The sequence below is a fragment of the Panthera pardus genome, unplaced genomic scaffold (assembly GCF_024362965.1).
Source record: "Panthera pardus isolate Hobbes unplaced genomic scaffold, ASM2436296v1 HiC_scaffold_6, whole genome shotgun sequence".
Lineage (NCBI taxonomy): Eukaryota > Metazoa > Chordata > Mammalia > Carnivora > Felidae > Panthera > Panthera pardus.
Genome location: NW_026526991.1, coordinates 101,424,254 through 101,496,342, shown reverse-complemented (window position 1 = coordinate 101,496,342; position 72,089 = coordinate 101,424,254). Strand labels below are relative to the sequence as shown.

Here is a 72,089-nt window from a genome sequence, read left to right as displayed (position 1 = left end):
TATCTTGCACTGTTGGTGGGAATGCAAACTGGTGCAGCCACTGTGGGAAACAGCATGGATGTTCCTCAAAAAGTTAAAAATAGAACTATCTTATGATCCAGTAACCATACTACTGGGTATTTATCCCCCAAATACAAAAATGAATTCAAAGGGATACATGCACCCCTATGTTTATAGCAGCATTATTTACAATAACCAAATTATGGAAGCAGCCCAAGTGTCCACTGATAGATGAATGGATAAAGAAGGTGTGGTATATATGTATAATGGAGTATTATTCAGCCATAAGAAGAACGAAATCTTATTTAAATGACATGGATGGAGTTAGAGAGTATAATGCTAAGTGAAATAAGTCAGTCAGAGAAAGACAAATACTATATGATTTGATTCATATGCACAATTTAAGAAATAAAGCAAATGAGCAAGGGAAGAGAGAGAGAGAGAGAGAGAGAGAGAGAGAAAGAGAGAGAGAGAGAGACCAAGATACAAACTTTTAACTCTAGAGAACAAACTAGTGGTTACCGGAAGGGAGGTGGGTCCAGGGATGGGTGAAATAGGTTATGGGGATTAAGGAGTGTCTTTATTTTGACGAGCACTGGGTGATGTATGGAATCGTTGAATCACTGTATTATGTATGTTAAACTAATGTAAAACTTTATGTTAACTATATTTGTTTAAAAAACAAATTTTAATCACAAGAAATACAACAAATTTTTATATGTTGATTTTGTATACTCCAAATTTACTGAATTTGTTTATTAGTTCTAACAATTTTTTGGGGGTAAAATCTTAGGGTTTTTTTTATATAAGATCATGACATCTGCAAACAGAGACATTTTTACTTCTCCCTTTCTTATTTGGATGCCTTTTATTTCTTTTTCTTGCCTGATTGCTCTAGCTAAGACTTGCAGTACTATGTTGAATAGTAGTGGTGAGAGCAGATATAGGGTGGATTATTTTAACTTCCTGCTAGTTATTCCTCGTCTCTAAAACAATTATGGCACCTGAGTCTGAGTGTACCATGGGTCAAAATTTGCAGTGAGAGCTGGAAAATGAACTCTGAGAGATGATGGTATTGGTCAATAAGGGCATCTTTGGGAACTGAGTCATAGTCAAATGGGTCATTTCTCTGAGGTGGGGAAGTAGCAGGACACATCTCAGATAGCAAAGGCAAATGGAAGCTTAACAGCTCAGAAAGAACAAGCAGATATGACTCAATTAGTTAATTCCTGAAATAGGTAAGTTGCATAATCTATCAGGCTGCCAAGAGAAAAGATTTCTTCCTAAAAACAACAGGTAAGACTGCTCCGAGCGGTGCTGAGAAGGTGCTAATATTTCAGAGAAATGTAGAGTTATGTGAATACCACACTGTGTTCAGTTTTTTTTTTTTTTTTGCTTTTTGTTTTTTGCAAATTATTGTGCCCAATACATAAGCTTCTTTGCACTGGCTTTGAAGATGGAATTCATTTGTCCAAGCAAAAGTATTTAATTCTGTTGTTCTGCAGTCCATAAAATATTTACATTGTTATTCTACATATACACATTGCTTACATCCAGCTGCATTTCTCTCTGATGCACTTTAAATAAGAGATTTGGACTCTTGACAGTGTCATCCAAGCCAACTGTTGGAGGAAAGAATCACAGAATCATTGCAGCTTACAATGCCCCCAGGATGTAAACAGACTATCTTTTGTCTTTGGGCAGGATAGAATCCAAATTAGCCCAAATGAAGAGGCATGTCTCCTAAAGCTGAAACATCCAGGAAGACAGAATGCATGACCAATCTTTCTTTCTCTCTTTTTGAAATTTTAATTCAAATATAGTTAACATATAGTGTTATAGTAGTTTCAGGCATACAATATAGTAATTCAACAATTCTGTACCTTACTCAGTGTTCATCATGATAAGTGTACTTTGAATCCCACTCATCTATCTCACTCATATGCCCCATTCACTTCCACTCTGGTAACCATCCGTTTGTTCTCTACTGTTAAGAGTTGGGTTTTGTTTGTTTGTCTGTTTGCTTGTTTTTTGCTTTGCCTCTTTCTCTCCCCCCACCATCTTTGCTCATTTGTTTTGTTTCTGAAGTTCCACATATGACTGAAATCATATGATATTTGTCTTTCTCTAAGACTTATTTCAGTTACCATTATATCTGTTAGATCCATCCATATTGTTGCAAATGGCAAGATTTCATTCTTTTTTATGGCTGAATAATGTTCCATTGCATATATGTATACCACATCTTGTTTATTCATCTATTGCTGGAAATTTGGGTTGCTTCCATAATTTGGCTATTGTAAATAATGCTGCAATAAACATAGGGGTGCACGTATCCCTTCAAATTAGTGTCTTCAAATTCTTTGGGTAAATACTCAGTAATATGATTACTGAATCATATGTTAAGTCTATTTTTAATTTTTGTAGGAACTTCCATACTGTTTTCCACAAACTGGTGGTTGCACCAGTTGGTAGGAACCAACAGTGTGCAAGTTTCCTTTGTCTCCACATCCTGGCCAACACTTGTTGTTTCTTGAGTTTTTGATTTTAGCCATTCTGACAGGTGTGAGGTGATATTTCATTGGGGTTTTGACTTGCATTTCCCTCATGATGAGTGATGTTGAGCATCTTTTCATGTGCCTGTTGGCCATCTGTATGTCTTCTTTGGAGAAACATCTGTTCATATGACCAATCTTCCTTAATTATCACATATTTCCTTTAAAATCAGAAAGTTCTGAATAAGCCATTCTCCTATTGTAATCAGTGTGTTTCTTAGATGTGGCATTTAAAGAGAAAATCCCAAAGTCAATGACAGTGGACTCTGAGCTCCAAATGTATGAAAGTGAAGTAGCAGCAATTTATTTAGTTCTATTTATTTTACACCACCAGTGTTGTATGAAAGAAAAATAATTGAACTGGGAGTTCAATTATGTTTTGTGTTTGCTGTGTATTACTGTGTTTGCTGCTTTGGTCCACATTGCCCATGTGAAGTAAGATGAGTCAAGGCCAGATTAATTCTTCCTAATCAGTGTCCTTATAATAATAACATAATAAATGCCTGCCTTCCCTGCTTCCAAGGGTTTGTCTGAGGATTAAAAAATATGCAAAAGAAAGAATTTTTAAAAGTGTAAAGTATAGTAAAAAAATAAAGATTTAAAACAGTTCATTACCATGTGTTGGATGATAACTGCTAGTATGAATCCACCTTTTTTTTTTTTTTTACTGTATCATTGAAAACTACAAACTGGCTCTTATTTTTCCTTCTAGGGTTAAAAACAATTAGTGTAGTATTAATGACATTTGATTGTTCAAGGGTGAATTATTGAGTGTGCATGATTTTCACAATCCCCTCCTTGGTCTTTCATCTCCCTCCTGCCTATTTTGTGATTCCACTGCTCATTAGCATCTCCACTTGAGTGTGGTTCCACCAGATTGACCAGTTCACTGTCTCCTGAAACAGGACATCCCCATGTCTGCATCTTTGCTCTTGCCTTCCCTATGTTGTGAATTGTACCCTTCTCTTCTGCTTCGAGGATCCTTCGAAGATCATGGCTTCTGCAAAGCTGCCCAGCTGGCTGTCTTGACCAGCTCCCATCTTTCTCCATCCCAAACACCTGCTAGAACATGTTAGATTGCACTGCTCACTTGACTGCCTTTGGAGGCTGTCATTTTACATTCATTTAAGTCTTGACTCCAACAAAGAAGATGATACATTTGTTGAGAGTATGCACAATGCATTTTTTCTTACCTTTTCCATGGTAAAAAGACACACACTGAGTAAGTATTCAGTACTGAAAAGAGTTCATTGATATAAAGAATAAAAGGAAGAAAAATGCAAACCATTCAGAACTTTTTTCTTGTGAGAAGGAGCAAAATTGGTTTGGAAATTCTGAATTCAATTTTTCTATGACATCCCTATCTCTATACTGGATAATTAAACATAGTACTTATTTCTACCTCAATGCAGTGTGTGGGTAAAATGTATGTCAATCAGTAAGAGAGTTAAGAGTGGCATGTTAGAAGTTTCCATTGCATGATGTCAGAGTAACAGTATTTTCTATATATATATATATATATATATATATATATATATATATATATATATTTATTATATATATAGAAATATATATATATATAGATAAATATATATAGAGATATATATATGCAAATATATATTCTATATCAATGGAATTGAAAAATGTGTAATATTCATAAAAACGCTATATTCACGCTGCAGACGAATACAGTTGCCACAATGCAGGCCAGGTCTTTGCCCTGTCTATCACTGCCAGCAACAGCTACAAATGAGTTTACAAGTGTTTGGAAAACTAATATTCTGATACAGGTTTAAATATTTGTCATATGACACTGACACCTTGGTTATGACTGATCTGTTATGCACAGCAAAGTAATAGTTCAGGGTACTGTGCTAGGGTGGCTGAGAAAGATACAATAAACAGTGAATTAGGGTGTTTAAGGGGCTATGTTTAAGAGACTGTGTTTTTACTAATGTTCTCAACCCAAGGACAACTAATGTTCACTTTTGTGAATGAAAGATCACCACATGTATGCAGGTATATATGTATGTATCTAATGGATCTATTTACTTGTATTTTACTTCTATTACAGGAAGGATTTAGGTAGTTTAAAAATACATGCAGCACAGAGGTATAAAATAAATCGTGAAGGGAAATGAAGGCAGAACACACACACACACGGGTCCTATTTGGTTGCTGAAGGAAAGCTGCAAATGTGGCTCTAAGTTTGCTGAAGACAACAATAATGAGTCAGCTTTAAGAACCACAATGCAGTGTTTAAGAGACTTGTAAGTCTGATGCTGAAAATAAGATTTTTCAGGGATCCTCCTAAAAGAAGACATTGGTAACATAGTGGATGATACCCTTCACAAGGTTCTGATAGTAGAACCTTGACCTAGAGAAAGACAAATTCTGACTGTGAATTTATAAGGTCTTTTCTGATAGTGTTCCTCATTGCAAGATAAAGGCATAAAAGCAATTGTACAAGGGATACAAACCACACTGACCTCGTGTAGACCTCACTGAACACATAGACTGACCCCAGGGTGGAAGCATCAACCAACAGCACTTTCTGCAACGGTAAAAGGTTCTATATATGTATTGTCCAGTACAGTAATCACCAGCCACACGTGGCTATTCAGCACTTAACATGTGGCCAGTGGACTGAAGAACTTAACTTTAACTCTTATTTTAATTCATGAAAATGTAAAAGCCACATGTGGCTAGTGGTTATCTTGTTGGACAGAGCGGCTCTAGAAAAAAAATGTCCATATTTTATGTCTTTCCAACAATCTTTCATGAATGTGATGTTTTGCGACTGAGATTTGGTAAATTACAGGGTTAAAGGAATATTTAGAGAAGGGGAAATTTTACTTCTGAAAGAATTTTTGGGTCTGCTTCAGCACAGAGAAAATGAGGCATAGAGGCCTTAAAGCTCTATGCCATCAGGCAGATGTACTCTTATTACAGAATGTTTTCAGAAGTAAACATTCCCAGTATACGTATTTTTGGTTAGAAATTATAATCTGTGTTCTGATGCTCTAATCTATTTGTACCTTCTAGACAAACATATCATTTTAATAACTTACTTTTTTTTGTACTGTCAATACTGCCAAACTCCTTCTCTATTTAACATCTGAGATGCTGAAGCCTTTTTGGAGAAAAATTACACAAACAAATTGGCAGTTATTCAAATTCCTGGTTTCTGACCTTGACTGGGCCTCAATGCTTTCTTGTGACCCTGCTATAGGTGCCTTTTCATCCCTTCATCCTTTCCTATCTCATTTCTAAGGAAAGGGGGCCTTTTGCAAAACAGCACATTTGGGTCACTGTGGGAGGTGATCAACGTTAGCCAGAGAGAAGTTGGCTTTTCTTGAGGTGATCCTTTCTGAGGACATCACCATTGCCTGCTGGGATACACATAAGCATGGGTCTCTCCAGGCTCAGACACAAGGGCCAAAATGCTTTCTCCAGTCTGCCATAGAAGAAAGGCAGGATGGAGCAGGATCCTGAAAGGAGGGCAAAAATGAACAAGAAGAAAAGGGGTGTTCTGGGGAAAAGGTAATTCTGAGATTCCAACTGAGGTGGAGTCTGACTGTATTGGAAAGTGACCTAATGGGCAACAGTTAAGAAATATCCCAGTCATTGGATTCTGATTGCATCAATGATTGACCATAAGAAGATTGCATCTTTATGGTAACAGACTATGTCACCTTCTAGATGATGTCAGACGAAATGGTAGGGTTGCATATGTTTTCCTAATCCACTTTTCTCTGGGACTATCTTCTACCTTTCATGGTCTCCCCTTGTATGTCCATTAGTAGGTAACATTTTCTACTTCACTGGGAAACTAGAAACCTTCAGATGGAATCTCCGTGGGTTTCCCGAATTTACTCTCCCATTACAGATGCAGTAATCCGTTTCCATCTGTCCTCCCCTCTTTCCACTCTATCACAGTGGAAAAAAAAGTCCCTTACTCTTCCTTAAGATTTCTTCTAGCTGTGCTCTGCATCCCTCTACTCATCATTCCTAGAGATCTTGCTCCATTAACTACTCCATTTCTAGCCTATATCTTCAATCTTGTTCTTCCTTCTGGTTTTTTCACTTATTGTCACTAGCATTTAAAAAACGTTTATTTATTGAAAGAGAGAGAGAGAGAAAGAGAGAGAGAGAATCCCAAGCAGGGTCTGGGCTGTGAGTGCAGAGCCTGACCTGGATCTTGATCTCAAGAACCATAGATCATGACCTGAGCCAAAATCAAGAGTTGGATGCTTAACCAACTGAGCCACCCAGGCACTCCATATCATCATTAATATTTAAATATGCTCAAATCTCTCTTACATTAAAGACAGAAAAGTTTACCTCAATCTCACAGTCCCTTTAGCTATTCCTTCTATTTCTCTCCTGCCTTCTAGTTCCAAGATTCTTCAAAGAATGCTTACTAGTCCTAACTTCACTTGCCCACTCCATTCACTCTTTGACTACTACAATCTGGCATCTGTTTCCACACTCACTTGAAATTGCTTTTTTAAGACAACCAATGACCTACATCTCACTGTATTGCTTATATTAACTGACCTTCCTGAAGGGCTCCTTTCTCTTTCTGAAGTGCATTTCTCTCCCAGATGCCCAAACCCGAGACCCAGGAGCCATTCTTAACTTTCTTTATCACTTTCTGCTCTGCCTCCCTACAATGCAGTTCTCTCTTATCCTTTTCACCAGCATTTCACCAGCATTTCACCAGCATTCTGGAACTTCCCACCACATAGTTTGGGTGAAATTAACCACATTCCATCTCCAGGGCGAGCCCTGATTTTTAAATCCAGTCAGGACAGCCCATTTTCCTAGCTGCAGTGATTTGTTCAAAGATGGGTAAACAACACTGGTCAGGACAATCAGGGTCACTAAGACTTAATTCCAAAGCTCTTACTTGAGCCATCAGAGAATTGCACTTATTTCCTATCAGACACAAAGTATACAGCCTATGGGATTTCTGGCAGCCATGCTTGAGAGTAGAGTCTGCATTCAGAAAAGGAATGGAGAAATGAAGAAAGAAAAATAGGTCCTGGCCATAAGCCCTGGCATAAGCCCTGAGGGCCAAAGCCCTGGGTAAAGCCTTTCCTGAAGTTGCAGCTCTGTTCCCAACATGCTCAGTTTTCTTAGCCAGTAAATTACCTTTCTAAATTTAAGCAATTTGGGGTTAAGTTTCCACTTCTATTATCAGAAAGAATTGTAACTGATATGAGCCCCTGCATCTAAATCAAATGATTTAGATCCCTAATATTTTGCAAGTCTCTTTAAAGTCCTTAATGGGAAATCCTTTCATGAGATTTCATGAGCAAGCTCAACTCTAACTTAACAATAAGAAAACTATTGAATTCCATAACAGAGAGTCCCATGGTATAAAGGCTTCATGGCTGATTGATTCAGCAGCTCAATGATGCCACCAGGATCCAAGTTCTTTTTCTCCTTCTGCTATCACATCTTCAGGGCTGGACCAGTAGCAGGATGGATATAGCACTGACTCATCCAGGCATGAAGTCAAGAGGATGAAGAGAACGTCTTTCTATGGCTTTCTTATCATTGAGGATGTCTTTCCCTGAAGCTCTCCAGCAGACTTCCCCTCACATTTCCTTGAAAAGGATTGGGTCATGGGCCAGTTTCTCTTGAGAGAGACTGGAACAGTTGGCTTCTCTTCAGGCACATGACTATGTGTTAGATAATTCTGTTAGAAAGAAGAGAGATGATTAGGGGCTTAGGAGGAAACCAGTGGGGGTCCACTACAGTGACCAATGAGGAGCTTCATGCCCTGGCTCCTGCCAGCTTCTCTGACTTCATCTTTTGCCACCCACCTCTTTATACTGGATCCTCCATGAATATTTCTGGTGCTTTTTCTCTGTGTAACTAACTTTCAGCTCAGTCTCAGCAGACTCCAGTCTCTGTTTCCTCAACTCAGGGAGTTTACCAGGCTCTGCTTGGGCTCCATCTCCTTGCATAGCTTATAGAAAGCATCTTCAGGCAAACAGCTAAGGTGGTCACAGAGCTCACTTCATTTGTTTCTCTTTTCTAAGAGATCTCAGTTCCATCTTGCCTATTGCCCAGTGTTACCACCTATATTTTATCCAGCTTTCTAGTTTATGGTGGTAGGAAATGTCTAGTACCAACTATTCTGCTATGGTTGAACACTGAAGTTCGCTGTAAGGATTCTCAAGGGTAGGCATTACGTTTGTTCTTTTCTTTTATTCTTGAGTATTTAGGGGCTGCTCTGCCTTCAGTGCATGTTTATTAAAGATCTGTCTAATGTAATGATTCCTGACCTTTTGGTCACTTCCTTGAAGTTGGCATTTCACTGAACCTTAACTCTATCCAATCACTACCGATCAGTTCTCAATATATATTTTATGCTCACGATGGCTTATGATATAGATACTACATTTTACAAATAAGGAGATGAAAATGTAAAATGATGGGATTACTTACCTAAGATCAGAGTGATTAAATTAGAATCCATCTCTGATTTAAAAACTTAGGCTTTTAACTGTTTTTAGTATAATCTCCTTTTGAGATTTTGACAAAAATCACTTATGAACATGGTCTTCAGAAATGATTACTTACATGTACAATAAAGGGTATAAAATTTCAGAGGGTTCACAGACCTTTGGAACTCATCCACAGTTAAGCCTATGTCAGCAATAGGACACCTGGCTAAAGAAGCCATCCATACCATTCATGGTCACCTTAAACCCTTGATGAGCTTCTGAACTTTCCTTCCTGCCTTCTAGTGGTTCTATATTGTCATTTACAATTAGACTTCATGCCTTGAGGGCTGCCATTCCTCTGCTTGTGACACTGCCCTCTGCAGAATCTAAGGTAAGTTCACATGGGTATATCCTTGCCTGGTAAGATCACTTCTTATGCCATCTCTTGCCTTACTACTACTTAGCCCTTAAGAAAGATTGATGCTAAGAAGGAGGTTATATTTAGAGCTAGTTTCACATTTTCCCATAAAAGATCATTTGGACTAATTCTATCATGATTTATTTCCAAGTTTATCTCAAATACTCAAGGCCTGATCACTGAAATGCATGGTCCTCACCACAAAGGAGCCAGTGGTATTGCTAGGCAATCTTGCTACATTTCCTAATCCTTTCCCTTTACTATTCTCTTGGGTGGTTATTTCACATTCCCTGCCCCTCCCTGCCCAACTTTCAAGACTTTCTTCCCATCCTCACTTTTAGTTGATGACTTTGCTTTCCTTTTCACTGAGAAAATTGCTTCTGATTGCATGAGTGAAAGTCCACCAATTCTCACAACCAAATCTACTACACTATTTGTGTCTGAACTTTGCTCTCTCTTTCTCACTTCTATAGACTGTCCTTTTCCAAGGCCAACCCTTTCTTTTGGATCTTCAATCCCATTCTCCTTTTGCCTTTTCAAGAACATTGCACCAATTTTTCTCTTTTTACCACATCAACAACTTTTCCTTTTCTACAGAATCATTCCCATTACCATGCAAACATATTATAGTAGCTCTAATCTTTAAAAAAAATTTTGTCACTCTTTACCTTCCTTCAGCTTTTACTCCATTTTTCTTTTCCTGATTGACCCCCAAATTCCAAGAGTTCATTTTACCCACTGTCGTCAGTTTTCCTTTCTTAATCTATTATCAGTTCAAATTTTCTAGAGCCAATAGTCAATTGCGAGTTCTGCATTCTATTCATCTTATCAGCAGTATTTAACAAAATTGTTCTGTCTCTGCTGAAATACTACTCATTTGCTTTGACAGACCCTATACTATCCTGGTTTGCTTACCTTACCAGTCATTTTTTGCTGGCTTTTCCTCCTATTTTCGGTCCCTAGAATTAGAATATCCTGAAGCAAAATCCCTGGACATGTCCTCTTATCCTTCTACCTTCAAGTCCAAGTGCTTTAGTCCAGTACTCTGGATTTAACTACCATCCGCCCTAGTAGCTCTTAGTGCCCCTGAGGGGACATTTGGCAATGTCTAGAGACATTTTTTTATTGTCAGAACTGGGAGCAGGTGCTACTGGCAGCTAGTGACTAAAGGCCAGGGATGCTACTGAGCATCCTAAAATTCACAGGACAACAAAATGAAAACGCCCTCCACAACAAAAAGATATCCAGCCCAAAGATCAACAGTGTTGAGGCTGACAAATCCTGATCTATCCAGACCTTTCCTCTGAACTCTAGACTCACATGCCCAACTTCCTACTCAATATCTTCATTTGGGTATTTAACAAACTTAACGTGTCTCAAACCAATGTTTGGATTCCTTCTTCTTCAGCTCAGTTTCCCTACAAAACAGAACCTGAGACAAGACTTATGATTTAGTGGAAGGTAAGATCCCCATGCAGTGAGAGTAAGGACAGTGGAAGTGAGATAGGGAAGATAAAGTTCAAATATAGGGTGTTGAGTTACCAAGTTGGCAGCTGGTTCATGAGCCACAGAGATATGCATCCCTGTCACTAGATTATGTAGTTGTTTGACCCTGAAAAGATTAAAGGAGAGGAAATTTATCTATAGGCTTCATTTTATCTCATATCTACTACTGGGCAAGCTCTCACTGGTCCATTTAATTAATGCCTCCAAATAGCTGTGCTGCTCACCTGGACCTTCTTCCAGTCTTGAGAAATCCAAATCATTGCAGTGTGGTCAACCTCAGGAGGCAGAAATCTGCTGCCCATGCAGAGTTGTGTGTTCCAGCAGCAGCCAAAGCAAGGCAAGTGGCCTCAGGGCAAAAGGAATGGAAAAGTGGAGGGAATCTGAGGAGAGGTTTACTGAATCTGAGGTTATTACTGTCCAATACAGTAATAACCAAGATACACAAGGTCCAAGACTTTGTGTAGCTCACATTCTGGTGAGAGAGAAGCTGTCCAATTCACTCCTCCAGTAAATTACATCACCATCCACCTAGTTACTAAGGCTACAAACCTAGGAGATGTTCTTGAAATGTTTCTTTCCCCCACATCCCAAATCCTGCCATCTCTATTTTCAAAATGTAATTCTATTCCAACCACTTCTCACAAGCCTACCAGTACCTTGCTTGTTTAAGCCATCATTGCCTGTACTACTTAATAACTTCCAACCTCATGCCTGTTTCCAGTAACCAGAATAATCTTTAAAATGGCAAATCATATTATATTACTACATGGAACATATTATATTACTAAATGAAATATTCTTACAGTGGCTTAAGAGGCTTTACATGATTTGGTCCCTCCCTACTTTTCTGACCTACCTTCTGCAACACCCTTCTTTGGCTACTTCTTTCTTGCCACACTGGTGCTCCTTTGTTTCCCAAATATGCTAACTTGTCTCTGCCTTGGGATCTTTGCATTTGCTCTTATATCTATGCTTCTGTTTTTCTGATTCCCTGTTCTCTCTCTTCTTTTTCTAAAAAAATTTAATGTTTATTTATTTTTGTGAGACAGAGAGAGACAGAATGGGAGCAGGGGAGGGGCAGAGAGAGAAGGAGACACAGAATCTGAAGCAGGCTCCAGGCTCTGAGCTGTCAGCACAGAGCCCAAGGCAGGGCTCAAACTCATGAACTGCGATATCATGACCTGAACTGAAGCTGGACCCTTAACTGACTGAGCCACCCAGGAGCCCCTGTTCTCTCCTTGAATTTCTTTGTTTAACTGTTACTTATGCAAAGGCTTTTCCTATCCATTCAGACTTATATTTGTCACTCCATATACCCTTTTCTTAATTTGCTTTACCTAACATTATAATGTCTGTCTCTCCCACCAGAATGTAAGTTCTGTGAGGTCTGGAACCTTGCATATCTTAGTCATTACTGTGTCTGCAGTGCTGAGCAAGACTGACACACAGCTGAGACTGAGCAAATATTTGAGCGAATACATATCTTTAGACCCCTATCAATGGTGGGTTTGCATCCAGAATGTTGAATTCTTAGCTCAATACCATTCTTCCAATTCCTTGGTGTAAACCTCTGGATTTTATTATTCCTAACAAAGCCCTGAATTTCGGGACCTGAGATCCCATGCGGTCTGCAAATCTCTTCTCTTAAGAAAATCTCCAAATGGTGAATCAAGGCAAGTGCAATCCACATGAGGCTAGGGAGATGACAGTCTTGGAGGCCTTTAAAAGAAGGAAGGGAGTTACAGGCAGAAGGAGGTGCAAAAGCAGAGTAAGGAAGCCCAGTATTACTGGGACATGGTCAGGAAATGTTCATCAGGTCTAGTAGGGTTATTATTGATGTGGATGTAACAGCAGCAGCAGCAAAAGCAGAAACAGGGGACTTGCCAGTCGTATTTCAGTACACAGCTCCTTCCTTCCTTCCTTTTTTCCTTCCTTCATTCTTTCCTTCTTTCCTCCCTTCCTCCTTCAGTCTCTTCCTTCCTGTAATAAAGCAGTAGCACAGGAAGGCAGGAAACCTTGGAGTTAGTAGGGTACAGGAATATTGTGTGTGGAAGGTAGGGAAATGGCAGTGTTTAATATGGTTCGGAGGAGTTTAGGAGAACTCATTGTTCGTAAAAGAAAAGGGTAGGGTATGAATCCGGAGGAGTGGAGGGAACAAATATTCTTTTTCTGAAAGGAATGCTGGAGTCTGAATCTGGAGGAGGGGTTTAACTAGTTCCGTACCCAGAATCGGTGCACTGCCTGGGCAACCCCACACAGGCCCCTGCTTTCCACTAGCCACAATAGAGTGGGGAGGATACAATCATTGGCTTTGATTAAAGTGGTGGCTGGTGTAGGCGGCAGGCAACGCGATCCTCGGTGGTGGAAGGGTGGTCCCAAAGCAGCGGGGGAACCAATCAGCGGTGACTCCGGGTTCTTGCATCCTCCTCGGAGACTCCGTAGCAGTTGAAGTACCCGAGCTGCCCGCTGCCTTCTCGCGCGCTGCGGGCGCCGAGGCGTAGCACGTCTGGGGGCGCAGCTGTAGCCGCACTCCGAGTGCACCGCGCACGCCCCCGGCTCGTGCTGCCCTGAACCTCCGCGCGGACCCTTTCCCGAAGAAGTTGCAAGCCTTGCAAGTGGCTTTGTGGAGGCACTAGGCCGAGAAAAGTGGCTACGGGAGGAGGGACGTAGGTGGGAGGTGGGCAGGCGACTTGCTTCTCAGATTCGTCCCAATTAGCATCAAGTTGGCAGACAGCCCCACAGACCCACGAAGCCTTTGGTTGTCCACAAATCGCATTCTCCGTATTTCAGAATAATCTGATCGTAAGAAAACTTCAACTCCCATCGTAGGTCAAGGAGGGACAGCCTCTTAGCACCGCCGCCTCGCAGTGACACCACATACAACACACCCACAGTGAGCCTCAACTGCAGAGCTCTCCCCAAGGTGCGCATCTCTGCCCGTCAGGCAGAGACAAGCTGGGTCACCCCTGCAGAGAGACCCCTGCGGGAGGGCCGGGATGGCACGCAGAGCATGGCGGCAGAAGGCGATTATCGTGGGACTGCACAAACGCAAGCCCATCCGAGGAGTTTTGCCAGGAACACCGCCGCCTGCATTGCGTCGGACCTGACCATTTCTAATGTGCAATTCCCGGGGAAGGTCGCGGCCAGGGAGCGTGCATTTGCGGGGCTGTGCACCATAAGGGAAGGAGAATTGGTGGTCGGCTTTTCTGGCAAGAGAAGGAAAAAGCTGTTCCGGCAAGGGTGGGAACTGAATGACAACCCCCCTCTGCCAAGCCACCCCCTCATATTTTCCATCTACCTCCTCGCTCCTGCCCTCCCCCGCCCTCCCCAACCCACGCCCGAGTGGGCCAATCGCTGCTCCGCATTCCAGGCGCTTTCTCAGGTTTCTGCTGATCTTGCAGCGCCCAGAAATGGACCGAGCGGACCCGCCGCCGCACGCACCCTGCCCCACTCGGAGCTCCTGACGGCTCCACGCGCACCGCGGAGCCTCAGCGAGGTCCACGCTGGGGTGCGGGAAGCGGAGGGGATCCGAGAGCCATGTAGATCCAAGCTCTTGCTCGCCCGCCTCCTTCAGGATCGAATCAAGGGCTCCCATAAGTGTTAGGAGGGGGCGAGAGTGCTGTTTATCGTCATTTGCTTCCGAGCCTCGGGAGAGGGTGGCATTTTGCTTTTCCGCCCCGCATCCTCCGGAACTCCCTGCACCAGCGAGAGGACGGCGTCTCTAGGTTGTTGGCAACCGGTGAGAATGGGGGTAGGGAACGGACATTTCCGCCGTAGTGGCTCACTCAGTCGATTGTCCCACTGAAGGGGCGTAGGACGAGGGGGCGAGGGCGGCGACTTTGCCAAGCGCCTCTCGGATGCTGCCGCGGAGCCGGTCGCCGCTCCCGCCGGGTACTGCAAAGGCGACCTGCCGCATTCCGACTCGGGCTCTCCGCCGACTCAGCACCGCCCCTGCGCCAAGCCGGCCGGCCAGGTAGGGGGCTCCCCCGTCCGGGGCTGCAGAAGCGGGGGTAGGAGCACCGGGTGGGAGAAGTCAGGGGTGTGGGGATGCTGCCCGGGACCTAGAGCTCCCTCAGCGTCTCTCGGCGCTTTCCCGATCTTTAGTTTAACGAAGTTGTAAACAGATCGGCTGTTGGGCATTGGGGAAAGTGGGATGGAAGAGCCCAAACTTGGATTTCCGGGTGTCTGCGTGTGTCTGTCTGTGTGTATGTGCTAACCCTAGCAAGAGTCCAGTGCTTTCTAAACAAGCTAGAGGTCTGTGCTCTTCGGTGTCTGTAGGTCCGTCCCATCTGAATGCTTCTGATTTTCTACCCCCGTATCACTTTCTATTTCTCTGCAGCGTCCATCGATCGCCCTGGTGGGAGCTTAGAAGGCGGCAGGCGAAGAGGGGTAGGAGGGGGGAGAGCCGAGGAGAAGCAAAAGGGGTGGCAGGCAAAGGGATCTGCTGAGCTGGCTCTGCACCCGGTCCTAGGAGGGTCGCAGAGGGGAGGGGTGGCCAGGGTGACCCCCGAATGGATGGCCGGGTCCGCTAGAACGGCACTGCGTTAAGACACCTTCCAGCAGGAAGAAATACCAACCCTCCCCCCCCCCCACGACAAAAAGCTGCACCCGGGCTGCAGGCGAGGGGGGATTCCAAACTGAGCAAAAGACAGGGTAGAGGGGAAGGTAACGAGAAGGGAAGTCATAGATCTCTCCACCTGCTGGTTTTGAAGCCCCTCCCCCTGAACGTGGGGGGAGACGCGCACTCCGGTGGGGGGGGCGCTTGGGTCCCCCCCACCCCTCCTCTCCCGCTGCTTCCCACCCCCGGCCCTCTCCTGGTCTCTCACCCCTGTGCCCCGCTTCCACCATGACGGTGATGTCCGGAGAGAACGTGGACGAGGCTTCGGCCGCCCCGGGCCACCCCCAGGAAGGCAGCTACCCCCGGCCGGCGGAGCACGAGGACCACGAGTGCTGCGAGCGCGTGGTGATCAACATCTCCGGGCTGCGCTTCGAAACGCAGCTCAAGACCCTGGCGCAGTTCCCCAACACACTGCTGGGCAATCCTAAGAAACGCATGCGCTACTTCGACCCCCTGAGGAACGAGTACTTCTTCGACCGCAACCGGCCGAGCTTCGACGCCATCCTCTACTACTACCAGTCGGGAGGCCGCCTGCGGAGGCCGGTCAACGTGCCCCTGGACATGTTCTCCGAGGAGATCAAATTTTACGAGCTGGGCGAGGAGGCCATGGAGAAGTTCCGGGAGGACGAGGGCTTCATCAAGGAGGAGGAGCGCCCCCTGCCCGAGAAGGAATACCAGCGCCAGGTGTGGCTGCTCTTCGAGTACCCTGAGAGCTCGGGGCCCGCCCGGGTCATCGCCATCGTCTCCGTCATGGTCATTCTCATCTCCATCGTCATCTTTTGCCTGGAGACTCTACCTGAGCTGAAGGATGACAAGGACTTCACAGGCACCGTGCACCGCATCGACAACACTACGGTGATCTACAATTCCAACATCTTCACGGACCCCTTCTTCATCGTGGAAACCCTATGCATCATCTGGTTCTCCTTTGAGCTGGTGGTGCGCTTCTTCGCCTGCCCCAGCAAGACAGACTTCTTCAAAAACATCATGAACTTCATCGACATTGTGGCCATCATCCCTTATTTCATCACCCTAGGCACCGAGATAGCTGAGCAGGAGGGAAACCAGAAGGGCGAGCAGGCCACTTCACTGGCCATCCTCAGGGTCATCCGGTTGGTAAGGGTTTTTAGAATCTTCAAACTCTCCCGGCACTCTAAGGGCCTCCAGATTCTGGGCCAGACCCTCAAAGCTAGTATGAGAGAGCTAGGGCTGCTCATCTTTTTCCTCTTCATTGGGGTCATACTGTTTTCTAGTGCAGTGTATTTTGCCGAGGCGGAAGAAGCTGAGTCGCACTTCTCCAGTATCCCCGATGCTTTCTGGTGGGCGGTGGTGTCCATGACCACTGTAGGATACGGTGACATGTACCCTGTGACAATTGGAGGCAAGATCGTGGGCTCCTTGTGTGCCATCGCTGGTGTGCTGACAATTGCCCTGCCCGTACCTGTCATTGTGTCCAATTTCAACTATTTCTACCACCGAGAAACTGAGGGGGAAGAGCAGGCTCAGTTGCTCCACGTTAGCTCCCCTAATTTAGCCTCTGACAGTGACCTCAGTCGGCGCAGTTCCTCTACTATCAGCAAATCTGAGTACATGGAGATCGAAGAGGATATGAATAATAGCATAGCCCATTATAGACAGGCCAATATCAGAACTGGCAATTGCACCACAGCTAACCAAAACTGCGTTAATAAGAGCAAGCTACTCACCGATGTTTAAAAAGCCAATCAAACTAAAAAAATGCCCCACTTATCAGCTTGAAAGACTTAAAAAAAAAAAAAAAGAACAAAAACCTAGTGACCCACGTCACTGTTTGTAGATACTTTACTAAATAGCCTTTGAATGCTCTGTTTAACTGTCAATGCATTGTTGCATTGAGGAATGGGGGGATGGTGAACCAGAAGCTTTCAAGATTCATGCAAAAAGAAACTATTTTCATTTTATTAAAAAATGGGAAAAGAAAGTGTATTTTCTAAAACTGGTTTAAAACAATTCAGTCCATGAGCTAGTCTAGGTAAAATAAGATTCATATGCTTCCCCATACTGAAACATTTTTAATCCTTTGGCTTCTTTAACTTTTTTCTTTTACTAAAAACCAGACGATCACTTAGAAATATAAAATTTAAATTTGCATGGGACTCCATTATAAAACTTTTGCAAACTGCACAGCACATTTAAGACAGTGCATCTGATGTATTATATGTAACATGATATACCAGCCAAAAGGGGCAATGAACAAATGTTGTATTTGTTTTGATCATCCCAACCATATATTACAAGGTGAAAACCCCCACAAGTGCACATACATGCACACAAAATTATTTAAGACTGGTTCATAAAGCACCTTATACATCTGATACTGGTCCTGGTCTGCAGGGATTTTCCCTCTGCCCCATTTCCCCTGCTCATCCATACTATTCTCTAAGAAAAAAGAAAACTGAAGTAAATTAACTGATTCGTCTGCAGTGCTGCTAAATTTCTCAACTGCAGGTGAGCCAAACACAGGTCTTTTCTCACCAGTCCTGCACCCTGACCCCTGGCCTCCAGAACTGGATGTAAAATCTTAGCCTCCTTATTGCAAGAGAGCACAAATGGAACTAAATGTAAGCATGTTTGAATCTGATCATATTTATTTTATAATCGCATGCCAAGAACGTTAACTCAGACAATAGGGGATAAGCTTACGTTGGAATCAACTCTTCTAAAAATAGATCCTTTTTTCATTTGCATTCACCGAAAGTGCACTCCTTCATTTATTAACTATTTTATTAGTAAATAAAGTACTGTATTTAAGTGCATATGTTAGTCAGATGGGAACAATAACTTTTTGGAGCTCAAAGCATGTTCTCTTATTCAGCATTATGGCCTATTTGATTAAGGTGTACCTTGAATTAATTAATGCATGATTTCAGTAAAAAAAATTTAAATCATAAAAATTAAAAGTTTGTGGGATGAAGGGCCCAAAAGAAAATAATGGGGGGTGGGGGGTGGGGGCCACTCAGTTGATTTTCCTGCCTTTGCTCAGGGAAATGTCAGGTTTCTGTGCAGGTGTAGGCAGAGAGAGGACCAATATGCCCATCCCTTAAAGGGAAGCTATGTGGAAAACTAAATAAGTCATCAAGGTATATATAGCAACACCTAAGAACAGGTATTCTTTCTAGCTGAAAATAAACACAAGCAAAACAAACAAACAAACAAACAAACAAACAAAAAAAGGTGCAATACTGCATGTTTTTGGTGCATTCTTAGGATGTAAATGAACATGTTTATCTCTTGTATGCATCCAAAGCAGAGCTGATTTCTTTTTGCAGTCATGATTTGAGGTCTGTAGAGACTTCAGCCCTCCCCTTGAGGCTCCCTGAAGAAACTCAACCAATTGATTTAATAGTTGCTTAGTGCCTTTATCCTGTACCCACAGTGAACTGCAGAAAGTGCCTCCATTAACACAGCTGAGAAGTTATGTAACAAAAGGGAGGAAGGGTTGAGGCACAGATATTTTGCTTTTGCTTTCTCCACCCTCCCTGTCTCACTTCACCACTGTGAGAAGACCACCCCATCCTGTACCCAGGAGAGAAGAGATCCAGGAGGGTGCTGTCTCCCTGGCCATCCACTGGACTTGGTCCCTTTGGCAGCCTGATCTGGGATGTGCACTGGGACCTGAGACCGATCATCACTCTGGACATGAACCAGGAGCCCGTTTTCTCCCTCTTCTCCACCAGAAGCCAATATCAAGTTTTTGGAAATCTGTTTCCTGTCGAGGGCCACTCTGGATGTGAAAGGCTTCCTCAGGTCCAATGTAGTGTTCCTTGCAAAGTTCTGTATTTCTCCTCTGTTAGCAACAGCACTCTGCAAACCTCTGATGGTCTGTTCTCTTTAGGCATCAGTGTGGATGTGGGAACACTCCGTATATAATAACCTTCCCTGGGTCTTCCCTCCCGGCCCACTCCCTTCAGATATTTTCTATGATGCACCTATGCTCTTCCTACCTGGCAGTCGCTTCACAGGCTGAGCATCTAACTTCTGCTGCCCCAGGCACCCAGCCCAGAGAATGCTGGGGACTCTAGGTCTAGCTGAAAGAGAACCACGTAACACAGGCCTCTGGGGCCTGGCAGCTGTCCACCAATGGAGAGGCACTCACAGCCTTTTTAAAGACACCGAGGTGGGGAATCTTCATTCTGCACTTAGCATGTGGCTGCCTGCTGCTGCCCACCCTGCCCACCTTACATTCCTGCCCTGCTTCTTCGGGAATCCTCCCTGTTACTTCTGTCCCTTCCCCCACCTGTCCTAGAACTAGCAGGGAGGCAATAAACCAAGAAGCTAGAGTAACACCCAGGCTGGCTGACTCAGTTGAAAGAAAGAACATGGATATTTTACTTTCCTGTGCGGCTTTTGAGAATCTGTAAGACTGATGTAACATCATGGAAGACAAGGGGCCAAGGACTGCACAGCATCTGACCACAGGGCATTAAACCCTCCGCTGTGATGTTTCCTTCTCTTTTGAACTTTGACTTATCCTGGCTATTCCTCTCCTACCTGCTTAAAAATCTCCAGTTTGGGAAAACAAAGCCAACCTCCCCCAAAATTCTGGGGATATCTTGATCTTTTATTTAGACTTGGAGGTCTAGGACACACAGAACTTGAAACGCTGCACTCCGTCAACAGCAATAATCCACTCAGTACTGTGGGATGGATGGGTCAGAGGATGAGAAAATGGGACCAAGACTGATCAGACTGGTTTTGGCTACCTGGTATACCTCTCATAGATTCGCTGGACTGGGGTTCTTCTGCATGTGTTACAGGAAAAAGGGCTGCATGCATGAGCCTGTTGGCCTGGGATTGGGGAAGAGTTGTTACGAATTTGGGTGGTAGGGGGGAAATGAATGCTGCTTATCCATCTGTAGCTCATTGCAACCAAGTCAGTAGGAATGGAGTACAGGGATTATCTGTGTAGCATAGGCATGCGAAGTTTGACAAAGCTCTTACCCCTCGCACTATAATGTGCTGAAATGTTTTTGTAGACCTGAAGGTGCACTTAACAAAACTGCCTATTAAGGAATGACTATCTTTTGGTTTACTTATATTTATTGTAGTGGGATTTTTACCTTTCAGTCCCCTTCCTCGATCTTGAGCTTTAATAGCTCATGTCCTGAATGCTTGTTTTCTCCAAAAGGAGAGACTTTCTGACATTGCTGATAGCCATAGCTCAGCTCTTCCAGTGCTTGGGGGCCCTAGTTCAATAGGGTTGGAAGTGGAAGGGCTGGGTCACACCAGGGCTGTTAGCCATCCCAGCATCTCTGAAGGGGTTAACTCACCTCAAGTGATCTGAATTCGAGAGAGACCAAAGACATTAATTTCCTCTGTCCTCAGATTTAGAGAAGACAGATTGTAGCCAGGAAAGCTTTTTGTTTTTGCAACTCCTCTTCCCCATCTGTGTACAGCCTTCCCTCGCTCCCCCTGAAGAAATAGAGTGCTGATTACCAGTTAGAGCAGTTCACTAGGGTGCATGAGTGAGTTAGCCTAGCAAAATCAAATGAACCAATGGCATATTCTTCTGGAATATGGCTGATGGACAGTCATTTCTCTAAAATTGTACAACTGTGGTGGAACCAAAGCACAGGTGACATCATAATCTTTACTCACTTGAGAATTAGAACACAGACAAACATGTAAATGGTAAGTGAGAAGATTTCTTTAAGTAGAAATTTGGTTTAGTCCATAAAGGGCCTTCTTCATGTTGTGTAGAGTTACAGATTTTTTCAAATTAGTTAACATCTGAAGAGTCCATAAAAATAGTTTCCTAACCCTCCCTTTCAGTATAGGAGACCTCAAAACACATGCTTTTAAACAATTTTACAATTGAATTCCTTGTTTGGTAGATTGCCTTGGACAAGAAGGAGAAAGAGCACATTAACAGAAGGCAATTCCCCATTTTCTTCCAGGGACAACTCATTCCTGGGAGTGGTGAGAATTGGTGGGTGGTAACCATCCATGGTATAGAATTGTTAGAAAGAATATAAACTGCCAAACAGCCATTTTATCTTCCCATTTTGTCAAGAAAGGATGAAGTCTTTCTATGTTTCTGTTCATTTCAAGAAGACAAATAAATACAAATTTTTAAACCAGACGCAATCCAAGCTGAATTGCAATCTCAGGAGGTGACCTCTCATCCACCATGCGGTGTATTAATACTCGTATTTATATCACGGAATTTCAGGGTATATGCGAACATGTTCAGCATGACTCAGGTAAATCTCAGAAGAATGTACTTTACTTACCATTTTTTGTAAAGAAGTGGACAGGAGCTGAGTTGTTAACCAAAACTGTTCCATTACCTTGGGTCACTGTGTGAACTCATTCAGGGTATAAGTGTAAGGCTCAGAAGTCTTGGGATTTAACGCCAGTCTCTTTGCTCAGGCAAAACGACCATGGGTTTCCTTGGGAAGTCCAATGTGTACATAAGGGGGGAGGCCCTGCTGACCTCAGGACTATTAGCTTTAAGGAGATTAGCCCTAGTCCCAGTGATTTTTATGTCGGAGCCAACTAGGAGTTTACTTTTTATGACATGAGACTTCACAGAGTCTAGAAGTGTTTTGTACCATAATCAGAGAAGAAGAAATGGTGCAAGGAAAGAAAACAAAACACAAAAGACCCCTTGCAAAATATTCCAGGTCAAAAGTTGTCTTCTCTCCAAAACCTGCAGAAACACCTTTCTTCTCATCAGTGCACTGTCTGGGAGCTGTTTGAGGCAGCAGCTGTAAGCTGACAGCATGGACTCTACGTGACATACCTCTAACATTAAAGATAATGGTATCACCAAGGTTCAAAACTAAAAATTGAGTGGTATTAATTTAAAGTGCACCGTCAGGACAACAAACCATTGAAGCTGAAAAAGCACTAGTTTCTTTCTTGAGTTTGCCAGTTGCTTACACCTTGAGTGAAGGGCGTGTCTCATTTCCACCTGCTGTGCATTTCCCCTGCCCTAACTGTTCAATATGTCAGGTGGAGGACATTGAATGTTACGAACTGAGAGCCTAACTGAAGCGCATAGTTTTCATCTATGCAATTTCACTTGCTTTTGTCACTTTATGATCTGTTCATATTTGGCATCAATTAAAGATAATTTTTAAGGATCTTATCAAGGAATATTGTGACTGGTTATTTGTCTCTTGTTTAACTGGTCTTTAGGGAAGTTTTTCATGTGGGATCTCTTTAAATAATGTGATGAGCCCAGGGCAAACTCATGAAGCAGCCTCGTGGTACTATCTCTTCTGTGCAAGGAAATGCACTGGGGTTGAATTCTGATAATAAATTCACAGTTTGGTCTCAGGTAGGATCCCAAGGAGAGGCCTTTGGAATTTGGCCTATGAAAGCAGTGGGGGAATCAAGCTTTGAAAAGGAAAAAAGAAATGAGGCCCCAGGGAGCAAAGTAATTGATTATATTCACTTAAATTGTTTTTAATTTGAAACTTTATTTCTCAGTTGCAGTCTAAGCCTTTCAGAAAGGATAGTGTGTGTGTGTGTGTGTGTGTGTGTGTGTGTGTGTGTAACAGTGCTGTGGTCTGGCATCAACTAACTTGATAATTACAATAAGGTGTTGGAAGCAATTTTGATGTGAAATAACAAAGTGATTCCTGGTTGTTCTTTGCATAAACTTTTCCCACATAGCTCTATGTGTGGTTAACATTTCTTTTTTTTTTCTATTTTTTTGAATGACTTATTGGTGCATTTCCTTTTGATTCTTCCTGAGATTTCGAGGTTCTCTTTTCTTGACTTTCAATCTCACTTTATGCAAGCTTTTTATGTCAGACCAAACAGGATTACACGCTTTATGACAGGTGTCTGTTACGTGATGCATGCATGGTGTGGCAGGGGCATCATCATAGAATTGTATTTTATTGTGATGGGCTCACATTGTAAGATTTGGAGGTGAATGTTATTTTTGTTGTAGAAGTTGCTCATGAAAGTGGATCATGAAACTGGCTGGGCTTCCTATGATTTTTCTGTTGTGATCAGAAAACAGACCAGTTGAACTCTGACAGAGAAAGGTAAGAGAGAGCTAGAACTATGTAAATGGCGGTGGGCAAAGGAGCCAGGACATTTACACCTCTGAGTGTGTTTCTCAAAGCTTAGCTTTGGAATGGTTTTCTTGAAGCAGAGATGGACAGATCCAGGGAGCTGTACCAGCAGGGTTGTAATGGAAGCTTTGCTGTATACCGAACTTCAAAAACAAGGCAAGTCAGTTTTAAGGGGAGGCCAATCAGAGGACTCAAGGACAGAAAGCTGATGTGATTTGATTCCAGCCTCTCTGCCACTGGGTAGGGAAACTGGCTGATGCTTCCTGCAGTCAGTCTAGATTTGTAGAGTTAACCAGACTGGAGCGTGGAGGGAAGGCTAACCCCGAGGCTGAACGGAGCCTGTCCATTCAAAGTCTTATGCAGATAAGACAGCATAGTAATGCTGCATGACTGGAAAGCAGCCCTTTGGACAGGCTTAAAAACAGGTCATTGAAAATATCCTATTTAATTAACTGAATTTAATATATAATTGATTTTTATAAAGCTTATTTACTTTGAGAGAGAGAACATGAGCAGAGGAGGAGCAGAGAGAGAGAGAGAGAGAGAGAGAGAGAGAGAATCCCAAGCAGGCTCCACACTGCCAGCATGGAGCCTGATGCAGGGTTCCAACCCATCAAACACGAGGTCAGGACCTGATCCGTAACCAAGAGTTGGATGCTTAACCAACTGAGTCACCCAGATTCCCCAAATATACCATCAATTTTAATATGCACTGTTATTTGACATATTTTAAAGAACAAGACAACATGTTATGATCAGCTGTATTAATTCATCCCAATTTTAGAGATGTAAAAATGTTACAAAAAAAAAGAAACAAAAGAAAAAGAAAAAGGGAATCTTTGAATTAATGAACCACCATGATTTAAACATTATTTCCCCCTTTGTTTCCTGGTGTGAGAATAGCTTTGAATTCTAAACCCATTAAATTTGCAGTTCCTTCAGATCTGAGCCATTGCTTCAGGTTTTCTTTTCACTATCTGTTAATACCACAGTGTTTTTGCTCAGCCCTGTCCTTAATTTCGGCTTTATGCAGATACGTTTTGGAGCCTCCTGTCTGCATGCTGGAGGCCTCAGACTTCATCATGTCTGGAAGGAGCTTTGTTGTTGCTGCTCCCCCCTCCCTTGCCCCTCAACAGACTCCCTCTCTTAGAAGATGGTCAGAACCTCTCAGCTCTTGGCTTTTATCAATTTGGGGGCAACCTGACACCCTCGATCCTAGGAAGGTGCTAATAGCAACACCTCCAGTTTGTTTAGTGCTTTGCAGTTTTCAGGTCACTTCCACGTTAAGTATGTTGTTCTGTTCTGCTTGGGGAATTAGGTAGGGCTGATATCACTGTCCTTGTCTTATAGGCCAAAGGATCTTCCCAAGGTCACTGGGTGGAGGGGGCAACCCTGGGTTCATTGATGTTTCCATGGTCCATTGCTGGCACATGATAGGGACTCTGAGTGTTTATTGAGCTGCTGGAATGCTAGAAAGTGTAATGTTACATAGTAAAGAGAAACTAGTAGGCTTTGCTTAGGGATGTAGGCTCCTTGAGTCTTTAAACTGCTCATTTCTAAAATGGAAATGTAATGGAAATGTTGTGGGATTAAATGAGATGACACAGGTTAACATGTTTGGTAAATTCTAACATGTTCTAGAACACATGTTATATGTAAGATACAACATATGTGTTATATGTGTTCATATGTTCTATGTGAGATAGAAATAGTTATGTTTTTAATTAAAATGAGAACAGAGGAGCAGGGGGAGGGGGCTGCCAGATGATTTCTCCTCAGAGGAGGAACTGTCCTTTAAAGGAAGACTCCAGGGGGATCAGATGCTTAATTCAAAAAATAATGGTATTATGGTAGAGTTTGAAGACTTGGGGGGCAGAGACATTTTCAGTGGGAATTTTCAGTATATCCTGCATATAACAACAGCCATGCTGCAGCCCCACAGAATACTGAGCCACCATTTCTGGTTCTGTTCCTCCCTTACACTGTCACATAATACTATTTTACTTCTTCAGACCTCAAACATCAAGGGCACGCTCTGCTCTGTTACAAGTGAAGGAACCATAAGATATCTTCAGTCATTTGCATCCCTTCTCTTTGCCTCATTTCCCTCACGTACAAAATATTGTGTGATTTAATTTTTTTCTTTCCACCTGTGAATATTGAGAAATAAAGCAAGATGTTGTTTGCAAAGTTTTCTCATATGCTTGTCTGAGAGATATTATATAAATATAAATATATTCTTAACTTCCCTTGCTAAAAATAAAATAACCCTCACAAGCACACATGAGTCAATGCAGCCTTTTCTTGAATAGCGCAATACTACAAAGATGTTTATAAAAATGTATAGGTTATCTCCACTGTGGTCCAACTCTTTCTTCTTAAAAATTATTAGATAAAGTAGCCATGATTTACATGACAGTGGAACTTTCATCTGAGGTTCTCAAGGAATTTCATTGTAATTAAGAAGTTGAGTATTTGTTAGAATCTTTGGCTCATGCAACATTTTTCTAGAGAATAACATTCAGGGGTTACATTCTCTACCTTATTAATGATTTTTTAAAGATACAATTTACATGGCATGTTCATGTTTGTTGAAATAGATAACATGTTTCCATGTTGTTTCAAATGCCCAGCAGTAAATACATTTTAGGAATGTTTCTAGAGAAACTAATTCCAGTAGAAATTATTTTTTCAGAATTGAAATCAGAGGATGATCAGTGAGTAGGAGCTTAAGCTTTGGATACTTAAGTTTTGAGCTGAGGGCCACATCCAACTTTTATTAAAAATGCTCATTTCTCGATGTATTAAGACTGTTTGGAAATCCAAGGTGCTTTAATTATCTCTACAATGATCATTGCTTTTTTCCATTCCATAAAATATTATTTCACTGTTACAGGAAGGAAGTAATTTGTTTTTATGTGAATTTCAAAGGAAATTTCTGAGAGTAAGTTTTGCCCCATCATTGTTCCCTCTTCATTAGCAAGCAAAATAATTTTTAATCTTAGAGGAAGTAGTGTATACAAATCTTAAAAGATGGGATGCCCAGCTCTTAGTTTTTGAAAAATCACAAGACATTGGCTTATTGGTTCATTATTTCTTTTTAATGTTTATTTATTTTTGATAGAAAGAGAGACAGAGTGTGAATGGGGAAGAGGCAGAGAGAGAGGGAGAATGTGAAGCAGGATCCAGCCTCTGAGAGGTCAGTACAAAGTCCCACGAGGGGCTGGACATGGGGCTCAAGGTGGGGCTCGAGGCGGGGCTCCAACTCAGGAACTGAACCGTGAAATCATGACCTGAGCCAAAGCTGGACACTTAACCAACTGAGCCAGGAAGGTGCCCCATATTGGCTTATTGTTAAAGGACATTTCTAGTTAAGATAGAATGACTTTCTTTTAGGTTTCCAGAGGATGAAGTTCCCTTTTGTTGGCATTTAAAAAATAATGTTTATCTTGAATGGATAAAGATGAATACTCTAAACATCATCAATCACAGGTTTAGTAATTAAAAAAAGAAACAGAACAATTTATAGCTCCCATAATTAGCATGTTGGAAGAAAAGTATTTGTCCTCTGAAACAGTTTTCAGGTGGTGCAGTAGAGCAGCGTTTCCAGCCGGGACACCCATTGGATGGGCAAAAGGAGGTCATTTAGCCTGAAAAAGGAAAATACTTGTCTTTAATTATAAATCTCAAGATTGTAGCAAGAGTATGATGGGCAAAATGAAAATGATATTGTTTTACCTTTCTGAAGGCAGAGAGTTTAGCCGGGATAATTTTCAAGTCTTTAGTTTTAAAATAGCTGGTTAGGAAATAGGCTCACAGTGGGGAGATTTGAGACTCTGGCTCATGTGTTGTGCATATTAAACCACTCATTAATTATTATGATGACTAAAGCCATGCTTCATCAGTTAATGCGGTTTAATGTTCAGTGATGGGACTATTATGTTGTTTCTAAAAAGCCATAGATATTGTGTTATGGGTCAATTCACTGCACTCAGTGGTCAGTCGAGTTGTGATTTGGGTTTTTAAACTCAGGATTATATTATCCAGGAAGCTTACTGGAATCCAGTAAGATAGACTCTTTGTTATCACAGATTATATAGATAGAGTCTCACGGAGAAGAAAAGAGATTCTTCAGATTTGAGGATATGGTCTTGGGAAGCCTTAGCATTCTCATGTTCAAAACCGAGTAACATTTTCATAGGTCCTAAACGTACTGACCTAAAAGGAAAACGGTTAGAGGTGATTTTTACAAGACAGAGTCTTGTAAAATGAATGAGGATAACCATGTTCCATTTAAATTTATTTGCTTTATACCTGACAGCTTTATATTAGGTGCGGTTTCCACTCTCCGCATAAATACAGTGGCTCTGTGAATGAAAATTCTGAATTTGTCACCTGTTGCACCAAGTCCCAATTTCTCTGGCTGCACTGACATTTGACCCTTATTGTATTGGGTTCAGTTCCTCAGTTCCATAAACACAGCAGTTGAGAATAACCATGAAAACGGTTATTCTTGGTGCCCTTTTCTTTGGGAAGGAACCTTATTTTGGATTACTTTGACAGAGATTGTAACTTTAACCATTGATAGTTTATTGCTGAGTTCTCTCCCAAGACACAAAGACTGAACACCTCCAGAAAATACATTTCTTCATCCATTCTAGTTGAGATTGGATTGGTACATTTTTTCATACATATCCCTGCTTCCTTTAGAAGTCAGGCGTTGGCAGTTCATTTTTCTAGAAAACTGTTCATATTCTTAGGCTATCAGGGGTTTGACTTGTTAGAACATCATCTTTTGGATTTATGGTTGTAGACATCCTAATATTTTCTGAGAATCTTAAAAATTCTGTTTTACTGGCACTTCAGTGCTATGTATCTTTCAAGACCAAAGGTGGAGAGGGTCAGAGCACTTAAAGATGGAAAAATAGAAATTTATTTCTTCCTCGTTATCCTTTCCTTCCCTGTACACTATTAAGTGCCCATACATCACTTATTTGGGGGACCTGATGTCTGTATTGCCAGGAAAATGCCTATCCTGATCCCCAGTTCATGTATGTGCGCGCACACACACACACACACACACACACACACACACATTTATACAGTCTGATCTCTACTCATCTACCTGTCCATGAACCCATAGGTATCACCTGTGTTATAGGTGTGTTAGCCAAAATGGGGTAGCACTTTTAATCGATACTACAGATTTGTCACCACTCCTTTTTAATTAAGCAACACACACACAGAGACACACAGTAAGATATCATGATAAACTTTTCCATTTTGCAGTTAAAGAAACTGTAATTCAAAGTAAAGGAAAAAAAAAAACAAACACCAACAGCAGAAGTTGGGGATCCCAGCATATTTTCCAGTGGGCTCTGGGTGCTCACCACAATGAATATAGTGACAGTGTATCTGATTCTCTCTTGCTTGGGTTTATGCTCCATTGCTCCATGGATAGCTCAGGCACATAGTGACAGAGAGTGGCCTGGGGTGGAAAATATGTATGTGGATCGTCTCTGAACATTGGTCTCTTCCTGCCGGGACCAGTTCCTTCCACTTTGTTAAGTTCAAAAAGTGTCTATTTTCTGTTGTGTGGTCTGCTGAGAAAGTGACCTTCCTAAGTGGAACACTAAAGCTGGAAACTTTCCTTGCCCTTGCAGAATTTGGGTCAGTGGACCTATGGCATATGTCTTTACTCCTCTAAGACTTTGTTGCTTTGTAAAATAACTAACTAACCAAATAAATAAATAAATAAATAAATAACTGCCTTAACAATGTTGTTCCCCTGACTCACAAATATCAAACTATTTTGATACTTTTGTTATTTTTGATGTTTTGGAAAAAGCTGCTGTACCTCCCAAAGCCTGGCAATGTTCCTCAGATTTGTGTGAATTGAAGACATCTCATAAATGAATAAAAATTTAAGTGATATAACGTACTTAAGGTAAATAGTTTTGATATTATTTAAACTAACGGCTCAGTAAACTTGGACTCCCAGCTTTATTTAGACTCTAAATTTGCAAACCACAGGAAAGATGCAGTTTTGTTTGCTGTACGTACAAATGCTCCACCATTTAATGGTGTCTTAGTTAAAGGGGTAGTGTAATAAGTGTTCCTTTTTTATCATTTGCAATTTATAAGAAACCTTCACATACATGATCTTATTTGACCCTTACAGTGGCTTCTTGAGGAGACAGGTAAGTTCTGACTCTTTCTTTTTCCAGCTGCAGGTTGAGTCCTCCTGGGGAATAGACTAGGAGGTGGAGAGCCATGCAGAAGACCGTTAGGGAGTGCTCTCAGGGGATTATACCCGGGAGGGGAGAGAAAGTGAAGCCGACCAGAGGGAGGTGTCAGGCTGCAACACAGTTACAACAGAGGCTCGGTCATCCCTGTAGGGAACTCTGAAGCTACAGTGAGTGGTCCTTCAGACTTTCCCTGAGATGGGATAAGGGGGCAGGACTTTACTTGTTTTTGCTGACCCATCTCTGGATGAGGATACCCTGAGAAGAACTTAACCTTGGGTGAGGTCACTGTCTTCATTAGAGGCAATTCCCAAAGAGGGCTCATGGCTGAGGGCATTCCCAGCAGTTGAGGGGTGAGTTATTCAGTTGTGAAGGGGGCTTGGGTCTTACATCAGAGCGCCCGTAACAGAGGACGTCATAAACTTGTATGTGGCCAGAGGGAAGGTACCAAGAGGGAGAAAGATGAACAGTAAAGCAGAGGAACATTCAAAAGTGGGATCATCAGTTTCTAATAATCGAGAGTTTACTGTAGTTCATAGATTGACTTGTTAAATGGATAAAGTGCTCTGAGGCCCCTGGAGGTGCTTCTTTCTAATGCATGCTAGAAGGCATCTTCCAGACTAGCCTGAGCTCTCCTGTATGGATTGAGTTCAATTATTAATCAGGAGTGATGGGCAATGCTGGCTAATGCTGCCTAATGGCACAGGCTGGGTAATTGTGCTCCTTTGTAATGCATGTTCAGAGCACAGATTCGGATGGTATTGACACAGTCTGCTCCTCGCTCCGCCTGAACACCTCTGTGGTGTAATGCTTTGAGTTCCCAGTAAAATGCACCAAACCGCTTGTGTGACTTAATGCATCTGTGTAACATTAGCACTTCCTCTTAATGTGTCACATGGATGACAAAGAAGTGCCTGGAAAGGAGTTGGTGGGAATGGGGCTTTTAAAAGCAAACTCAGCCTGTGTGGCCCTATCACCATGCCCCTAAGTGTTTTTGTGGCCAATTTAGAACTACTCAGCATGGACATCATACACCTGCATCCTCCTTAGCAGAGTCAGCTTGGCATTTGGTCCAGAAATGACAGGGTTATTTAGATTTTCCATCTGAAAACAGACCTCAGAAGAACTAATTGTTTGGGCAGCTTTGCACTTGGACCTGAAAAAAAACCTCTAGGCTATGGTGATTAATGGTAATTCTGATTACTCTGTGTCTCTAACCTGCTAGCAGGAAATTTGCATTTGCTAAAAATCCAGCTTGTTGCGCTCCAGATCCAGATCTGATCCAACGTGGATTTGAGTCTATTCAGAGAACAGATATGATTCCCCAAACATCTGTCATTCTGTAGTATCAAACCACGGTTGTGTTGGAAATCTAGATTTTATATTTTGAATCCCAAACCATAGCATTTTAATACTTAAAGTGTAGAATAAAACGTCAGCTTCTTTAGGCTTAGGGAGTAAATCATACAAGCCCATGGATCCTTGCAGTTTATGAACTAACCATTTAAGGAGTGAAATTGGGTTAGTCATATTCAAGGTCTGCCAGTTTTGGAGGTGTGAAAGACCCTAGGATATTTAGATTTTGCTGTAATCACTGGGACCTGAAGCCTGCTGGTCTCTGAACAAAAGACGAGGGAAGATAAAGAAGCTGTCACCTCAGAGGTTTGACTCTCTTACCTCCATTTTGGGAATACTGTCTCTGTATGTATGTGTGTCCTCATGCAGTATTTTTCCTTTCTTAGTTACTTTTCTTTCTTGCTTCTAAGTTTTTCTAGCCACCAGTAAAGCAGTAGCAAAGCATGACCCTATTTCAGATGAGACTCTTCCAGAAAAATGACCTGTGGGAAAACCTCAGTTGGAACAGAGAAGTCCATTTCTTTCTAGCACTCTAGAAACATCATCCCTGTCATCTGAGTCTTCTAGAAAAATGAGCTAGTGTCCCAAATGAGTTCCCTTCTTTAAGTGATAACAAAATTGAAAGGACTCTAAAGAAATGAGATCATTAACATCTCAGTGAAGGAAAGGGTTATTTCTATGGAGTAAATGGAATAGCTATAAGGAACTGTGGGAGATAGATTAGATTGTACAAATAAAAAAAACATTTGCTTCTACCTAAGACTCCACTGATCCACTCTTAGAAAGATATTTCCAAGAACATGAGACTCAGAATTACCTGTCCTTTTATTGAATTCCCTTGTGACTTATGCCATATGTGTATAAGGGGGCTTTAGAAGCCTAGTCCATGGTCATTTTTCTCCATGCAAAGTCTACAGATTAATGTAGGGAGCAAACATTAATGTAATTAATCCAAACTCTACCCTGGATTTCATAATTCCCAAACCCTACTAATCTGAGATGACTATTTTAAATAGCACAGCTTCCATTTAGACAGAATTTCTATTCATCCACACTTAAGGATGGAATAATAGGAGCCTATTATATACATGATATATGTACATCATGCATATAGAGGATCGAGGTTTGCATCAGCTGGAGTCAAGTTACATTTGGTTGGGAAATTGTGCGTGACAGTATGAGATATGGAGATGTCTACCAACCAAACCAGTTTGGTTAGCATAAGCTCTAGTCCACAGTTGTAACACACTAAAAATCCAGAAAACTTCCAAGACCTGGAATATTTTTAGTTGCTGTGAAATGAAAATTGCTTGGGTGTTAGCTACTTAAGAGAGAAGATAAGGAAGCTTATCCTTGTTATAAAGTTTTCTCTCTGTCTTTGCAGCCATAGGGCAAGGGCAGCTCCTGGGCTTCTTGGGCAATGTTTCCACGAGCATGTTCTTAACTCAGCGGTAACATCACAGAGGTACTGGTGCTGTCAGAATGGTGGGTTTTGGTTTGGTTTGGCTTTGGTTTTTATGCGGATGCAAGATCTAGACTCAGAAACCATTTACTGTGTTACTATTAGTATGCCCTACAACTCTTGTAGTTGGTCTACTTTTTCTCTTTTCTTTTTAATACCTTCCTTCCTTCCTTCCTTCCTTCCTTCCTTCCTTCCTTCTTCCTTCCTTCCTTCTTCCTTCCTTCTTCCTTCCTTCCTCTTTCCTTCCTTCCTTCCTTCCTTCCTTCCTTCCTCCTTCCTTCCTTCCTTCCTTCCTTCCTTCCTTCCTTCCTTCTTCCTTCCTTCTTTCTTTCTTTCTTTCTTTCTTTCTTTCTTTCTTTCTTTCTTTCTTTCTTTCTTTCTTTCTTTCTCTGAAGTGTTAATAGACAAGCCTCCATTTCCATTGCAGCATGGAGATCTTTATACCCAGAGAAACCAAAATTGTTTGGACCTTGTCTATAAACCAATGGTGACAAGATCTGATACTAATAATGCCTCGGATACATGTCATGGAATAATAGAAACTCAGAGTTGACCTGAACCTTTAAAGTCATCTTTTTCTTCACCTATTTGTACTTAAATGATCTCAACAGCCTCCTTCCCAGTTCCCCATCTTTTCTGTATTGTGCCACTTCAGTTTGATAGTCACTGATTTGCAAGTCTGGTTCTGTCATTATATCATTGTATCTTAAACATGATTCTACTGATGGGGAAAAGCAGAGCACTGGAAAATGTCTCGCTGCTCAAGGTCAGAAATTCTGATTCTTGAACGAGGATTTAGTCACATAGTCTTGTACTGCTATGAAGATAAGTGATCTGATGCAAGATTGGAAAAATGGTATAAATAGTAATAAATATATTTTGTTCTTGTGACCATTTTAAGTCATTCTGTCTGGACACAGTGGTGGTTTAGCATAATGTTCAGAACGTTCATTTAAGCCAATTTCAAAATGCGTTTATTTTTCTGAACAGAGATGTATATAATTTATTTAAAAACATCTTTTCATAAATGTGTTGAGGTCTTCCTAGTACAAGATGTACATAATTGTATATTTCACTAGTGCTGTATATTGTAATATTAAATCTTTTTTTTGTTTGTTTTTGTTTTTTAGCATATCACACACTATTTTATCAGCACAAGCTTTCAGCCATAAAGGAAATAAAATCAGACTTTGGCTAGAGAAGAACTTTAGCAAACATTAAAGATTTGTCTACCTCTTTAGATGTTTGGTATCATTATTCCCTTACTTAAAAGTATCAATTCTTTCCTACTCTATACAGGGTAAAGTTCACATTCCTTAGTGTGGTAAAGTAGGACATTAGACATCCAATGCAGCAAACCTCCCATGAAAGGGGTACACTTCTTCTCTTCTCTCTTAAGTAGCTAGCACTCAAGAAATTTTTATTGCATAGTGTTATCTTATGCCACTTTAATTTGTGCACTACCTCACAGAACCACTCACCATTTCCAGAAATTTCCACCCACCATTTCTAGAAATGAGGTTAATGATACATTTATTTATACATCACTATATCTCTGCATGCATAGTTCTTTGCTTGAATATATGTTGGTTTCCTACTTTTATTATTACTAGATGGCTATTCAATCCATAAAAACCCAGCTTGGTCATCACCACCATTGGATCCCTATAACAATTAAAAATATATTCAAATAGATTCTTATTTTTATCTATCACTCCATTACACTGCATTTCTCAGGAGTAGGAATCATGTTTGGTATATAGTAGGTGTTCCATAAGTCCTGGTTGAATGAGGAAAGAAATAATTTTTGCTATGGCGCAGATGCTGTGGGCAGAACTCAAGAGAATTTTGCAAGCAGGTAAGATTTTAAGTGCTCATAATGTATTATCTATGCAACAGCTTTCTTCAAGGAACTTAATGTTCTAAAGTCTTTAGCCTTATTTTATCCTTCCAGATTTACCATTTGACTTTTGAAAATAGGGTAAATAGTACTCCATCTGTTATTCCTGTGGGCAGGAAACAGGCATATCTCCTTCACATGGCCCATATAGGTCTTCCTTATGACTCCTTTGCCTCAATACACCAAGTTAAAAATTACATAATGGGGTTGATAACTGCACTTCTGTAAGCATCCCTAGGAGAGGGAGGGAGACAGGGAGACCTTTCTGGAAAAGATAGTGAAACAAGCCCAGAAAAGGAAGAGAACCTTCTAAAAATGACACTAAATTAATGGCAGATCTAAGACTAGAAGCCAGAAGGCCCAACAGGGCTGAAATATTTTCTCTCTCTTAAAAGTCAGACTATTACTATTCATAGTGCAGTGGGGACTGCTTTTTGTCTTTCTGTTCTCACTCAAGTCTAGGAGTTGTGTGCAGCTTTCCACTTAGGTCTTCTGATTTTCAGGGCTCATGAAAGCAGATCAACTCTTTTAATGCTTCCAGAATTAAACAAGCCCAAGTCTTCCTATCCCTCCCCCCAAAAGCATCATATTATAGAAACATTGGGGTTATAAAAGTAATTTGCCCTACATAAATGTCTTCAGGGAAAAGCTGTGCCATAGGTTCTCTTTGTTGAAGATCAAGTGGTCTCTCCTAGGTGAGCCGGGTCTCCTTTGTCACCCAGTTGAATCCTGTCCTTCTCTTCTTTGCTAATATTGCCTCTACCATCCCCGTCTTGTGCTATTTCTTTGTCCTCTGTGGTGTTTGCAACACCTCCCAATATAGCATCCTCCTGCCTTTAATAAACGTGCTGTTAGTGTTTTCCCCTCCTACCTCATCATTAATAAAGATGTTAAGGAAAACTGGGCCCATCACCAATCCATGGAACACCCCACTAAACACCTCCCACCCACTCGCAACATAACCATTTATCATTACCCTTTGTTTACAATCCTTTCAACTCTTTCTCATCCATGTGGCAGTGCTTACACCCCAGCCAGCTTGCACTTCTTCCTCCAGGGCGACAGAGAATCCTGTACTCTTCAGCTGCATTGTAATCAGCAGGATAGGCTTTGTTTGGTGACAGTGCAATTTGGTGAGAAGTACGGGATTTGATGAAGAAAGAATACAAATGCTTGAGGTCTGACATATACATATTTTTTAGTGATTATTTCCAAGAAGGAATAGATAGCACACAGAGGGTTGACTTAGGAACCGGATGCCAAGAAAATGACAAGTGTAGCCAGTTAATCTGCCAAAGAGATGCTAGCAGTTTTGTCAACCCAGAATGTATGTAGAGACACTTAGAGAAGCACATACACTCACTGACTTTCTTGTGGCTTAAAAATAGGTTTATACTCACCCTTGACTCCCAAGTGTTAGATAAAGAACAAACTCTCTTGGTCTTTTCTTAGGACTGGATTTTATTTAACTTTGATATACAGACTCTGAGAATTGAAAATCAAGTAAGATAGGGTCTCTGTTCACAAGGAGCTCAGTGTGGGAGACAGAGGGACTCTAGCACTGACAGTATGGTGGGGTAAGCTCACTATCAACACGCAGGCATCCTTACTTTTTTGGGGGGGCAGGGGGCTTATGACAACAAAAATATATTCTCTCATACTTCTGGAGGCTATAAGTCTGACATCAAGGTGTCATGAAGGCTGTGCTCTCTCTGACGGTTCTAGGGAAGATTCTTACTAGCGTCTTCTAGCTTCCAGTTGCTGACAATCCTTGGTGTTCCTTGGCTTGTATGGGCATCACTCCAATCTCTATCTGTCTTCATGCAGCTGTCTTTCCTTCATGTGTCTGTGTCTAATTTCCCTTATTTTATGAGGATCCCAGTCATTGGATTAGGGCCAACAACTAATCCAGTAAGCATCATTACATTTATCATTACAGATTGTTCCTTTTCTACCTGTGTTAATTGATCTAATTTTGGTGTGTGTGTGTCCACATTCTGCCTCTCTTGAGTTATAGTTGCTCAAACTGCACACTGTATTCAGGCATAGATATACCATAAAAGATGAAGAAGCATTTTCTTTATAATGCCCGTTTTGTCCAGCAACTCTTTAGATTAATTTCAGCAGGGTATCTTTTCTCAATTCTCTGAACTGTCAAAGCATGATATTTACCTCTTTTATGGTACCTCACACCTAATGAAGAGTTGTTTATGTCTTTCTGCCCCACTACATTATAAAGTACTTACTGGAAGGAGCCACACTGTGCGTATATGTGTGGCTCCCACAAAACCTTACTTGCTTTACTTGCCTTAATATATGCATGAATAGATGTACATAAGAAGGAAGGAAGGAAGGAAGGAAGGAAGGAAGGAAGGAAGGGGTGGACATCTTACTATTCTACCAACTATAAATTAAAATAAAAAAACCCCAAAACTATTTTCCTTCCTGAGACCTTTTCCTCTCACTTTTCTACTGATAAAATTCAATCAGAAGGTGAAGAGGAAAAATAAGTGATATGGGTCTAAAGGGTGTCAATAAGTTTCACAAAACAAAATAGAATGTGTTTTGTCCTTCCCTCCCCACATTTGTTCTGTTAACCTGACCTCTCCACAATTCCTTTTCATGAGCCTCTGCACTCCTGTGGGTGGCCAGCTCCTGCACCTCCCGTGGGAGATGCTGGCATTGCTGGTACCCCGATGGGATTTTGTCTACCTCTCCCTCTATACTAGATAGTGCCTAACATACTCATCTAAAACTTGAAAGGAAAGGATATTTTAAATTTGCATACGCCTTTTTAATCTTTCTTCAAATCACCCTGTGCTCTGATTGTCTCCATTTCTGTCTCAGTGATTCTTACATCTTAGCAATTTCACATCACTTGCATCCTATAATAGCTACTTAAATCCCATTTTGATTTTTTTAACTGAAGATAATGGTTGACAAGGGTGTAAATATGAATATAATTCCACCCCTTCTTTTTGCTTGGGGATGAAACTAGCAGGGAAATGCAGAATATTACAAGCATAAGTGTGATATTTGAGTGAGCAAGTTCAGTAGAACGAAATCAGGTGGGCTTTTGCACATCTGGGTTCTGGTGCTGTGGCTTCGCCATCGACAGGTGGTGTGATCCTATGATAGTTACTTCCTCTTTCTGGACCTCAGGTTCCCCATCCTTTGCAATCCTGATCTCTAGGTGTCTTTCCAGCACTGTGGATGCCACGCAGGGTAAAACAAAGTTGAACATCATTCTTGGGAAGAGTCTCAGTACAATCGTACAATCTCAAAGCACAATTGGCTTTGTATTGTCAGCAGCTGGCTCTTCACTTTGTGTTTATTCAGACCTCCTGCTTCTCATACCACCCTCCTGCTTCTTCCTTATGATTGAGTGAGAAGGAGGGAAGTGAGACGATTGCATCAAATATTACTTCTAGGCACTTCTTGTAATGTTTGGGGGAAGATCAATTTTTTTTAAGTAAGCCTATTCATTTCTTTGCGGATTTGATTTTAAGGTTTTATACTGATTTTTCTGGAAAGTAGAAAGCTTCTTTTAACAGGGACGATATGGACACTTAATGGTGCTTAATAGAATGAGTTTTTCTGATACTTAAAATGACATAGTGATGATGCAGGAGCAAGCTGACTAAGCTGAGCCTGGTAAGCTACATTTATTCATTTATCAATTATTCATACTTGGACTTCTTCCAGAAATAATATAGAGTGGTATACAATAAAAAATCACATTGGCAAAAGTATTGTAAAGTCAAAGGTAAAAAAGCCGTGTAGTAAAGGGAGGAGAGACAATTGTACAGAAAAGCCAGAGTTAAAGATTTTTATTTCAATTGAGCACAAACTTCACCCTTGAGATTCCTGACAGCCAAGGAGAGAAAGGAAACATAATGAGTCACATGGTTTTCATCATCTACTAAAAAAAGCATGTTATGCCTTGAGGTGATGTGATGCCTTGGTCTAATTTTTCTCTAATACTAAAACTCTAAGAGCAATTGAATATATGATTTTTATGCCAATAAGAATTTTTTCATCCTTTATTAGTGCTTTTACAACAGCTGTAGAATTTTAACTTTATAAAACCATATTTTATATTGACCTTCAAATAAAACTGAAGGCATGTTATATTGTAATTATGAAAGCATTTCTATTGAGATAAAATAAAACAGTACGTGGGTTCTTGTTTTTGTTTTGTGAAATTGAAGTTAAACTGGACTCAGTGATAGACCTTAAAGGATCAGAAGATAGAATTGTTATAATGTTCCTTATATTATCTGTCTCAAAGAGGAATGGTCTCCTGCATGCTTTTGACAGGATCTAGATAGTATACCATCTGAGTGCGAAACATATAGGAAATCCAGCTTTTTGTAGAAAAGGTAACCATATGCTTTAGCTACAGAGCAGATTGGTGGAAAATTCAACATTTTGCTGTGCAATTAAAAAGCTTCCCTTGTAATTTTACCCTATGGCAATGCATTTCATATGACATGGAAGTGGCCACTGGCTTTTTCAGACAGGGTTAAATTTCGACATTTAAAGTCAGGATAACTTTGAAGGTAGATAAATTCTATACGGGATGTAGTTTTCCCATTGGGGATGTAGCCTTGAGTATAAGTTAATTCTTGAAGTCCATGGATATAATCACTGTGATGTAGTATTTCTCCAAATCATTGAATTATGAAACTGTTTTACTTACAGCAAAATGATAGAACTTCAACAGGAGCTTATGAAATATAATGTGTGTTGAAGATGTGATATCACAGATGAATTAATAGTTCTAAGAAATGATCAAATTTTATTCATATGTTTAATATATAGTAAACATTGACTAATATCATAAAGATGTTAAAATCACAAGATATGATGCATAACATAGACTAACAGTCTTCAAAGACATGATGCGCTATTTGATGCTGGTTTGCAGTTATTCAAGACAAGGTCTGAGTTTCCAACCCCTTCACTTTTCCAGAGTGCTTTTGGTAGGTAAGGTATGAACACAATCTCTGAGCCAATTAGGGATCACAATATCAGCTTATTATCCGAGGTACTGACAAATTGTGTTATAGGGCATCATTTAGACTTGAAGCATGCTTGAAGCAAATTGAGAGTCCTCTCTTTCTGTATCACAGAGAGCTGAACCTGCCAGCCAAAGCTTAGAAAGAGAAGCAGAGGAGTTGTCAGCTCTCTCTACATCTCCACACACACCACACCCAGTGGTTTGTTTGAACCTATGGAAGCCCACTCATTTTGCAAGCCTATTGTAAAATGTAGCCATTATAAAAAAATAAATATTATAAACTTTAAATTAAGGAAATTATATTTAAAACAATGACACTATTCACAGCTGATCATTTTACAATTATTTACTACATTTTATAATTATCAATGCTCTTGAGGTTATTCATGTCTGTTATATCCATATAATAGAAAAAACCCATAGTTGGTGATATCAAGTTGGTAGCTTGAAATTGGCCATGGTAGGAGTATTACGCCACAAAATTTGGCTAATGCTGTAGGCCCTTTTGTATTTCTTGAAAAGCCAGTTGTTAAGCATTTTTCAGCACTACTGTGCCCACCCCTAACCTTGACATTATGATTGTGTCTATTTTGTTAAAAGGAAACTGAGGCAAAGAAAACTTAAGTAACTGACTCAAGGTCACAAAGCTAGTTAGCCAGGCAGACTGGCCTACATCTTCTACTCTGATATTTTGCTAGACCATCTCCCTACATAATGAAAGTAATGTTTCTACTCATGGGACAGCTGCTTCATGTGTGAATAGGATACCAGGCAGTAAAAGACTATAGTAATTGGCTAATGGAGACACCAAAATAATTACCTAATTTATTAAAAAGTGCTGAGAAAAAATGGGGCACCTGGGTGGCTCAGTCAGTTGAGCATCTGACTTTGGTTCAGGTCATGATTTCACAGTTTGTGAGTTTGAGCCCCATGTCAGGCTCTATGTTGACAGCATGAAGCCTGGAGCCCACTTCTAGTTCTGTGTCTCTCTCTCTCTCCCCCTCCCCTGCTCATGTTCTGTCTGTCTGTCTCTCTCTCTCAAATAAATAAATAAATAAATAAACATTAAAATATTTTTAAAAAAATGCTGAGTAATGTTCTGTGTCAGACCCTGATTGTGGAGCTCCTTGCTCCTAAGGAGGTTATAGCAGGAGGAAGACAGACAAGTCATAGGGTGTTTCACTACAACATGGTAAGTGCTGGGGTAGGGTAAATATAAGGTCCTTTAGTAGTATATAGTAGAGGCACCTAGCTAAGACCCAAGATCCAAGAGGTCTTCCTAGAAGAAGTGACTTTATTTAAGCTGAGAACTAAGGATATGTAAACCTTAGTTAGACAAAGATCATGGGACAACTCTGTACGCAGCAAGAATAGCATGTGCTGAGGTCTAGCAGAGAGAGGGAGTGCTAAGGAGTTCAGGCACTATAGGAGGTTCAGTGTGGATGGAGTGTAGACACCAGCACAAGGAGCAGGAGGCAGGATCATGGTAAGTCTTGCCAGCCAAGCCTCAGATATTATATTTGATCTCAAAGGCAATGGGAAAATTTTTAAATAGGAAAGTGATAGAGTTAGCTTTATATTTTATACTTCATCTGATTGCTATTTGAAAAGATTGGAGGGGCCCAAGACTAACACTTGAGAAATCACTTAGGGTTCTGGAACATGGGAATCTAGACAAGATGGCAGTCTGTAAGATGAAGACCCAGTCTTTTCCAGTGGGTTTTTTCACCTTGGAAGGTTGATAGCAATGCTGTTGAGAAACAATGTCAGCACAGTGGCAGGGAAGCCTGGTAGCAGTGGGTTGGGGATTGGATAGGAGGCGAGGAAGTGTTGACAGTGTTCAGAAGAATCTTGGGAAGAAGTGTATAAAGAAAGAGTGAGGGTCACATGAAGCTGGAGAAAAGCATTAGATTTCACCACCCACCAGAAGTGGCTTTGTTCTTTTTTTTTCTTGCTTATGACATTCCTTAGATTCCCAGTGTTCCGATTTCAGGAGGAGACACACACATTATAGCAAACAACCCCAGTATTTCTCCCAATAAGCCCAGCCTGGGTTCTGGAATGTCTTCTTCTTCCTCTGGCCTCCTTTAACAAAATGCTGATTTCCTCAACTCTCAGGTTTATTTATTCTTGGCTGTCTGAGGACAGAGTCCGTGTCCTACTCATCAGTTTATCCTCAAGATCTGGCTCCTTGTGGATTCTAAATCTTTGTGGACTGACTGACTGACTGATTAAATTAGATTACAGTGACTTCTAGACATAAAGATGTAAAGTTCCTTTTGAGGGTACTTTCAAATTAAGAGGTGTTTGTGAGCTCAAAGGGATCTCTAACTTGAGAATGTGAGAAGAAAAGCTCTTTATACAGTGTAGGATATATTATTTTGTCCATGCTTGCCCACTCAGTCCAGTCTTTCCACTTTTCCCAGAGTCAGATTGAGGTGGGGAAGAGACATTTCTCACCACCACTTTCCTCAGGCCCCTATTTCAAAATTGAGAAATTCAGAGTGTACTTCTCTGTGGTCCTTAAGACTTGTTCTTCTTCCATTTCTGAAGTAGAGTTCACTGAACTCCTAAGCTAAAACTTCAGTGTGGCCCTCAGCAACTCCTACTGCATCTTGGATGACCACTTCAGCATGGGTTCTTGCCACATGGAGCTTCTCACACTGGCCCAGACTCCACCTCTTGCATAAGCCCCTCTCATTACACCTTTGTCCAGAATGCCCTTCTTCACTAGGACAGATCCAAGTTGCCTTTCAAGACCCTGCTCAAATGTCACTTTCTTGATGAAAGCTTTTTGACTCATGTAGGCAGACCTAGTCACTTCCCATATTTCTGCAATAGCTCTTACCGCATTGTGGGGTAATTTATCTGTTTACAAGCCTGTCTATTCTTAATCATGAGCTATCTTTGTATAGACCCACCACAGTGCCCATCACATAAAAGATGTTAGGTAATATCTATGGAATGATAAATGAATACATGAATGAAGACCCATTTCCTAGTGGGCCCCTGGAAAATGTCTTTGTATTTTAGGAAGGCATTCTGCTCCCTCTCCTCTCGATTTAGTGATGCTCATTTGAAATCCAACTGTCTTTTGCATATCCTGTAATATCTCTAGTCAGCTGTATAAGTTTGAATACCTCTCTGGAGGGCACACGTGAATGCTATTTCAACATGAAACTGCTTTTGTTACACTTTCCTATAATTAGGCTCTCTATATAATGGGACTTGCTAAATTGGGAAGAGTTAGAGCATGTGTGGGGGCAGGAAATAAAACCGATAGATTATATTCAGCTCAAACTTTCAATCACTCAGGAGATTTGTTGCAGACATGGCAGATGGTGAAATATTCTAAAAAGAATTGTAGAAAAGGATCCACAGAATGCACTGGAACCAAAGCAAAACACAATCAAATGTGAAATGCAGTGGTCAGACATGAACATGAGAAGACACTCATTCAGTCTATTAGTATATACCTCTTGTGTGACTATTCTAAATGTCAGAGATATTGCAGTGAATGGCACAGACAAAAAAGTCTCTGACCTCAGACAGTTTATATGCTAGTGGGAGGATACAGATAATAGTAAATAAGTAAAATATATAGACGGGGCTAAATGTATGGAGAGACTAAGGCAGAGAAGGACAAAAAGGAATTTCAGAGGATTCTAACTTTAAATAGAGAAGCCAGAAAAAGGAACACTGAGATGGTGACATTTAGGTGAAGACCTAACAATGAGGGTGAGCCATGCAGATACCTGGGGGTTGAGCATTCCAGGAGGGGAAACAGCAAGTGCAAAGGGCTTGAGGTGGATGTTTGTCTCACTTGTTCAGACAATGGCAAAAAGCCAGTCTGATAGCAGTAAGCCAGATTAGGTTGGGTCTGTAGGTCATTTTAAGGACTTTGGCTTTTACTTTGATTAAGTCAGGAAACCACTGGAAGGTTTTAAACCAAAGAGTAACATCTGATGTTATTTTACAAAGATGGAATGGACCTACTCTGGTAGCATTTTGAAATAGACAAAGCTGACCAAGACACTGTACAGATTCTGTTTTTATTCTCCTTCCACTCTACCTGTGTACTACCTTCTCTTTTTCTCTAATTTAACAAATCTTTATTAAGAACTTTTTTTAGTGCCAATCACTGAGGATGCAGTGATGAGCAGATAGATGGAGTCTTCAGTTTTACAGAATTGCAGTGTGATTGGAAGACAGATATGAAACATAATATGTGCACTAACTTGGTCTGGGGGCACAAAGGCATCTCTATAGAAGAAGGAGCATCTGAACTGAAATCTGAAGGCTGAGTAGAGGTAGCCAGGTGAGGGTATGGAGGAGAGAATTTCAGGCTGGAGAAGCTGCATGTGTGAAGATTCTGAGGTTGAGGCATTCCCTATGTCTTCCTGACTCTCAACATATGGTAGGAGGTCAGTATGGCTAGGTTGTGAGAGCATGGGGGGATAGGGGGTGGATGCAGTGGCATGAAATGAAGCTGGAGAGATGGGATGGAACATGAAGGACCACATAAGGATTTATTCTGAGAGAAATAGAAAACACCAGATAATCGCATGGTAAGAGTTATATTTTGAAAATGTTGTTAATTTTAGCTGTAATGTGGTGGATGGATTTCCAGGTGAAGACTAGTAAGGACATTGATGGGGTGAGAAGTAATGGATATTTGGCTAATCATGTGTCATGGATGTGAAGAAAGGTGGGTGGATTTGGGGCATACCGGGAGGTAAAATGAATAGAATTTGGTGATTGAATATGGCAAGGGTAGGGGAGTGGGCAAATATCAAAGATGACTTCATGTTTCTGGCTCGAGAGACTAGAAGGTAACAGCACTGAATTCTGACATAGAATACAGGAGGGTTAATAGGTTTGGTGGGGAGAAGTAGGAGCTGAATTTTGGTAGCTGTGAAGCATACATGAAGATGTAGGACCATGTGTAGTTAGAGTGATAGGTACCAGAGATACAAATTTGGAAAACCTCAGCACATACATGGTAATGGAAGCCTTGGATGTGATATGACCACTAAGAAGAGGTGAAAAGGGCTCTGGGGAGCTTTGAGGGATGTCATATGTAATGGGCAGAGTGAGTTTGAGGCTCAGAGAAGTCTGAGGAAAGCCAGGAGAATCTGGTGTTATTGAAATCCAGTGTAGAAAGGGGTGGCTTCATTTACTGCAGTTGCTCTCAGCTCTGGGTCCTGTGTTCCTGAGGTTGCTGGGGTTACTATATCAACTAGATTTGATCCTTCAGACTGTCTCCTCTTCAAGTCCAGAAAAAAGAATTTTCTGCCTCATTATTGAAACAAGCTCTTTTTGTCTACTTTCTTCCCTTCTGCCTTAAAATCAGATGACTTTAGTCCTGTCCTTCCAGGTTTATGCAGCATAGAGAAGGTCTTTGACCCACTTGCAAAACTAAAGAGTAAAGTGGAGAATTTATGGTTTTTCTTTAAATGGATTAAGTGACATATTCAGGTTCTAAGAGTATTTCTTGGGTCATCCTTGGGTCTTCTCTGGTCATCTGCATTGAAACTTCATTTTACACATGTGAAGACTGAGGCTCAAAAATGGATTTCTCAAGGACTAACCATAAGCAAGTGTCAGTTAGGACTTGATCTTGAACCCCCAACCCAGTGCTTGCATGGGTCTTTGCTCACACATACCCAAACAAAGCACACCCACAGACACACCCACTTACACGATTTGGGGCACATATTTATTCAGCCACTATTGGTGTATTTTTCTCCAGATGATATTAATGGATGAGATTAGGAGAAACACAAACTTTTCCAAAGCCAGTTTTGGAGAGACCATCAGATGTTGTTTATCACACTTCTCTTTCATGTCCTCGTTCTCTTCTGATAGGTTTTGTAGAAGCGTAAAGGCAGACAGGATATTGATATTGAGTTGCGGAAGTCAAATGCAGAAACTCCACAGAACCAATAAACCACCACTTGCCTAAAACTGCACTTTATTTTCGAAATCCAGAGGGTTAAAACTTATGGCAACTGGCTTCTGAAACTTCATGGCTTTTGTTACCATATGAGTAGTAACAGGCAGGCTGGGTTACGGGGAAAGAGTAAGACCAAATGATGACTTCCTGTTCAGTGAAAGACACCAGGGATTAGTTACAGATCACAGACATAGGGATGATAGTTTCAAAATCTGAAATCAGTAACGGTATTGATCCAGAAAAAGGTAAGAGGTCAACAGAAGGAGGCAGAAAGTATAAAACTGGTGAACAGCTAGAAATATTTGAAGAAATGCCCTGTTTCATCATAATAAAATAAATGCTAATTTAAAAAAGTGAGAGGTTGTTCTTGATCTTTAATATTGGCAAATATCTTAAAATGGGATAATAGCACTTGTGAGGATGTAAGGGAACAAGAACCCTCATGCTCCTTTGGTGGAAGTGAAAATCAGCACAGCCTGTTTGGAGCAGTAATTTAAGTATACACCCATGACCCAGCAGTCACACTCCTGTGGACTGACTCCAGAACTGCTCTTGCACAGGTCTGTCTAGAGAAATGTGTGAGGCTGTCTGTCACAGTGTTGTTTGTGATAGTTGGGCAATGAATATAGTGTAGGTGTCATTTCCATGGGAAAGGACAAGTTGCATATGGTGTGTGTACATTGTGGAATATTGCATCGAGTGAGGGGTGGATCTTAAAAAGTTGGACTGAGTTAACATTGAGCTCTAGAGAACATGTTTTTTAATGTGAGTAAACACACACACACACGCACACACACACACACACACACGAGTTAGAGCTTTGTCTGTTCCTCAGGGACACCTATTTATTCAAAGACATATCCCCATCGCATTAGGGTACTTATCAGGGGACTGAGAAAGGGGACTCAGGGTCAGGATCAGAGATAAAGGGAAAAAATAACACAAAAGAAGTGCTTTGCAATGACTCTCAGGACATGGAATCCAAAAACAAAAGAAAAGACAAGGTATGAGATCTGGTGTCAGAAGGTTGACATTTTCTGTTTGAGCCTGGTCCTTGTGCACATGACATAAATGTCAAGTCTCAGTTTTCTCATCTGTAAAATGAGAATAATCAATAACTTCTCTGATAGGATGTGGTTGGTAGCAATCGAGAAGATGAAAGCATATTGCTTGGCATGTAGTAGATGTATAGTCAATGTTAAGTTCCTTTCTCCTGTCCACCAGCATCTCTTGAGGAGGTATAGGGGTTTGCCCTCCACATCTCTCTCCTTGGCCTGGTTTTGAATAGTTGCTCCTCTGTGACCATTACCCTCAGTGGGCACTGCTGCCCAACACACAGAGTCAGACACAAGCCGTCCTGGGGCCAGACATACAAGATCCTCCTCTCAAGGTTGGTCTCCCATGATCTTTCAGCTAAGGATGGGCAAAGCAGTGCTGGGTTTCCCAGATTGTTTCTGGGAAACAACCTGGCTTCTCTGCATCCTGACATTCTGGTTTTCTCTGCCTTTGTTCCCATTCTAGTGAAAGGCTGGGCTGCTCCTCTCAAAGACCTTAGTTACTTCTCAATTACTTTATCCAGCCAGCCTGGAATTACTCTCAAACCCAGATAGACTTTCAAAGGAGGTTTTCTTTTATCTTCTTTGATTATATTTTATATTTATATTTATATATTTATATCTATATATATTTCTAAAAGAAAGCCCTTCCCTCTCTCTCACTATGAGTAACCAAAACCTTTCAATGGTTCCTCATAGTCCTTAAGGTGAAGCCCAAATGCCTTAGGACAGACTCACCTGCTCTCATTTTACCTGAATAGCCTGATCTCTTTTCACTCTCTTAAGTCCTTAAATTGTTTGCTTCAGTCACAGAAATTCTCTTTCAGCTGCTTTTATGTGTTCTTCTCTCACTTTAGTATGTCTGTCCAAGCTGTGCATTCATTCCATGTAACAAATTGGGGGGGGGCACCTACTATATGCCAGGCTCTATTCTTTCTGAATGAAATATTTTCCCTATGCCCCATCTTTGCCTAGTTACCTCTTCATCATCTTTCAGGATGCAAGTGAAGCATAACTTCCAGAGCCTAACCCGGTCCCCTTCCCTATGCAGGTTAAGTGCCATCACTGTGTGTTCCAGAGTACCTCAGATGTCTCTTCTCATTGCACTTTTGTATAGTTTCCTTTGCTCTTTTGTTTCTATCCTCAGACCCCAAGTGCTAAGAGCACAGGTGCCCCATCTGTTTTGATCATCTCTGAGTCCCCAACTCCTAGACTGGCACAAAGCAGACACTCGAGTGGCTAGTGAGTATAAGAGAATGATCTCACAGCATGTTCTTGTGTTGTGTTACATTGCTGCTTTAGATCCGAAGAGATCCTGGAGATACCTCGAGGGCAAGCCTTTTTCCCCAACTCTTTTTATAAAAAAACCAAATACTATCAAGATATAACTCAAATACCATAAAACTTGCTTTTTAAATATGTACAATTCAGTGTTTCTTAGTGTATTCATAGGCTGTGCAATCATCGTCACTATCCAATTCCAAAATATTCTTATCACCCCCAAAAGAAATCTTGTACTCATTAGTAGTTTCTCCCCATTTCCTCCTCTTCCCAGCCCTGAGCAACTGCTAACCTACTTTCTGTCTCTATGGATCTGCCATTTCCAAATATTTCATATAAAGAGAATCATACAATATGTGGACTTTTGTGGCTGGCTTCTTTCATTTAGCATAATGTTTTTAAGGTTCATATCTGTAGCTTGTATCAATATTTCATTCCTTTTTATTGCTGAATAATATTACATTGAAGGGATATACCACATTTTGTTTATCCATTCATCAGATGATGACTGGACACATGGGTTGTTTCCAACTTCTGGTTATTTTGAATAATACTGCTATGAGAATTCGTGTATAAGTTTTTGTGTGAACATATATCTTTAGTTCTTTTTGGTATATACTTAGGGGTGGAATTACTGGGTCCTATGGTAACTCTATGTCTAACTTTTTGAGAAACCGCCATACTGTTTTCCAAAGTGGCTGCTCCACTGATAATACACAGCAGTTCAAATTTCTTCATATCTTCACCAACACTTTTTGTTTCCCTTTTTTAAAATTAAAAAAAAATTAAGACTTTCAAGTAGGTGAAGCTTTTATTTCTCATCAGTATTTTATGGCCCTTTATGGAAAAAAGATTTTTTTTTTTTGCATTTGACTTTGGACATGTTATTTAACCCTTGGTGAAGCTCTGCTTCCTACAGAGGCTAATATTTCTACTCTTTAGGGTAGTTTCTGCCTCATAGGGCCATTGTGGGGATGGACTGATGTGATGGGTAGGCGGCACTTAATGCAGTGTGTGCCCACCGGATTCAGTGGATGTGAGCCATTATGATTATGGCTTCTGATGAACTTCTTCTCTGCATCCAGGGATACGCACACAGCTCAGGCTTTGGCTTGGTGATGGCCCTTTGGTGGAAATAGTTGCCTGTGGCAGTGACCTGAGAGGGCTGGGGAATAGAGTCGCTGAAAAGGCCAAGAAGCTCTGGAAGTTCAGAGGTCTCTGGCCTCATATGCTCCATCCACATATATGGAGTGTTTGGGGTGAATAAAGTCATACTCACAGACCCACCCCCCACTTTAGTGTAAGCATGGAACTCTAATATAAACAGGGTGTCCCTGAACACAGGAGCTGTGGCCAGTGGGTGTGAATTCAAAAAGTCGGAAAACAGGGAGCCGAGTGCTTTGGCTGTTCCCACTTCAGATGCTTTGTGAGGTCGGTGTAGAAACACTTTGCAATCTGAGAGTTTTGGCTAACCAATTGATTCTTTTCAGGACTGGTCTGTCACGGCCAGCGGTCACTCAGCTCACAGTATCTCATGATCACTTCATAAGAAGAGCTTCTCATCTTCTCGTTCCTGACAACCTTCTCATTCCTGACAAGGTGCCTTTGGGAAAAGCACCTTGCCATGCTTAATGCAAAGGTAGCAGCAGCAAAGGAGGTGACACAATCCTTCTGTGGCTCCGCTGTCATTACCATGGATTGCAGAGTTCCTTCAGCCTCAGGGATCAAATAACTAGGCCTCTGAAGCCAGAGGACCAGTCCTGCTAAATGGTATTCCCTACCCCAGGTCCCTGGGTTTCCCTGATCTCTGAGCAGCCAGAGTGAGGGGTACATTAATTCTGTTTATGTATGTTCCTCCAGTAGTCAGCTGATTGGACTTCCTGATAAAAACACCAGATGTGCCTGCTAGGAGACTTTCAAAGTAGATTAACTTGGGTGTCCTATTTACTATGAGACCTGCGCACAGTGAGAGGTTTTGCACATCTTCCCTGATTGTCCCTTACTGTGTCCCTTTCAGCTCTGGACCCTGGTGCAAGCAGGAGCATTTCAGGACATGTTGGGCCAGAGGGGCGTTCCTTCCAGAGACTCTTGGGACTTGCTACAAGTACAGGCTAAGCAGTTTTAGCACTTCTGCTGTGGAGGTTGGATTAATTCGGCAAAGTGAAGATGCATTGAAACTGTGTGGAAAATTGGGGTGAGGAGTGTGATGCAGAAAGAATATGGGAGCCCAGAAATGAGATGTGTTGATAGTGACCTTAAGTGGTTGGGGCACCACTTTGTAAAAGTGTTTCTTTATCTGAAAAGTAGGGCATTAACTAGAACTCTTAACCTCTAAATCCACACTTATTGCCTTTGAATAGCCTCAAGATTAAAAGGACCAGTAATAATAATAAGTGGTCTAAAACCGAGGAATATTTTCAGCTGGGGTCATGGGAGAAGGAGAGGGAGGAGGCCTCCCTTACTCCCTTCCTCTTTCCCTGCCTCCCTCCCTGCCTCCCTCCCTCCCTCCCTTCATTCATTCATTTGTTTGTTCCTCCCTCCCCCCTTCCCTCACTTCCTTCCTTCCTTCCTTCCTTCCTTCTTTCCTTCCTTCCTGGCCATGCAAAAAATATTGTGACTGAATGATTAGACAGGAACCAGCAGAAACAACTGATGACTCTTGGGTGTCTTGAAAAATCTAGGGTCCATGATATTTTCAGAGGAGGAGTGTATAGATAGAAAGTTTTGGGAAATGTACTCAGAGATGCCAAATGGAAATAAGGGAGGTATATCTGACAGCATTTTTGAAGAAATAAAGCCAATAATAAAGCCTCAATCAAATGGGATATCTTTTTTCAGCTTCAGGGAACTAACCTGTGGTATTTCATTCATTGGACTCTTAGGTGACTTGATCTTTTTTTAAATTTAAAACCACAAGTATTTTTTTTGGCATACATTATATTTATACATTGAAATTTCTTCTCTGTTTTCAGAATAAAAATTCAGATAGTATTTTGGTTGAGAGAGCAAGTGAGAAAAGAGAGAAAATAAAATTTATTTGCTCCATGTAGACAACCAACCTGATTCAATCATCCAAAACATATTTGGGGATATCAGCTTTTTTTCTACAGTGGCTTGAGCATTGGGTCACTGCCTATGTCTGTGACAACACACCCATGCATCTCAAACATGCATGTTTGGGTGGGCCTGATTTACTCTAAATTTTCTGCATTGCATGTTATCCTTTTGAATTTGTGGAATGAACTATGGTGGACAAAGGACCCTGGGTGAAGGGGGGCAGAAGGAAGAAAATGTGCACATGTGGGAGGGAATTTTCCTAAGACCGAGAAGGGAGGCTTGATGGACATGGGGATTCCGCTTTTCCAAATTCAGCTCTGCCAGTTCATATCTGTATCTCAAAAGGAACTTGGGAAACACCAGTGTTGATGCTGTGGTGGAAGACATTTTCGGAGTAGAGTGTTGGATTTGGTTGTCTTGGTGGATTTAATGAGCCTTTTAGAACTCTCGATTCTGTCCTTTGACTGACTATTCTTTGTACTCTGTCGACGATTCTGTTATTCTGGAAAGTTGTTTATGATGACATAAAAAACCCAATGGCATCCCAGTCTCTATGTGCTATGTGAAAGGGACTTTTGCAAGGTCTTTTGCTTCTTGCCAGTGAGAAAACTGCCCTCTCAGCAGGGCTTTTCTACCAAGTGGTGCAAGAAGACGCTGAGGTCCACACTGCTGGCTGTTCTTTCTAGGCAGCAGCAGCAACAGCAGGTGGCTGAGCTGAAGGCCCTTCCAGGGTGTTCCCAAATGCCTCCTTTGGGTGCTGGGGCACCAGGAACAGCTCACATCAGAGGAGAGAGAGGAGGGCAGCGAGAGTGTTTAACAGAGGTGGGAGAAACTTTCTTACCATGCTATTGCCTAGACAGATGGTATGACAGTGAATTTTTCCAAAGTTCTTCAAAATGCGTCTTCTGAACTGGGCTATTTCATGCTTTGATTTCTTCAGGTGACCTAAAGCACCCTGCCATTCTCTTAAACTCCTGATTGGATTAGCTCCTTTCAACCAAGGAACACCTCTCATTAAAAATGCTCAACCATCCAGGGAAGGGGATTCTCCCAAATGTTATGTTAGACTGGTGGGATCATGGGTGTTTTTGCTCACTTTTCTAAACCTTATGTACTTTTGGTATATTAACTTAAAATAGAAGTTACGATGTAAAAAACTTGTTTTCCCAAAGCTCATTAAGCCTAAACAGGCTCCTCATCACCAAATGATCGTTTAAAAACACTGTTTGGTGATTAAATTGTAAATGAATCAAAAGCATATGGATTCATTTTTCCCACCAGGGACATGATTGCAAATTTATATTTTGTTGAAAATAATACATTTGTAAAAATTATTTAGTTTTTCTTTTAAAGCTTCTTCAAACCAATGCTGAAGGATATACAGCTGAAAAGGAACCCACACAGAAGTAGGGTTCATACTTGGGCTTACCATGATCTCCCGTGGAAAAAGGGCAAGGGTGTGATAATTTATAGAGTGAACATGTACATCAAATTGTAGGCCCTCATTGAGGCAGGCATCACGGTCTTTGGGTTAAGACAGAAAATATTTTTGTTTTTGTGTTCCTGGCATGCTAATGAGACTGCAAGCATCTCCAGAGAAGGGACCTGTTCCTTCAATTGCTCCATGAAGTCACCTGCACCAAATCTTTTGTATAGAGTTTAGTCCCCTACAGCCTGTAGATGGATGGAAGCCGATTTAGAGTACTGAAAATGCTCACAGAACTTTTTTTAAAACATAATTTATTGTCACATTGGCTAACATACAGTGTGTAAAGTGTGCTCTTGGTATTTGAGGTAGATTCCCATGGTTCATAGCTTCCATACAACACCCAGTGCTCATCCCAACAAGTGTCCTCCTCAATACCCACCACCCATTTTTCCCTTTCCCCCACCCCCTTATCCACCCTGTTTGTTCTCTGTATTTAAGAGTCTCTTATGGTTTGCCTCCCTCCCTCTCTGTTTGCAACTATTTTTTCCCTTTCCCTTGACCCATGGTCTTCTGTTAAGTCTCTCAAGATCCTAAATGTCCATCAACTGATGAATGGATAAAGAAGATGTGGTTTATATATACAATGGAATACTACTTGGCAATGAGAAAGAATGAAATCCTGCCATTTGCAGCAACGTGGATGCAACTGGAAGGTATTATGCTGAGTGAAATAAGTCAGTCAGAGAAGCACAGAGTGGTTTGAAACAATGTCATTGTCATACATGCCAAACAGTTGGCACCCTCAGAGCTAAAAGCAGTTCTCGGGGGGGGGGTGGCTGGTGCAGCTGGGGTGGGAAGAGGTTCTCTGGTGGCTTTGCCACACACTCTCCCCCAGGGAGCTGTACTCCATATCATCTCTCATTTCCAGACCACATGATCCCCTGACCCTGCACTGCTGCTGAGGCAGAAAGAAGACAGGCCCTGTTTGATTCTCTCTTTGGCACTTAGCACAGGGGTTGATGGCTGGTTAGTCTTTAGTCTGGTTTGTTGGAGAAAGGGCACAAAGCCAAGTGCAGTAGTTCATGTGCTGTCAGGAGGACCCTGTACTGGGTCTGCTGTCCTGGGCGGGACCGTGTGCCGATACTTCTGACCCTGGTGTACACATGGAGGGTCCACGATCAGAAGAAAGAGATGGATTGTACTAGATATAGTCTCAGCTGGACCTCTTTGATCCTCCAGGGAATATTTGGCCTTACCTGGAGACATTTTTGGTTGTAACCACTGGGGCAGTGCTGTTACTGGAATCTAGTGGGTAGAAGCCAGGCATGATGCTAAACATCCTACAGTGCATAAGACAGCCCCCTACCACAAAGATTCATCTGATCTGAAATGTCAGTAGTGTTGAAGTTGAGAAATCCTGCTGTAGAAGAGTGTGGGTTGGGTCATTTGTCAGATATGAGTTTTGATCCTTCATAGCAGACTTATGAGCTAGGTGGTTTTTAAGCTCTTCCATAGCTTTTGGATTTTTTTATTTAAAAAAAAAACACAAAAATGGGCAGAGAGTTGGAAAATGCGAGGCATGAAAGACAGGTGGGAAATTAAGATCATTTAGTTTGAGAAAGTGAAAACTTGAATTGTCACTTATCAGCCATCAGGCATGGAATTTTTTTTTTTTTTTACATGAAGGGTACTGAGAAATTATTATTCTCCTTTGGAGACAATAGAAAAAGAAATGGTATAAATTGAGGAGAAAAGATTTGTGTTCGATCTGAAAATATATTTGTGTGTGACGATGGTAAGAAATTAGTCTCAGTTGAGGGAGAAAGTCATAAAATCACCTTTCATGGAAAACTTCTAATGAAGTGAATGTATAGTCATCTGTCTGGTATGATGAGGATAACCTTGACCCTAAAGCAGAGTCCCTTTGAGTCTTGGCAGCCTGTGGCTCTAGTTGTATCCTTTCCATATTCCACAGGACAAGTAATTTCGCAATTGTTATTTTTTCCCTTGGCATTTCATCCCCGTTCTTCATCTGCTCACCTTGCCCGCTGTCCATCTGCACCTGTAGGTAGATACTTAACTGGTTGCTTACCCTCCACCTGCTTCTTTTTGCTCATTCCATCTCTCTTCCTTGCAGCATCATTGACTGTTGGCTGAGAGATTTCCAGGACTGAGGCTCACATTGAATACTACCCTATAATTGTGACCCACACTGGGTATAAACAAGGAGCTCATCACTCTTCTAACCCATGGTGTGATTGATGCCTTGGCTTGGGAAACTTTGCAAGTCACATTAGCATGGAATTTTGCTGCCTTATTGGGTTTCAATGCCATGTCTAATTTGCTGACCAATATTATTATCCTTAGATCTTTCTTGATGTTCCTCCAAATCTCTCCTGTCTGCCAAAGTTCTGTGATTGAGATGATTGTTTCCCTTGCAAAGTATTTTCCGGACAGATTTGATTTTTGTGGTCTCTGCCCCATGGTTGTTACAGAGGAGAGAGGAAATGATTCAATGTTATTTCTCTGCAAAGTTTTAGTGAAAAAGAAAGGAGAATATAGGATTTTTTCTCCTTCCTCTCTATCCTTTACCCAACCTTATGTCTTTCACTTGCAGCCAAGGGTTTATTTCCAAACATCCTGGGTACAGTACTTGTGTGCCTATGTAGACCAGTTATCTTCATTTAGAGAAAAATTCTGTTTCATGACTGCACCTGTACCCTTCCCCAGGTCAATGATCTTACAATGTTTTTGCTTGGCAATGGTTAGAGAATGTTCATGCTTTTGTAATAGCTTGCCCCTCAGAGCACATGTCTTCCTGTTGCTAGCTCATTTATATCCTCTTTCCTGATAGAATGTTTGATTTTCAGTTCTGCTAGGTAAGAGTGTAGACTTTGTGGCCCCACTGATTCTAATCCTTGCTCTAACACTCTGTGACCTTAGGTATGTTATCTACCCTTCCTATGCATTAAATTTTTCATCTCTAAAATGAGGCTCATGATAACTGACCATAGAGGATTCTCATGAGGACTAAGTGAGATAAATTACTTAATACAGGTCCTAGTGCAATTAATACCCCAGTGAATATTAACTATGTGTACTAGTTACTCAAAGAGGCCTGAAGCAAAGAGAAACATGTTGGCAGTTGAGATGTTCTGAAACCTCCAGGGTTCTCAGATATTATTACTATGTTATCAGCTTGCTACCATTTCTCCATCTAACAGATCCAATTGTGACTCAGCTATTATCTTGGATGGATACCCACCCCATGGGTCATGGGGGAGACCACAGATACCAAGATGGGGGGCTTGGCCCTTGGAGAAGTAAGCCATTCCTGCTGACACTCTGGAACTCTCCTTGCCGTGGTTTGCTGCCCTCAGTTGTCACCTCTTGCTAGGGGTCATAGCCAGCTTTCTTTCTGCCAGAGTGCCATTTTTCTCTCCAAGTTGCAATTGATTTATCAAGTCTATTATGGTGAGCTATGGTTTCAGATGTTGTCTAGAAATCGTCTATTCATCCTTTTTTGAATCAAGGCAGTTGGTGTTGTCTGGCCTCTTGTACTTTAGAAAAGCCACCGGTGCAGATACCAGTCCCCCCAGACAGGAAAACATATGCTCTGTTCCCCGGCTTTAGGATGTGGTGGCTGCTCAACATTTGCCAGCTTGGGGACCAGCACCTGAAGCTCTGTCAGCAATTTCTTAGAAGTTACTTGTGGAGGTGATCTGAGCCTCTAGCTCCTTGCTTACTTCCAGGCCCTTTTCTTGTCTAGATGATTTATGGGACAGGACTCTCTAAGTAGCATATCTAAGGAAATTTGCATAAATTAGGAATGTTTACTATGTTTTTATTTTAAATTTTGGTTAGACATATGTGTTTGAGAGCTTGGCTCTATGTTAGGACAGGTTCTTGATGCCCTGAGAGGCTCATTTGGTTCACAACCAATGGTGCACTGGCTGTTCTTTAATCTTAATAGGGGAATTCTGGGGTGTCCGGAAGGTAGGAGGAAGGTAGGGTGCAGAAGGAGGGCTGAGGGGCACCCAAGGCCCCGTTATTGCATCAGTGAAGGAAACAAAAGCCAAATAAGGATGAAGAGTGGAGGGACAAAGCCCTGGGAAAGGGAAGGACTTGCTGTGGACACACCTGTAGACCGTCTTCTGCCTCATAGCATCCCAAACCCTTGAGCTCAACCCAAACTTGCAGATAGCCCAGAACTTCTACTGGCTGCCAAAAGCATGCATAAGCCGAATAATCTCCAGGGTATTGTCAAATATGAGTTGGTACTGGCATTACTCTTCTCCTTAATGACAGTTCCCTGTGCTTGTCCAGAGTGGGTAACTCTTAGCAGAGTTGAGTCTAGTTCAGCTTCAGCATGTGTGGCTCATAGGCCGCCAGGGAGCAAAGAAAATGCACCGTGAGGCCAAGAGTCAGGTGTTGTATGCTCCTGTCAGGACCCGCTGACTCCCACTTCTTTGCTCTGCCTAAGGTGTTTTGTATTTGTTCTTAGGCCAGCAGAAAAATTCAGCTCTGTTTACTTCTGTTCAGCTCAGTTCTATCTTAAGTCAAGAAATTCTTCACCGATTCTCGATGACCATAGAGGACCCTGGAACTTTTGAGATGGAAAAGATAGTTTCTGCCCTCAGAAAGCTCTAAGTAGAGGAGTGATTACAAATCAAACATCTGGTTTAGTGTGATGTGTGGCGGAACAGAGGGCGCGGGGGAGCCAAGGGAAGACAGAGGAGAGCTGCCTGCCTGCTGGTGTGAGGTGAGGTGGGTGGGGCAGGACGAAAGGGAGACCAAGAAGGCTTCTCAGAGGAGGTGAAAAGCTGAAACACAAGTAGGAGTTGCTTTGGCAGACATCCCAGGAGAGGGAAGAGCATGTGTGGAGGCCGGAACTGTGAGACCCTAGTGCTTTTACAGAGCTGCTGATAACTCTGGGTAAAGTGTGGGGTTGAGGAAGAGAGCCTGGCAGAGAGAGGAGGACAGTGGCAGGGAATGGGGTTGGAGAGGCAGACACTGCTCAAATCGTGAAAGGCCTTATGGGCCAGGGAGGGTATAAGATGCAAGAGACAGGGTGTTGTTAATAATCTTGCAGCTCTTCCTGTGACCATGGTGTGAAGGAGGGATTGAAAGCTGAGAGAAAAACCAGATCTCCGGAGAGCCTTCACCCTAGAGGTGGTTGGACTTGCTCAGCAAGAAGATCCAAGGGCCCTCAGTTTGCAGAGGGGCATAAGCACACTTTGCTGTGTCAAACAAGACAGTTAATGGTGGCCTGGGATGCCAAGCTGGGCTCGCTCCATGCCCATGGTTGGGAGCTGACTGTTCCTATGCTATTTCTCGAGCATAGATCCTTGGAAGGGTTAACAGAATAAAAAAGGAAACAGAGCTTCAGCTATGGGGTATGTGAAAAGATCTTGTGAAAGAAAGCAGCCAGAAAATCTCAGGCAGAGAGCGAGCGGAGGAAGGGAAAATAGGCGGAGTAACAATGGATTTTAACAGAAATGTGAGCCCTTGTCAGAGGGGATGTGTCTGACTCACTCTTCAATAGGGAACTGAGCAGAGGGGCGTGTGGTGGCTGCCTGCCCACAGGAAGGGGACAGGGGGATTCCAATAATCTGCATTTCATTCATTTACTTTGCGTTTGGACCTCCGTTCAATGTTAAGGGATAGTATAAAGAATCTAAGCACAGAAGACAATGGATATTGATGTATCAGTTACACCGTCAGCAGTGATTCATGTGGGAGCTGGCTTATAATACAAAGCAATGCTAGGAAATAATATCTTTGGTGGTGCTGTCCTGGGATACAGAGAGTGCTAGAATTTTTTACTGAGTGCCGACATTTATTAAGCGTGTAGAATGTGACAGGCACAATTCTTAGAACCTGGCATGTCACTCATGTAATCCTCTTGGCAGATCCCAGAGCTAGGCCTTATTATTAGCATCCCCATTTTACAGATGAAGAAATCAAGACACGGAGTTTATGTAACTTGCTCAAGGTTGCAGAGCCTTCTCTGAGAATGGCCTAGTTAAGTGAGGTAAACCAGTTAGATGATATGGAAATGGATGTACATGCTGGTCAGAACTGTTCACAGGCAGCACTGGAAAATTCCAAGTGCATTTGGGAGAACAGAGTTATAGGAAAAAGCCACAGGAAACCAAAACCAAGACATCCCAAAGCAAACCAAATGGCACAGGGCAACCTTGCTGGAGGCAGGGAGGACTCTTGGACAGCAGGGGCTGGGAGGAGAGGCAGAGGTATCTGCTGGGGAGACAGCTCTCCAAGGAGAGCATGTGTCAGCACAGCAGCAGACACAAAACAAACATCATCAAAGGAACACTGCCATGTGGTCTCCTGAAAGCCCCACATTCAGGACTCCGTCCTGGCAGCTGAAACCTGACTGTATAGAATCAGTTCAGCTCTGGCCTGGGGAAGTTGGGGCAGATATGGTCACAGAGCCCAGGACCTGTGGAACCCTCCAGAGGTTTACCTGCTCCACTTCCTGTCTGCATTTGACCTCACTTTCCATCTCAGAACACCCAAGGTTTCTGTCCTTATACAACCCTGGGATGGAGGGATGCCCCTGTTTCTTTTGCTAGGATCAGGATTTTGTAAAATCAGCCATGGTTTCTTTAAATGCCTGAGGTGTCAGATCATTTGTTTGCTCATGGTCTCAGTGACAGTGGGAATTGGAAAGAAATGTCAGCCTCTACTGGTCCAACTAACTCCCTTACTTTACAGACGTAGGAACAGTCTCAGAACGAGAGGTGCATGACAGGCCACCCAGCTGGTTTGTGGCAGGGACAGCAGTGAGCCCAGTTCTCCTGAATTCTGTTCTATACCCCTTAGCAAGCTAGTTTTACTCATGTTCTACTTTAGCAAAGCGCTCAATTCAGATAACCAGTGAAGGGGTTAGTTATCCATTCAGAATCAGTGACTTCCTGTGTTAACAAGTCTCTTTATGTTTGTTTTTTGCTCTATCCCCTGGTTTTATTTTTCTCCTTTTCTCTCCCCACCCATTGCACATCTGGCTTCTCCCATGATGTCCTCCTTGTCCTCATATTTCTTCTATTTTGTCCAGGTTGTCTGCTGCTCTTTCTCCCTTCCATGGCTCTCCTCTCTTCCCTCTTCACACACAACCAGGACAATGTGCTCCCCTCACACTGGCTCATGGTTTCCCTCTCAACATAGGGAGAGACACAGACAGACTGGCTCCATCCTCTCCCCTCAGGAGTGCTAACAACCAGTCCATCTGCTGTGGATCTGGTTATTATTTGAAATTTTGCCTTATGGTGAAAAATGGAGGCCAGGATCCCTATATTTTCTCACTCTTCTCCTTAAACACAGGGAAGTGGATTTTTGTCACCTAATAGGCACATTCATAAAAATTTGGCAGGGAATAGGGAAGCCATATTGACATTCCCCTTCCAGGGGAATTAGTGTAGTGCTTTTTGCAGATAGGCACATAATGAATTTTTGATGACTGAAATGACACTAGTCACTAGTGCTAGTCATGGCTTAAGCACTACACACTGAATAGCCTTGGATGTCAGTTTTGCTTCCTAGGATTATTTTGCCATGTTGGACTGTAGAGATTTGGTCATTGGGAAGACTGAGGATAGAGCAGTGGTCAGTAACCTTGGAGCCAAAGTTGGAGTGTGAGGGCTGCCAAGGGCTAGAACCGCACCCCCACCCAGCTCTCCGATCAGAGTGGCCTTGTGTGGGGGTGGGGAGGCAGTGACCTTCAGAGCATTGAGAGGAGAAGGGGCCATCTGCCAGTTCCTCTCAAGAATTCATTCATTACTAATGGCCCCAGAGTGCAATTCTGCTAGTTAGGACTTCTCAGTGGAAGCTTCTCATCTTATGTTGGCACCTCAGGGGGCAACTAAATTCTGTTCAAGTGCTGTCCTTCCTTGTCAGTCCCACCTCCTGCAGACCTGGTCTTGCTCGGGATGCTCTCCCTTCCTCTTCAGGAGCCTGCTAAACAGACATGGTGAACTTTGAGGTTTCCCTCACCACTTACACACGTATCCACCCCTTCTTTTCTTTTCTTTACTTTTTTTTAAGTTTATTTGTTTATTTTGAGAGAGAGAGAAACACAAACAGGGAAGAGGCAGAGAAAGGGAGAGAATCCAAAGCAGGCTCTGTACTTTCAGCGCATAGCCCAATGCTAGGCTCAAACTCATGAACCATGAGATCATGACCTGAGCCGAAATCGAGTCAGACACTTAACTGAGTCACCCAGGCGCCCCCATCTCTTCTTTTCAAGTCTGCTTTTCTTTTTTTTTTAATTTAAAAAAAAGTTTTAATGTTTATTTACTCTTGAAGGAGAGAGATAGAATGTGAGTGGGGGAGGGGCAGAGAGAGAGGAAAAACACAGAATCTGAAGCAGGCTCTAGGCTCTGAGCTGTCAGCACATAGCCTGATGCAGGGCTCAGACTCACAATCTGTGAGATCATGACCTGAGTGAAGTCGGTTGCCCAACTGACTGAGCCACCCAGGTGTCCCTCAAGTCTGCTTTTCTGAACCACTGGCCCTCTTTTACAAGGGTATCATATAGGGTTGGCCTCTGAAGTCCAGTCTTCCCCCTGTCCCATCCAGTGTGTCCCTGTGTGAAATGACCATAAATGAAAGGGGATTCCATTTTATCTCAATATCTGTTACAGGGCTTACTCCCAGATTCCATGCCTCTGATGATCCCTTCCTTCTGAACATGGACTAGCATAAAAATATCAGGTTCTGGTGGGACCTTGGACAAGTGTCTTCACGGCAACTATAAAAGGAGGCTGTTAAGACCAGCCTTTCCTACTTCACAGGTTCCATTTTGAAAATGGATTTTGAGAAGTATGGAATGCTATGAGGGAAATATCATATTAGTCTTAGCCTTTTAGCTCTTTGAGTTAGTGTTTTCACAGTTGGGTTGATGAGTAATATTGTACATCCACCCTCCTCAACAGACACAGCCCATATTATGTTGACTAGTATTACCAATATCATTGGATGCCATGGAATCAAATTCTTTTTCCACAAGGATTAAATCCAAAATATAAACCTTATTACCCTTCTCGTTCTAACTCCCTGGGATAGTCTGCCTGTATTATAGGACTGAATTATTTGGGCATTTTTCTAGAGATATGCAAAGACATCCTTACTTTCTTGAAGGAGAGGCCAGGGGGTTGTAGAGAAAAGTGACACTTCCTTCTGAATCTCTGACCTTCCTGGACAAAATCTTTACCTAGGGTAGAACCGCCCTCCTAGGGGGCATTTGGATATGAGGATTGGGGTTGTTATTATGAAATTTGGTGCCAGGAGCCAAGAATGCTAAGCATTCTGTTCTGCTGCATCCAATCTGCACTATGAAAAACTGTCCCACCTGAAATGCAAGAAACACAGGTAGAAAGGCCATGAGCTATAGAGAAATAGAGACATAAGTCCCCTCTGAGGCCCGGGTTTCAACACCTTCCTTTTACAGAGGACTAGAAAGGGAAAGTGGTTTGCTTAAGGTCATGTAGCTAGCTAGTGGCAGAGCTGGGACCAGAGCCCAGCTCTGGAGTTCACAGCCCAGTGAGCCTTCTGCGGTGTCGGTGCAGCAGAGGGATGGGGAGGGCTGTGGCCACAGGAGCACCCCTCACTGACACAGCCTGCAGGCACGCCCTGGGTGGCAGGGCCACTTGGCCATTGATTGTATCTGCAATTCTGGAATTGAGCCTGCATGCCACCCCCCAGGCTCTCTGCTGCCCAAGGCTGGTGGGGGACTGCTGCTTTCCTTTGGAGCAGTAGGTTTGCTGGTTTTCTTCCTCCTTCCAGGAAACACCCCCTAAACAGCCCCTATTCTGGGAGCAACATTAGTTAGCTTAATGAAATGTAGCAGCTTCCCTGGGGATAGAAGTGGGTCTGTCTTGTATACACTCGTGGAAGGAAGGTGGAGAGAGGCTCTAGGTGGGTGGACAGCAGGAGGTCGGACATTTATTCTTAGCTCTGTTGCTATGTGATGCTGAGCAGGCCATTGAGGCTTCTTGTTCCTGGCCCAACCAGCTCTCAGTGTTCTGCCTCTTATACCCTACCTTGGGCATTGCCAGTCATGTGTCTTCAAAATGTGGTGTTGGAGCTGGGTGGGGCTGGGGGAGGGAAGTTTTGGGTGCTACATGCATCAGTCAGTGTCCACACAGGAAACAGCACCCTTCAATGAAGTAATTGAAGAGATTTCAATGAAAGAATCATCATCTATTGCCTCTATGGAGGCAATCAGATTAAGGGTACTCAGTGGCCTCAGAGCCCCTCCTTCCCCCCTGTGTAGACTCTTATCCCTTCTGGAAGGGAGTCTCAAGGTGGTTGGTAATATTCCTTTTCCTTCTCTAAATTTACTCTTTGTGCTTCTGCACCTGCTCTGTAACCCCAGCTTGGTAAGGAACACAGTGCCTGGGCCACCATGCTTCAAGTAAGGACAACAAGAGAGCAGGCTGGGTGCTTGTCCACTGCTGGGTCATTGTTGGTTGACTGTACTCCTCCTCTGGGGCACAGCTCCTATCAGGTGGTCCTCTCCACACAGCCGACCCTCTGGGTTCTGGAAATTCTTTCCCCCCTTTATCCTGTTAGTGGGTGGAGCATCTGTACTCACCAGGGGTGTTTACACAGCCATAAGGGCCAGCAGTGACCTGGGTGTGCAGGAGCGAGGTTTCCTAGCTGCCCATGGAGATGTCAGGAAAGGCTTCTCAGAAGTAGGGACGCTTGGCTTGGGTCTTGACCAGATCATGGACAAGATTAGTACCACACTTACAAGCAGAAGTAACAGCACATGCAGAAGCACCACTGAAAATGAAAATAACAATGCACATTTAAGAACTGCAAGTCCTTTCCCATTCCGTTGGTTGCCTTTTAGTTTTGTTGGTTGTTTCCTTTGCTGTGCAGAAGCTTTTTATCTTCATAAGGTCCCAGTAGTTCATTTTTGCTTTTAATTCCCTTGCCTTTGGGGATGTGTCAAGTAAGAAATTGTTACGGCTGAGGTCAGAGAGGTCTTTTCCTGCTTTCTCCTCTAGGGTTTTGATGGTTTCCTGTCTCACATTCAGGTCCTTTATCCATTTTGAGTTTATTTTTGTGAATGGTGTGAGAAAGTGGCTTTGACAATAAATTTCATATATTGAAAAAAAAAGAACTGCAAGTCCTTGTTTTGATTGCAAATAATAGAAACCAAATTCCAAGAAGTTTTTCAAAGAGAAAAAACAACTGTTTTTATTCCAAGAACTAAAAAGTCCAGAGGCTGCAGGCACGGTTGGCTTCAGGTACTCAGAGATCATCCTCAGCCGCCTGTCTTTCCCTCTGTCTGTCTCAGCTCTGCTGTCTTCTGGGTTAGCTTAATTCCTAGGCAGGGTTTCTCCTCTGTGAGAGGTAGGGTGGTAGAGGTGAGGAAGAGGAGGAAGGGAAGCAGTTCCTGTGGCACTAGGCTCATGTGTTTCTTTTAATTTGTAAATCTAGAGAAAGTGAGACACTTCTCTCCCAGCCTCCATACAGCACATGTTATGGGCATTCCCAGCTGGGGAGAGAAGGACAGACTCTAACAAGGTCTGGGCCCATACCTATCCTTGGGCATATCACAGGTGCAGAGTTGGTGCACCTGGACCACAGAGAGAAGGTTTCCACAGAAAAGAGGACTCTTATTACCTGAAGAAGAGGGGGAAAGGCAAAGCATTTGGGGAAGACCAAAACTATGGCTCCCATAGTCAATTTCACTGGCTATAGCTGGACAGCAGGATGTGTATGTCAGAGGAGAGGGATTGTGGGGGTGTTCCGGGATGAAGCTAAACAGAAAGCGGGGTCCAGGTAATGACAGCTTCCTCATGGGCAACGGGGAGCCCCTGAAGGATTCTAAATGGGGGAGACTTTGTCACACTTTTATTTTTGAGGCATGATTTGAAACTCCACTAAAAAATATATATATATTTAATAATAATAATAATAATAATAATAAAATTATATTAAAATTTAAAAATCAAACATGCAATACTTCCTAAAGCCAAAAATAAATGTGTTTGGGATTGTTTGCTACTTAGGTCTCTCTGCTTCATTCTCTTCCCACACATCCAACCAGGAGTCTGGCTGCATCGTCTAAGGACCAAGCATGGTCAGAGGGTATGGATTTTCAGACTGCTTTAGAATTCTACTTGTGCAGGGGCCTGATTCTTTTAAATCTGGGGCTTGAGGGCCAGGGCTTAATGTGGCTGATTGCTGTGCTGGGCTCTGCTCAGCTGTCTCTATGGAGCTGGAAGAATTTGCTGGCAGATCCTGGCTGGGACTCTGACGGGCAGCCTCCTGGAGCTGCCGACCTACCGTGGGCCTGTGAGTCACAGCAGGGTCCCGTGACACATAGAGCAAGTGCTGAGCCACACGCTCCACTCCCCCCTAGGCAGGTAATCATTACTCACACTGTCTAATTGCACAACCATGTTTCATTTGTCAAGACCCACCTGTCTCTATGCAGAATAGGGACTGACAGTCTGGGGGGTGGGGGTAGACATTCATCAGCTCAGAGGAAGCTGAAACATTTTGCTAAGAGTGACTATTGGAGGATCCGTAGCAGAAGCTTCTAGAAGAATGCGGTGGGAGAGAGGAACATGGGCTCTAGAACTGGACTGTTTGGGTTCAACTGCAGATACTGGCCCTTACTGACATGCCATCTCAGACAAGTGGCTTTAACTTGCTCATCTGTGAGATATGAGGTCAAAGGACCCACTTCAAGTGTTTGCAGATAAAATGGGATGGTGATTGCAAAGCACCTGGCACAGGGCCTGGTCAATGAGTGTTCGCTGTTATCAGTGTCACATTTCTCCGGCCTTGTGATTAAATGCCTGTTTTGTGATGAGATCTCTCCATATCGCTTGATGTTATTCTCCTCGGGTGCTGGACTATCAGTGGGTGGTCAGTTTAGGCAAGACAAGCCTGGACAGAGAAGGCAAGAAGGTTTTACAGTGGCCTTGGCCTCTAGGGGCACGTCTCCTGTCTTTCTCAGAAAGGGCTTCCTCCTTACCAAACTTTCCCTGCGCTTCTGGAGGGAGTAGAGATAATTACAGAGCTGGAAGGGAAATGCGATTGATTTAGTTTGCATAAGTACTTGGTGTGCAAACATTTTCACAGTTTCCTTATTTATTAACTCTGACTGCAGATTGGAAACCTCAACATTTTCATATATTGCCTTTCCTAGGGTCATCTGCATTGAAAGTGAATGGCTTATTTATCCAATAGTGGGTTTTCAGGACAATTTCTTCTTATTCTAGTGCTGTGACTTTTATTCTAGTGTATAAATTGTCTTTCCCTCCTAGTTTGGACCAGTTGAAACATAGGACCTCTCAGTTACAAAAGTGGGAGTCAGACAATGAACATTTTGTTTTAGTCATAAAGCAGAAGTAGAGAATAAGACCTGTGGTCACGACACGGCTCCTAGATAGTTTCAGCCCTGAATTAAACTTTCCCATGTGGTCACAGACAGAGTTGCACACACCCAGCCCCTCCCACAGGGTCAGGCCTCTTGACCCATGGACGGAGGGTGGGGGGTGGAGGGGCACCTGTGCTCTCATCTCATACCAGCACATCTGAACCAAATCTGCTCCTCTCCAGGGTTCTCAGCTCAGCAAGTGGCACCACTGAGCACCCCGACACCCAGGGGGGAAGACTTCAAGCCCTCCAACTCCTCTTTCCCTTCCCACCTTCCATCTTATGCAACAAGAAGTTATAGTGAAGGTGCCCCAATGAAATGCATCTCTCTCACTTCTAACCCTACCTCAGCTCCACTGCCACCTTTGCCTGGTCCAAGCCATGCTCACTTCTTGCTTACACAGCCTAGATATCTTCCCAGCATCTCTTTTTGCTTCCGCCTCACAACACAGCAGCCAGAGTGATGGCAAACCATAAATCAGACCATGTTACTCCTCCAAACTCCTCATAGTTTTGAATTAGAAGGAAAAACCAAGCTCTTTACTTTTGTCTCTGAAACTCCTCAGGACAGCCCCTGCCAGCTTCCCTGAACTTACCTCCACCCTTCACCCCCGCCACACTGCTTCAGCCACTGTGCCCTTCTTGAGGTTACTTGAGAATTCCAAGCTCACCTTTGCCTCAGGAACTTTGCACATACTATTTCCTTTTTGATACATTCTCCCTCCAATCTTTGCTCATCATTTTATTCAGGTCACTGCTCAGCTTTGCCTCCTCAGAGAGGCCTCCCTAACCACTCCTTCTAAAATAGCTGCCCTCTCTATTATTTTCTTTTCCTTTATCACACTTCTTTCAAATCACTTATTACTACTTGACTATTTTATGTGTTTTTATTTTTTTTGTAATGTCAAGTTTTTGTTTAAATCCATTAGTTAACATACAGTGTAATATTAATTTCAGGTGTAGAATTCAGTGAGGGGTGCTCATCACCACAAGTGCCCTCCTTAATCCCGGTCACCCTTTTAGCACGCCCCTCCCCCCTCCTCTCCAGCAACCCTGTTTGTACTCTGTAGTTAAAAGTCTGTTTTTTATGGTTTGCTTCTTTCTTTTCCCCCTTCTGTGTTTATCTGTTTTATTTCTTAAATTCCACATAGTGGAATCATATCGTATTTTTTTTTCTGACTGACTTATTTTACTTAGCATGATACTCTGTAGCTACATCCACATCATTGTAAGTGGCAAGATCTCATTCTTTTTTGTGGCTGATTAATATTCCATGGAATATTTGGAAATGCTGGTTTAGAACTTTGTTTTATCAATGCTGGGTCCCTGGTGCCTAGCACAGGGTCTAACATAGAGTAGGGGCTCAGCAGGTGTGCACTGAGTAAACCTATCTTGTGGGCAGGCAAGGTGGAAAGAGAAAACTTAGAAGGGGCGGAATCATACCTGCTCAGGCCCTTCTCCTGGGTTCACTTGCCTTGTGAATAAAGTATACAAGGTTCCTATCTTCTGGTACAAAGGCAGGATGAAGCTCCCTGCCCTAATGTTTAGAGAGGCAGGTTAGCATTGTGGGGGGTTGCTATTGGTCCCATTTTACAGATGAGAAAACTGAGGCTTACTTGAAATACTTTGCTCAAGGTCATATGGCTGGAATGTGGCAAAGTCCCAGTTCCAAATTCTGCCTCTGTGCTCTTCACCTCTCCACTCTGTTGCCTTTTCGGCTGGTGTACTTCTCAAAGCTTTTCTATGCCTCACTAAAATCCTGTGAGGTGTCCATTTTACAGATGAAGAAGTAGATGAGGAAGGCATTCTGGGGTTGGGAGTGTTGAGTGACTTCCCCAGTATGACACAACTTGAAGTAGCAAAGCAGAATTTGGATCTAGGCGGCTTGACTCACAGCCTCTGCTCCCCACCCCTGCTCACATCCACTGCCTCTTCCTGCAGAGCAGAGGCCGTCAGGGTGCCGTCTGGAGGATCAGTGGGGTGAGCACATGTTTAGCCCTTCGGGCAGGCCTCACGTGATCCAGTTGGCATTTATTGGGCACCTGCTTTGCACTGGCACTGTGCTAGGTCCTGGGGACACAGTGTTGAAGATGACAGTCTGTGCTCTCAAGAAAGTCAGTATAGTGGGGGAAACAGAAGAATGAAACCCAGCAATTTTACTACAGTGTAGTAAGTACTATGATGTTGTGAGCCCAGGGGGGGAGGCAATAGAGCATGGGAAGGACACTTCATCTAGTCTTGGGAGGTCAAAAAGGTTTTCAGAAGAGGGGGTATACCTGAAATCCTGGAAGATGAGTGGAAGTTGGCCAGTTGGAAGGGGAGAGGGTCAGTGTGCAGGGCAGGTCAGCCTCAAGAATCACATGCAGTTCTCTGTCTTTGGACTGGATTGTTTAGTGAAGGAACGGGGACAGTCCATAACTTGAAGGGCTTTAAGTGATGAATGAGAGAGCTGAGACCATGTCCTGCGGGCAATGAGAAATCTCTGTCTTGAAGAAAGCAGGCAGTGTCGGCAGATGTGCCTATAAGATGGGTCACTCTAGTTTTAGTATGGACAGGAAACTTGAGAGGGAGCCAGAAAGGGGTAAAGACAGTCAACCAATTATGGGACCACTGCAGTGTTTGAGGCCTGAACTAAGACGCTAGATCTGGGGATGGAGAGAAGAGGAGAGATTCAAAAAGTGTGACAGAAGTTCAAGCATCAGCTACCATCTCAAGTAGCTCTATGCTTGATAATTTCTGGGAAGAGGCGCTGAACACAGTATAAAGAAAATATGGACACAAGGCTATGTGTCTTCGCTCGAGCACAATGCCAGTCCATCCCAGGTGCTTCGCAGGTGTGATGGCGTCACCTCCCCTCTGAGTTGGTCCTCTGAGGAGGCGCTGGGCAGCTGCAGCCAGACTGCTCCTGCTGTGATGCTGCAGCCTCCTGCTGTAGCAAAGCTGGTCTGCAGCTGCCGTTCTTCCCTCACCCAGCTCTCCCCGTGACTCTGCAGAACTCAGGAGTGCTGGTTCTTCCCGCAAACCTGCCCTCCACTGCTTCCCTTCTGCTCCTGTGCCACTGGCATTCAAGAGTCCCCGACCCATCACACCTGACTGCTCCACCTTCACTTTATAAAGTTTCTATTGATGCTTTCAGGAATCCCAGGAAATGCAGGCTTCTGAACTTAGACAGGTGGGAGACTCTATAGGGACTCTGGAAACACAATGAAAGGGAAGTAGAAGAAGAAAGTGAATTACAGCAGCTCCTCAGATCTTTTCTTGGCTGCAGCAGACTCTCTGGGTAAGATCTGAACGGGATGAGCTGCCTCTTCAGACTTGAACTGTCCACTAGCAAGGTGGTGTGGACGAGCTGACTTAAAATCGCAAACTCCTTAGAAATGCAGTTCTGAAGCATTTACACGTGTCACAAGCTGCTGCTTGTTTTGCCTGATTGAATTGAACCACTGAAATGCTTTTTTTTTTTAAAGGATAGGGTATAAATAGAATAATCTAGAATAGAGCAACCAAACAGGTTTAATTAATTTATTTGCTTCTTTACCTGAATAAGAGTGGATGTTCTCAAAACCTCTGTTATAAAACACCCGTTGGGAGAATAGTGTGGGATAATGCACACCTCTCCTTCACCCCATCCCTGACTGCTACAAAGAGAGCACCTTCCCTTTTCCTCACAATTTCTCCACTGCCTAAGGAAAAGCTAAAATGTGAATATATATTGTCACTCATTTCTTTTGAGAGAAAATCTCATATTCCATACTGCAAATCACCTTGGTTTCATAGCACTTCTTGCAGAAGAGACAATATATGCATAGTAGTTCAAGAGCTGAGTTTAAGTCCTGGCTCTTTTGGCTAAGGTTCTAACAACTACCTATTCTGTCTGTGCCTCAACTATCAATCTATGGTAAGGAAATTATAAAGGTCCCTACTCAAAGTGTTGCAAAGATGGAATGAAATAATGTGTATAAAGCTATTCTGCCTGGTACATGGTGAAGGCTTAAAATGCAGTTGATAAGGATACTCAGAGTGGTAACAGTAGTGATGATAATAAAATATAATAAAGACCTCAGGGCACTTTTTTGAAGGTTAAGGCATAAGTGGTTAGGTCCATTTTGGAGCTTAGAAAAGCAAGACTTTTGGCCACAAGTCAGAGATGACTCTTAGAGTGAGAAATGGACCCAGAGATCCTGGAAAGGGAATGCCTCCCCTTTCAGCTCTGTGGCTACCATCCTGTCATCCTGGGGCCATTCATATTGCCAGGGCATTGAGGAAAGTCTGTGCATCTGTCCCTGGTAAGGAGAGGCGGAGGAATTGGCTACTCTCTAAACTGCAATTCAAGAAGAGCTCTAATGAGGCTATAGCAAATTGAGAAGGTATTGATGCCTCCAGTGAGATATATGGCAGCTGGAATCCATATGGAACAAAACAAGGTTGTGTCTCTTCTCCCCATTAAAGTCTTGGAATCTGTCCTGGGATGAGCAACCATAAGAAGCTGTTATCAGCCCTTTGACCTGTGGCCCCACTGCCTCCCACTTCCCGCTCTTCTGAGGGCACGTTTGCCATCACTTTGCTCTTAGTGACTCCCTCTTCAGCTGTTCAAGAGCCTTCCTGATTTATATAAATGGCCTGGAAGAAACAAAGACATCTATGAACCAAATACTAAGGGTTCTGAGATATATGCTGGATCTCTCCACGCTCCCTTTAGAAAAAAAAAAAAAAAAAAAAAATCTTATCAACTATCTCAGTAAAATTTGATTCAAGAAGAAACACTATTTTCATATAACATGAATCCCAGATTCTTTCCATCTACAGAAAGAACTTGAAAAACAGCATGAATGGAATGTCCATAGAATTACGTTTGTTGCTGAATTAAAAAAATCTATTTCAAAAATAATTTATTGATTACTAAGCACTTTCATGTTTTCTTAATTGATTCTTAGAACTATCTTGTAATAAGCAAGTTAGGTGTTATTAGGGCAATTTTACATTTTGCAAAATCTACATTTTACCATTTTAGATGAGGAGACTGAAAGTGCTAAGGAATTTGCCCCAGATTTTACATTTGTAAGTAGAAACACTAGGACTCAAGCCTTTCCCTTTGAGTCCATGCCCAGCGTCCTTTCCAGGACACCATGCTGTTTCATGTTGCAGAAAAGTGTACTTGCTCCATTCTGAGTTCCAAGTTCATTGCTCCTTCCATCATGATACCATTCTGCTTTCACATTCCATTTCTTTAGAGCCATTTTATCTGAAAGAGTCAACTGTTCTTTACACTGGGTCCCAGTTTCAAGGTGTATTTCCTCAATCTCAAAGGAGAAAGGAGCCTACAGAAGTCTATGGCCTTGTCTATACGTGTTTGATTTTCAGAGACCCTCAGAAGGAAGCCTATGGATAGAAAGCAGTTCTCCCAAGTTTCTGTGACTACATCTTTCATGTATTGACCTTGGACTACCAACCCAATCCACTTGTGCTGCACAATACATCCACAGCCCCCATAGGGCCTTCATCAGAGTGACAACTGTGAGTACTGTATCCCTCAGGAAACTTGCGGCTGTGGGAATTTTCAGCAGGAACCTCCATAACCATCTCCTGTCTGAGCACAATAATCCTAGGTCTTTACATTTATCCTCATAGTTATTGCTTCACAACCTCTTGCTCATTTCCTTTCTCTTCCTCAGACACTACTGGGTCGTTTCCTCAGGTGCATTTTTAGAATGAATGGCCACTGTAAGCTCTCTGGTCTAGAGTCTTGCTCTTAAACTTTAGTGTGCTTGACAGTAAAATAGCATTTTTAATGTCTGTTTTTGGTACATGTATTAGTACACCTTTTTGAACACAGTGTAGTTTCATATATATGTATCTGCGTGTATACATGTATGCATTTCCCTATTTGTAGATGGATTCTTAAGGCTCTTTTTAAATTTCTTAACATGAATTAGAAATTAACATTAAAAAATAGCTCATAGGGGTTCCTGGGTGCGTCAATCGGTTGGGCGTTGACTTCAGCTCAAGTGATGATCTCCCGGTCTGTGGGTTCAAACCCCACATCAGGCTCTGTGCTGACAGCTCAGAGCCCAGGCCTGCTTTGGATTCTGTGTCTCCTTCTCTCTATGCCCCTCCCCCACTCATGCTCTGTCTCTCTCCATCTCTCAAAACTGAATAAACATTTAAAAAATAAAAAAAAAAAAACTTTAGTGTGCTTGAAAGTCATGGAGGGAACTTGTAACAACACACACCACAGGCACAGCCCTCAAGACTGATTCTGGAGTCCCGGAGTTG

The 72,089-nt window shown here is 42.4% G+C and overlaps 1 protein-coding gene across 1 annotated transcript; it reads left to right on the top strand.

The window, feature by feature from the left end:
• Window positions 1–13,881: 13,881 nt before the first annotated feature.
• KCNA1 (potassium voltage-gated channel subfamily A member 1) lies at window positions 13,882–22,690 on the top strand. The gene is made up of 2 exons (XM_019464787.2): window positions 13,882–14,913; window positions 15,280–22,690. The coding sequence occupies exon 2, from the start codon at window positions 15,787–15,789 to the stop codon at window positions 17,272–17,274; it is 1,488 nt and encodes a 495-aa protein (XP_019320332.1). The 5' UTR covers window positions 13,882–14,913; window positions 15,280–15,786; the 3' UTR covers window positions 17,275–22,690.
• The last annotated feature ends 49,399 nt before the right edge of the window (window positions 22,691–72,089 follow it).

Excerpts from the sequence above, each read along its gene's own strand:
- KCNA1 (XM_019464787.2), top strand. The coding sequence starts at position 15,787 with ATGACGGTGATGTCCGGAGAGAACGTGGACGAGGCTTCGGCCGCCCCG.